General features: G+C 35.6%; 3 protein-coding genes across 4 annotated transcripts; 1 reads left to right on the top strand and 2 right to left on the bottom strand.

The window, feature by feature from the left end:
- Positions 1 to 25,802: 25,802 nt before the first annotated feature.
- LOC136217321 (protein ALP1-like) lies at positions 25,803 to 27,092 on the bottom strand. Its single transcript, XM_066003928.1, has one exon. The coding sequence runs from the start codon at positions 27,090 to 27,092 to the stop codon at positions 25,803 to 25,805; it is 1,290 nt and encodes a 429-aa protein (XP_065860000.1).
- A 4,231-nt stretch (positions 27,093 to 31,323) lies between these two features.
- Positions 31,324 to 48,625, bottom strand: LOC136225412 (pectin acetylesterase 9-like). The gene is made up of 14 exons (XM_066013431.1): positions 48,575 to 48,625; positions 48,213 to 48,382; positions 48,027 to 48,109; positions 41,978 to 42,107; positions 40,199 to 40,278; positions 39,959 to 40,045; positions 38,952 to 39,076; positions 38,816 to 38,876; positions 38,613 to 38,672; positions 37,974 to 38,051; positions 37,789 to 37,894; positions 37,563 to 37,711; positions 31,796 to 31,924; positions 31,324 to 31,714 (listed from the first exon to the last, which is right to left on the bottom strand). Exons 2-14 carry the CDS (start codon positions 48,334 to 48,336, stop codon positions 31,709 to 31,711), a joined length of 1,218 nt encoding a protein of 405 aa, XP_065869503.1. The 5' UTR covers positions 48,337 to 48,382; positions 48,575 to 48,625; the 3' UTR covers positions 31,324 to 31,708.
- Positions 48,626 to 52,897: 4,272 nt separating this feature from the next.
- On the top strand, positions 52,898 to 57,484 carry LOC136225386 (signal peptide peptidase-like 1). Of its 2 annotated transcripts, none has more exons than XM_066013429.1 (4): positions 52,898 to 52,996; positions 53,880 to 54,812; positions 55,994 to 56,194; positions 57,192 to 57,484. In XM_066013429.1, the coding sequence occupies exons 2-4, from the start codon at positions 54,015 to 54,017 to the stop codon at positions 57,312 to 57,314; spliced, it is 1,122 nt and encodes a 373-aa protein (XP_065869501.1). In that variant the 5' UTR covers positions 52,898 to 52,996; positions 53,880 to 54,014; the 3' UTR covers positions 57,315 to 57,484. The 2 variants fall into 2 exon arrangements, with proteins under 2 accessions (XP_065869501.1, XP_065869502.1); XM_066013430.1 differs by lacking the exon at positions 52,898 to 52,996 and adding an exon at positions 53,020 to 53,353.
- Positions 57,485 to 72,089: the final 14,605 nt, after the last annotated feature.

The following is a 72,089-nucleotide window of genomic DNA, read 5'->3' as shown; positions in this document are numbered from 1 at the left end:
AAAAAAGATTTCATGTTTTTTATAATTTAATAATAGAATTTGAGATTAATATTTATAAATTTGGTGGATTTTTTACATTTTTTTTGTCTAATCCGTATAAAAAGACAGTATATTTTTTTATTTTTTTTATTTTTTTCACATCCAACGAATGTTTGTGATTTGTTACTGATAAAATGACACACATATGAAGTGTAGATAACAAGATTCATGACCGAGAAGACAGTTTGATGAATTATTTCTTAAATTGACCCAATTTATTAACATTAGGGGTAAAATTGCTCTTGGCTTCCAACATTAGGGGTAAAATTGTACCATTTTAGACGTTAGGGCTGGCCTAAAACGTTAGGGGTATTTTTGCACCTTAACCCAAAGAAAAATAATAGAAGAAGAAACATAGATTTTTTTTTGGCCTAATACTCCTCCAGCCCGTTAACTTGTCCAAATTAATTATTTTACCCCTCCAACTCATTGAATGTCCAATTTATCTCCTTAACTCTATAAAAATGGTATTGATCACCCCCTTAACTTGTTCAAATTGGTCATACTCCCTCCTCAACTCATCGAATGTCCTATTTACCTATCTAACTCCATAAAAGTGGTATTTCATACCCCATATGATCATATTTAGCCCATTAACTCTATAAAAATGGTATTTCTTATCCTTTTATAGTGCAAAATTAATAGGACTTATTCAAATGAGTTTGAAAATATATTTTTTTAATATCAACTTTTTATTTTGTTTAACTTTGATAATTATATTGACCCTTCATGTGTTTATTACAATAATATTGTATTACAATAATTAGATAATCAAAATTTAACTAGCAAAAAAAAGTTGAAAAGAGAAAGAATGATAAAAAGATACAAATAACAAGAACATTAATATAAACAAGTTAAAGACATTATATGTAAGGATAATGTATCAAAATAGACCTATTGTCACACCCGACCCTAGACGACCTCAATCGGCATCGGGCGTGAAATAGAAAGATCATAATCAATACTTAGAAGTCTCCAATTTATCCAAAGTAGTAAACCAAAACCATAAAAATATATAATCTTGTATCCATTCTTGAGTTCAAAACCTTATAAAATATCGTAATCAAATAAGTGTTTTATCAAACCAACTCGTATTTAATCAAACGTAAAACCGTATATCAAAATCAATCATAACCGAAAACATAATCCAAATGAACTTAAAACATTGTATCCATCCTCGAGTTTTTCCCATTAAGTATCATCAAAGAAACGGTGGAGAAACGGCCGAAGAACGATAAAAATGACGAAAAATGAAAGAAGCAGAAAAGAAAAAAGAAATAAAAAGAAAATAGGAAACTAATCTCCCACCTCTTCCGTATATACATATCCAAATCTGGTGAATATCCAGTTTGGTCCTCCATCTTTATGTAATCTTTTAAAAGTTTTCCTAACTTTTAATTTACACATAAAACCCTCAAATTAACTCCAAATTTTTCTATAGCACCAAATTAAAAACCATACACCTAATAATTATAATATATAGTACTATCAAGGTATAAATTCTAAAAATTTAGACCCGGACGTGATACATATAGTTTTTGGGAAAGTATCAATTTAAGTTTCACGTACAAAGTAGCACCAATATGGGTTTAACGTTTAAAAAATGGTATCAATTTCGGCATCGATAACGGAATGTAAGGGGTGAAAATACCATTTTATGGAGTTAAGGGGGTAAATAGGACATTCTATGAGTTGGGGGTAAATGGAAAGATGTGAGAGGTGAAAAATACCACTTTTATAAAATTAAAAGGGTAAATAAGACATTCGATGAGTTTGAGGGGTAAAATGACTAATTTAGACAAATTAAGAGAGTTGGGGGAATATTAAGCCAATTTTTTTTGAAACCACTAATAAGTGAAAAGAATGTTTTCTTAAAAAAAATGAAAGAACGAATTAGACTAGGCTTTTTTAAAATTCAAAGGAGTAAATAATAAAAGAAAACTTAAGAAAAAAATTCAAAGTATATGCTTCCTTTCATTGTTAGGCATTTTATAATTTTAATTAATCATTCTTTGGAAAAACAATTTGTATTAAATGTTGCACGGTTTTTTTAACAATAAAAATTAAAGAAAAAGTAAAAAAATCCATATAGAATTATTAAGATTAGCATAGTCTATTTAATTAACAAAAAAAAATTCTATCTATTATATCCTCAAAATTTCTATCCATCTATCTTTATTGTTTAAATATTAATGTTGTCTAAATATAAGAATAGATCAATCATTGAGAGCTTAATGATATTAATGGTGAAATTAATAATAATCTTGAGATGAACATTGACCTTCATTTTTGATGAATGTATTAATGGTCAGGTTAATAATCTTAGAATGATCGTTGTATTCTTTTGATGAATGTATAAATACTTAAACCTCGATAAATGAATATTTGATAAAGTAATAACATCATTTATATAATAAATTCTTTCAGTCCCGACTTGGGCCAATGGACTAAAGTAATAACCTCGCTAAATGCATTAAGTAATAAAAATATTTAAATCCTTAAGGGCCCAAATAGAGAGGGGTCTGATGTAGATTGGATAAACCCCATGTGTTTGATGGTTGCCGTGAGCTTGGCATTCCATTGTTGTCCGACTTGCCTGAGCCCGTACAGGGCTTTGTTGAGCTTGCAAACTTGCCTTTTGTGTGGTGATTCGATCCCTAGGGGCAGATCCATGTAGACATCCTCATCCAGATCACCATGCAGGTAAGCATTGTTTATGTCTAGCTGATGAACATGCCAATTCCTTTTAATAGCTAGAGTTAAAAGTACCCCGATGGTTGTAAATTTTGCTACAGGAGCAAATGTTGCCGAGAAATCAACACCTTCTTGTTGGGTATACCCCTTCGCCACAAGTCTGGCCTTATACCTTGAGATGCTACCATCCGCCTTATGCTTGATCTTGTAGACCCATCTACATCCTATGGGTCTCTTTCCTTCAGGTAAATCGACCAGATGCCATGTTTGATTTGCCTCTAGGGCCATTAGCTCATCTTTCATAGCATTCACCCAATTTTGATCTGATTGAGCTTCCTTGAATGTTGCAGGTTCTTTGTGACAAACGAGATTAAGAGAAAAAACTGTCTTTGTCGGGGAAAGCCTTTCATATGAAAGGTGTTTTGAGAGAGCATGTGGGGAGTTTGTGAGACAGGGCAATGATGAGCCTTGTATCAAGGCCAAATGATAATCCTTGAGATAAGTTGGCGCTCTCCTGATTCTCTGTGGTCTTTCATTGATTGGTTGGATGGCTGTGTTTTGTATTTCCATGGATTCATGATTGTCTGTTTGTATTGCATCAACATGTTGTGTTGTTTCTGGTATTCTTGCTTGAATGTCTGTGTCTGGGATTTCTTCTTCATCATCAAGCATAGTTGCTATGTGCAATGAATCTAACTCTTCATCGCTGCAAAATGTCTTTGTAACTTGATCTTGAGTGACTTCTGAAAATGGGAAACATTGTTCAAAGAACTTGACATGCCTGAAAAAGAAAAGAATGTTAGTGCTTAAATTGAGAAGTTTGTAACCCTTCGTGCCATGTCTGTATCCCATAAAAACACATCTGATGGCTCTTTCTGTGAATTTGTTTTTGTGTCTATCTAGTGATGATGCATATGCTAGGCACCCAAAAACCCTGAGGTCCTCTAGGTCGCCTTTCTCTCCGTACATCCTTTGGTAAGGAGTCTGTCCTTGAATAGGTGTCGATGGTAGCCTATTTATGAGGTATACCGCATGACTAACCGCCTCGGGCCAAAAAACTTTCGGTAAAGAACTTTGGAACATGAGTGCCCTTGTGGTATTCATGATGTCCAGGTGCTTTCTCTCTACTCTGCCATTTTGTTGTGGTGTCTCTGGACATGATATTTGGTGTATGATTCCGTTTGTTGCGTAAAAATCCTTCATGATGAACTCATGGCCATTGTCCATTCTAACCTGTTTTATGTCTTTGCCGAATTGTCTTTTGGCGTATGCATAAAATTGTTGTAATGCAGTACTTGCTTCACCCTTTGTTTGCATCAATGTTACCCATGTATACCTGCTGTGATCGTCAAGTATGGTTAGAAAATAACGCTTGCTAGAGTGTGATTCTAAGGTAGGACCCCATATGTCCACATGTATTAAGTCGAAACATTCTTTTGCTATGTTGTGACTGTTTGGGAATGATGTCTTTTTCTGTTTAGCTTTTTGGCAAATGTCACAAGGTGTTTCCTTAGATGAATCAAAATCATTACAAGGTAAGCCTAGGCCTTTCATTCTCTCGTAAGAGGGATGGCCGAAGCGTTGATGCCATACATTTGCTTTAATTGAAAAAACAGAATAACGACTACTAGATAACGGATACTCTAAGTAGTAAAGACCTTCACGCTCCTTAGCCAAGCCAATCTTCTTCCAACTTGTTGTGTCCTGTATCACACACACGGATCCAGTTATCACAACACATAATTCACCGGTGTCTAGTAATTTACTAGTGGATATGAGGTTGTAGTCAAATGCGGGTATGCATAGAACATTGTGCAAAACGAGTTGTGGACTTAAGACTACGGTACCAACATATTCTGCCTTGACCTTTTCCCCATTAGGCAAGTTTACCCAGCATTTATCAATTTTTGTGTATGAAGTGTAAAATTTTGTGTCACAAATGATGTGGTCTGTGGCTCCCGTGTCTATTATCCAGCATGATGAAACAGAGTTAGGGTTTGGGCTTTTACCGAAATTGTCTCCCTTGACAAATGTATTGACACTGCTGCCTGAGGCTGGGGCTTTTCCTGAATGGCCCAGTGGCAATAAGGCAACTAGCGTCTGATACTGATCCTTGGTTAGAGTAAACGGTTCTTTGTTGGCCTGCCTATTGTCTTCCTCGCCTGAATCTCCGTTATCTCTGCCCTGAGTCATTGCTGAGTTGGCCTTGGGTTGATTAGTTCTGAAAGGATTTCCCCCTTTGTTTCTGTTTCCATAGTTTGGCGGGTAGCCATGTTTCTTGAAGCATATGTCCTCAGTATGACCTGCATTCCCACAATAGGTGCACATAGAAGTATTTTTGTTGTTGTTTTTCCGATTCGCATACCTCGGGTTGTTGTTTCGATTGATGTTTTGCCTGCCTTGTGTGTTTGTGAATCCCGCAAATGGATTGCTTTCATTTCCTTCTCCTTGTTTGACAGGCACTAAACCAATCTGCCGCTCATGTTGAATAGATAAGGCATAAACCTTATTGAGCGATGGTAATGGCTCCATAAGGAGTATCTATGAATAGATGGTGGAGTAGGACTCGTTCAATCCTTGTAAAAAGGTGATCACTTGATCCGCTTCTTGTTGATCTCGCAAGATCTTGAATGCACCGCAGCTGCAAGCCGTCCGACAGGTACATTTGGGCATTGGCCGCAGATTCAGTAACTCATCATAGAGTATCTTCAGATTAGTGTAATATTCAATAACATTTCCGTTACCCTGTTTCAGGCTATGGATCTCACGTCGGAGCTCCAAAATCCTCAATGAATCTGCTTGGGCGAAACGCTCCTTCAAATCTGTCCATATTTGGTCTGCTTTATCCAGCCACATGACACTACGAGCAATGGAGGGAGAGATGGCATGGTTTATCCACGAGATGACCATATTGTTGCATCTCTCCCATTGGTTGTACATCGGGCTATCCAACGCCGGCGCCTGAATGGTTCCATCAACAAAAGCAAATTCAATTGATTTTAGAGAGAGAAATTAACAAAGAGGAGAGAGAAGAGAGAAATAAGAAAAAAAAAGAAATTAAAGAGAGATGGAGAAGATGGTATATGTGATTTTTATTTTTTATTTTGGGGTTTGTTTGTGATAATTAGATAATAAGAGGGTCAATTTATAAAAATAAATAAATATAAGGACCAAATTAACTCTTTTTCCTTTGACTTTTAACGCCGTTAGTCAATTTGGTATGTGTTTGCTAACGGAATGAAGTACATGGTACCACTTTGCAAACTTTTAAACCACATGGGTGTTGTTCGAAAATGGGTGTAACCACAAGGTTTATTTTTGTACTTTTTCCTAATAATTATTGAATTATATATATATATACACCAAAATCTTTCAATCAATCAACTAGAAGTCATTTCTTCTAAAAAAAATGCATCTATAGTTGATTGTTTTTTCTTTCCACCTAAACCAAAATGAACACTATCCTTAACTTTTTGTAGTGCAAACACAACTTCTGGTATATTTTGCTCATGTTGTAGCAAGTAGTTGTTTAAAGTGACCATTGTTTGAAAGACCTCTTTTGACGATACATTTGCGACAACGCAACTATCATCTGGCTCTGGATCATTTCCATCATCATTGTTCATTATAAATGAATCAACTATAGATGAAAAATTATCTATAAAATAATAAATATTGATTTATCGATAAATGAATAATTTATTCATTTATCGATAAATAAATAATCTCGCTTAATGAATTTTTTTCCGGTTCCAAGGATATGCATTTATCGAGGTTTTACTGTAATGAGATTATTTATGATAATCTTTTTATAAAGATGTTAATCATGAGATTAATAATCTTATGGTGATTGTTCAGTTAATGAAGGAATTAATTAAGAGATTAATAATCTTATGTTAATCATGAGATTAATAAAGAGTTATTTATAGCTTCAATAATTCAATAATGGAGCTTTCCTTGTATTATAGTTGATGCAACGTTTAAACGTGAATGCAACTAGTTAGATGGAAACTGCTTAAAACATATAATACACATACAAGTAAAGAAACGAATGTTATATCGGTTGCTCCCCATTCATTTTGTGTGTGTGTGCAGAGCCAACCTAAAGCTCGGGGGAGCTCCGACCACTGACTCAATCTTTGAGTAGGATAATGTCCCATTTGTAACCTCCTAATATTGGTTTATATTGCAGCTTTATATAATGTTATTTTAATATTTCAAATAGTTGAGTTAGTTTGAGTTATATGTTTATAAAGCTCATTTTTTTAATAAAGTTTTTATTTGTTTGTATTTTATTTTCTAAATAATTATGTTACCGTTATTAATTACTTTCAATAAACGCGCCATTTTCATAACATTTTTAACTCAATTTTTCCTTAAATAATTTTTTTTTTTACTTTTGAGACTCAAAAATCTTGATTTTAATTTATAAAAATTATAAGAAAATTAAAAATTAAAATAAAAATGTAAAAATGTTATAAATTTTGAAGAAATTACCGTTAGACTTATAAAAATTAAAGATGCCTACCATTTTTAGACTGAATACTTTAATTTTTTTAGCCTCCAACACACCAAAACAACAAAATTTTAGATTATTGAAGACCAAAAAAAAAAAATTGTTCACTGTTGGGTAGACTTTAAAAAATTACTTCTTAACCGTAGGGCTAAAATTAGCACATCCCTCCTCCCGGGGTGGAGGGTTCCTTGAGTGATGAGTGGAAACTCGAAAAATTAATTTCAGCAACAAGCTGTCTCATGACCATTTAAGACCCTCGACAAGATATGAATTTTAGTCCATTTATATATATATATAGAGGATGACTCTTGTGAGAATACATTGCTTAGGTGAGAACTGAAAGTTATATAAGAACAATTAAAACGGTATCGTTTTAATTAAAACACGCGGTGGCATAGTTATCTTATCCATAAGCGTTTTTCGTTTCTTCTACCTGTTCCCTTCTTGCACGCTTTTATTTCATTGTTTCCCTATTTTCGAAGCAAATGTCCATCAACTGTCCTTTTCAGAGAAGATTTGCTCTTCGTATTTCGTCGACTTTTATCGTGAATTTATTCGTCTGATTTTTGGTTAGTTGTTTTATGTTCTTCGTTGATTTTGTTCAGTGTTTTTGTTTGTATTTTTTTTTCGTTTTTTTAACTCTGTAAGTTTTGAGACCGATTTTTTTTTTGTAGCTGTTTGATTTTCTAGGATTTTCGTTTTAAAATCTAAAAAGCTTGATGATAATTTTTTTTTTGTAGTTGTGGTTAGTAGTTTTCTGGTTTTTTGTGTATGTTTTCAGTGTTTTGTTTGAACTTTCAAAGTTTGTTGCGGTTTGATTTTGTAGGGTTTATGTTTGTAAAATTATAGTTTTTGGTTAGAATACTAACCTAACCACTTGTTGGTGAGGAAGTTAAGCTTGGTTGATTCCCTTGGTTGATTTTTACAGCATAACATGCTTACGTGTCATTTGAGTGGGAGTGGTGGCCTTTTTTGTAGAGACCCTACCAAGCCGCAACTTCTTTTACTATTTCTTTCTTTTGTTTACTACTTTCTCTTAATTACAACTAAATAATTGTAGTAATTTCTAAATCTATAACAAACTCTGCACTAATAAAGTAATCAGTTCAATTAATCTTTTTGTAAGGTATTGACACATTTACTCCAGTTTTGATTAATACAAAAATAAGAAATTGACAATTCAACGGTTTTTAATTATCGTTGTCTTTTTCTATTAATCTATAAATTATCATAAAATATATATTTTTAAAAAAAAAAAATAGGAATAAAATGGATAGAATCAGTTAAAATATCATAATTATCCTTCGTAAAATTAGATTTTTTTTTATTTATTTTTAGTCATGAAAACTTACAAATCAAAATAGTATTTAATGTATTCATAATATTGAATCATAATGATTTGCCCATCATTCTATATATAGTAATTCATGCGGTTGTTTTTTGACACCATTTATTGAACTAATTCACTTGGTGAATTAGAAAAAAAAATATATTAATTATATCTTTTTAATTCTTAGAATTATATAAGTATTTAATAATCACTTAATTTTAATAAAAAAACTACAAAAAAAAAATTATGGAAACCACATCAATTAATTCGAGAACAATCAATAAAAACTCGTTTATTTTAATCATATTTTCTAAGCATGAATTAATTCAAGAACAATTAATAAAAACTCATTTGTTCTAATTTGACAATTCACACTAATAGAATGATTCAAGAGTAATTTACTTAATTGTACCTGATTTATATTTATATTATCAAATAATGTTTAAGTATTTAAAATTAAGATTTAAAGCACTATATATTGTTTTGATAAAAGTTTGATTAGTTTTGGCTCGATTTATAAACAAGACGAGCTTGAGCACGACGAATCTCGGTTCAAAAGCTCATGAGTAAGCTCGATTATAGAGTTGTGAATAAACTTATGAGAAAACTAACGAGCTAGTGAGCTCGTGAACAAGCTCGTTAAAAGTTTATGATCAGCTCACCAACATAATGTTGAGCTCGAACTTGTCAATATTTTGATGAGTCGAACATGATCAGACCAAAGCTCGACATTATTACAGCTAGGGCTGTAATCGAGCCGAGCTTTGGCCTGCTCAAGCTCGGGCTCATCATAATATTAACAAGCTCGAGTCGAGCTCAAATTTGTGTTTCAACTTGGTTCGTTCAGAAGATCGTTTATTGAAGAGCTGCTCACGAGCCAACTCGTTTATCTTGTTCATGAGTTTAGCTCGCGAGTTGCTCATTTATTTTAATCACGGCGCGAGCAGCTCATTTCTTTTGTTCCCGAACGAAATAATATCAAATAAAATAATGAAATGTTTAGCGAATGAAATAATACAATTTTACATGAATAAACATTAAAACCTCATTTTAGGCATTAAATAACAAATATTGCAAGGCGAGAGAGGCGAAAATGATAAGAGGTATGGGAGGAGGAGAAGTGAATGTGATGAATATATGAAGTGACTGGTGATGATTCAGAAAAAAAACCTAAAGCAATGTTGTTCGTGAACAATATAATCGAGTTTGCTTATGAACTTGTGCTCGAGTCTATAACCCAGCCTGCTCGTGAGCTATTGAGCCGAGTTTTGTCATGCTCAAGTTCGGTTCGTTTACGAATCGTGCCTCTAAATCATGTTCACGAGCGACTTGTTTATAAATCAAACCGAGTAGAGCCGAGCTGATTATGAGAGGCTCGCTCATTTAAAGCCCTAATTATAACACTATATAAAATATATGGAAAAGTACAAAACTCGTTTGACAGATTTGCAAAGACAATATACATGGTTTAAAAGTTTGCAAGTAGGAGTATGTGCTTTTTATGGTTTATAAACTTAATCATTCCTGTAAAAAATTCTTGTCGTGACTATTTACCCCAAAAAAGAGAAATTTTAGGCAATTAGAAGACACGGGCTTTGTAAATTATCCGAAATTTAAGGTCTAACTTTGTAAATTAACTAAACCACAAGTATTGTTTGGCCCAATTATATGATTTAACTGTAAAATTTATACAAATACAGATTATTATTTACAAACTTTTAAACCATGAGGACTGTCTTACAAATCGACTAAACCACAAAGTTTATTTTTGTATTTTCTCCCAAAATATAATTGAATGAGTAAAATTTTGATAAAGAATACAATATTAGAAAAAGAGATAGTCTTAAAATATTAAAGTCATAAAACTCATTTGACTCTTAAACTAAAATTTCAAAGTCAATTAGGATTTTAAACTATCAAAATCTTTAATTAGGTCCGTTAGTTAAGCAAAAATCATCAATTGAGTCTTCATCATATCCTAAAATCAGAAACTGTGACTATTTGATATTGATTGTAATTATTTCTGTATTGGCTCAAAAAGGATTTGGGGAAAAAGGTCTAAAACTGTTCAACCGAATAATTTTTTTTAAGAATTTAATTAATTATTTTTGCTTAGAATGATGACTCAATTAATAATTTTTTAATAATTTAAGAATCAAATTGATGATTTTGATAATTTAAAATACTCTAATTGGAAATCCTATTTTACAAATATTATTTAATTCTATACACATTTGTTTTCATAGAATTAAAGTTTGATAAAAGAAAATCTTCAGGAAATGACCTTTGTGTTTGGCAGCGATCGGATTCTGGAAGACTAACGGCTCGCTCAGTATACTCGCATCTCCTTCAGGGCGATCCGGTTGCGTGGAGCAGGTTCATTTGGAACTCTTTTGTTCCTCCCTGTCGTGCCGCCACATGCTGGAAGCTGCTGCATGGAAAACTTGCTCTCCAATCCCTGCTGCAAAATTACGGATTCTCTATGGCTCAACGTTGCGAATTATGCAAAAATAATGAAGAAAATGCTTCCCATTTATTTGTGAGCTGCGCTGTTGTAAGGGAGCTCTGGACTTTGATTTTCAATGTCTTTAATGTTAGATGTAGTCTTAATTCTTGCTTTGCTGATTTTTTCTCCATGATTCGTGATATACGAGTTAGACGCAGTAGGAGGAAAAGATGGATTTTTGCTATAATTACTTGCACTTGGTTTATATGGCTTACACGAAACCGTGCTATATTTGACGGTGAGCTTCCTTCAATCCAAATGTTAAAGTACAGGCTGCTGCATCTAATAAATGAGGGTTGCGCCTCTGCTGTTGCTGGTATTCGACCGCCCCTTGATCCCGATTTTGTGGTTGTGTGATGGATTGCCCCGCCGGTTAATTGGCTGAAGGTCAACACGAATGGAGCTTCGTGCGATTCTGGTAATGCCGGGGCAGGTGGTATTTTTCAAAACTATAGGGGCTTTGCTCTAGGCTGCTTCGCTTTCCCTATTCAGAATTCACCTGCACACATAGTAGAACTCAAAGCGATTGCATTCGCAGTCAAAGCTGCGTGGGAAAGGAATTGGCGGAACCTATGGATCGAATCAGATTCATCTTATGCTGTTTAATTGTTGAATAATAATCAGGCAGAGGTTCCATGGAGAATCAGAAGAGAATGGCAAACTTGTCTAAATCAGCTTTCGGCAATGAATTGGAGAGCCACTCATATTTTCAGGGAAGGGAATCAAACTGCGGATAGGCTTGCGAGTCATGGGCAATCGGCTTCCTCTACCTGCTGGTGGCATTCGGCACCTCACTTCTGTCAGGCCCTGGTGTTTGATGATATTTGCAATGTAGCGCATATTCACGTTATGTAATCTCTTGTTCTCTTCTGTTTTCTTTTTTCTTCTTCCTTCTTTCTCCTGTACTTTTTTCTTTTCTTTATTAATAAAAGGGTTGTTGGTTGTGCTGGGGGTGCCAACCTAGTTGGGATGTCCAGCCTTCCTTCGCGTCCCAACCTCCATTAAAAAAAAGAAAATCTTCAAAAGTGGAACTTAATACTTAAAAGATGAAAGTAGCAGTACAATTGCCACAATCCATTAGTTAAAACGAAAAGTCAATAATTTAATAAAAAATAAAAAGTTGTTAATAATTAATCACTATATATAGTACGATAAAAGTAAATGGTATAAACTCTTCAGTTCCCAATATACAAGTGATAGAATATAAAAATAAAAAATTATAAATATCTCAAAAGGGCATTTTAGTACTATTTTTTTTTTCTTTTCATTCTATTTGGATATATTCTATCCGGATAGCTTTTCCCTTTTAAATATTAATGTTGTCTAAATATAAGAATAGATTTTAAAGAGGAGCAATCATTGATGCTTAATGATGTTAATCGTGAAATGGATAATCTTGAGGTGAGCAAGCATTGACCTTGGTTTGATGAATGTCTTAATGGTGAGATTAATAACTTTAGAGTGACCGTGATCTTCTTTTAATGAAGGTATAAATCATGAGATTAATTAGGACTATTCTTGTATAAATATATTACTAATTACGAGATTAATAATCTTATGGTGATTGTTAGTGTCGGAGTTAGAATTTTGTATTTGGGAACTAATTTTAGCATTGTGGTTGAGGGCAGATTTTTTAAATCCAGCCCCGGGCTGGATAACGTTTTTTTAGCCTTTTATATAATAAAACTTATTTGTTTTGGTGTGCTAACTATAAAATTAAAATTATACAATAATAACATTGGGATATTATCCAAAGGATCATAGGAGATATTCGCCTAGAACAACCACGTATTGATCTCCTGATACCGGAATGTTACGGCGTATCAAACAAGGGGATCCGACAGGCGGATCACCAAGACCTCACCACAAGGGATCCGCGGGCGAACCCATGTGGCGAATCATCATAACCTCTCAATCCGTCAGCGGAACAGCTGAGCCGATCCCGCAATAAAGACCATTAATAAGCTATTAATAAGCTAACGGGCATGCTTAAAGGAAACCAGTAACCGCCATTAATGAAGCATTAATGGAGACTTTCTAGTTACTAATGGTTACAACTTCACTACTATATATAGCTTGCATCTCAAGCTATCAAGGTACACAGGCACATAATCCTAGAAACCTTACTTTGTCAATTCAGTTTACTCTTTGATACTTTATACTGATTTTGGCATCGGAGCTTCCCCCGTCGAACCCAACGGCGCCCCCCACAGGGACGGAAGCTGAACATAAATTCTCCATGAGTCATCAATTGGTGCGGTGAACGTGGAACCCTAACCAAACAAGGGTTTACGTTCCTATTTTAAACACATGACGAGTGGAGAGCAAAATCCCACCTCAGGGATTGAAACACCGTTGGTAACACCATCAAGCCAACCTGTAACTAGCGTTGAACGCGTTGATATAAGCACTCCTGCGATGCATGATGGAAGGAGTATGTCGCCGGATACATTCATCGAAACATGTGCGGGATCCATAGGGAGAGCGTTTGGCCCTGAGATGGAGAGCCGCCTAAGGTCGTTCATGATAGTTCCAGAGCTTCGGCGCACAAATCCTACATCATCTCAATGGCCACAGGCAACTATAGGATCAAACGCTCATAATTCTTCATTCTTCCAAATTCAACCTACGGATTCCATGGTGACTACTACCGTAGTAGGTAATAACCCGCCACTCAATCGACAATTATTTTCTGATGGAGCAGAGGGGAGTAGAAGGAATAACCAAACTCTCCCGGAGAGGTCAGCAAGCCATAGGATGATTCTGGGCAGATCAGGTATCCCGAGTCGCCCGCGGTCGAACCTCCCAGAAGGCGGATCAGAAGGTCGAAGACACAAAAAGTGGAGAAAGGGGAAAAGCAGGCGATCAAAATCACATTCGCCCCCAAGACAAAGATCTTCCCGTCGGGGTAGATCACCCCCGTCCTCCGATCGTAGACAGAGCAAAAGGCCAGTAGAGACACCACGTCCGGATAGGCCACCATCCCCACCAAACCAAGGAGAGGACAGACACGCTCTTCCAGGAGACCACGCAGGTCATGATGGACAAGCTCCTCCTGGGGGATCTAGTGGTGGAGGTGGGCGTTCTCCATCAGATCCGTCGTCTGGCTCTAGCTCCTCATCTTCTCCGAGTAGATCGCCACGTAGGGGATGCCCTAGGGCGGGTCCGGAAAATTTTGATGATCGCGTTAGAGCTGCGGTGCTCCGCATCAATGAAGAGAATGCCAGACATAACCCATTCGCCAATCATGATTCGCCCTTTACGGCATGGATCGAAGCTGAGGAAACAGACATGCATTTCAAAATACCTAATATCCCGGTGTACATGGGTGCAGACAACCCCTAGGCCCATGCCAGAAAGTACCAGATGTTGCTCAGCCTTAACCGTGCAAGTGAGGCGGTATTATGCCAGATGTTTATCACCACATTAGGCGGCCCCGCTTACGATTGGTTCCAATCTTTACCTCCCGGATCGATAGACAGTTGGGATCAGTTGAGTAGGGAGTTTTGCGCTAAATTCGCCGGATGTATCCCTCCCGTGGTCAAGTCACGGAAGCTTTTTGAATTAAAGCAGAAGGCGAATAAACCCCTTCGAGAATATGTAGACAATTTCAAAAAATTGTGTATACGAATTGTCGATGTGGATGTCTCCATGGCAGCGGAAGCTCTAGCAAAAAACACCACATGTAAAAGCTTGCAGAAAGATTTAATTCGGAAGAAACCCAGAAATATGGCAGAATTAATTGAAAGATGCAAGGACTTCATGGAGGTAGATGACATCCGCAGAGAGTCATTGTCTCCACCCAAGAAGGACAAAGGCGAATCTCTCCATCGAGATAAGGAGAAAGACAAGCACCAGGATTCATCCTCGAGAGGTCGACGAAGGGGCTCTAAGAACAAATCGGCATTTGTGTCGTCATTTACGCCGCCCAATGCATCTAAAAGCGAAGTGCTAATGTGGATTGAGAACAGCCAGCACAAGCGGAGCATTTCATACCCCGAACCAAAAGGGGGGGAGTACACCAACACCGGGAAAAATCCCAAAAATTATTGCAAATACCACAGGAAGAATGGCCATGACACGGACGCGTGCTGGGAGTTAGCCAGAGAGATAGAAAGGCTTATCGAAAGAGGAAAGTTGGACAGGTTCGTCCAAAATGATAGTAAGAAGGGAGATGGTGATAGATCCAGGGATGATCAGAAGAAGAAGGCAAAAGGGACCATCAATGTCATAGCAGGCGGACCTGGGTACCAACCTGTGTTGAAAAAGGCAAAAACCACTGCTCTGGAAAGGGCATCACTTAATCGCTCTTTTGCAGATGCCGGCCCGGAGATCTCTCCTCATGCGGACGCCTTGGTCATTACTATGATGGTGGAAGGCTGGGAGATGAAAAGAGTAATGATTGATATCGGAAGTTCATGCAATGTCATCACAAGAGGAACATTTGCCAAGCTCATGGTCGACCCAATCCAAGTGGAAACCACCATAGTGGACATTCTGGGCGTAACAGGGCACACCATCCAAATAAAGGGCCAGGTAACATTAGATTGTGAGTTAGCAGATGAAGATCAAATTTGGAAAGGAGATCTGGAATTTTCCATCCTAGATGGCCAGTTAGCTTATAATATCATCCTTGGGTGACCCTTTATCTCAGAGCCGCAGCCCTTATCTCCATACGACACTTAACTCTTTACATCCCCATGGCCAAGGGAGGTGTAATGATCAGAGGAAGCCAAAAAGTGGCTCAGGAGACGTATTCGGCATCGTTAATGATTCGCCCACAGTCTAAAGATGAAGACGAGGAAGAACTTGTCACAATGGCCTTGGGTGAAACAGAGATGTACCTCATGGCGGATGAAAAACAGGTACGGATGGCTAAAGGGCTAAAAGGAAAAGTTAAGGAAGCTATCACCAAGGTTCTCCATGAGTCAAAAGATGTCTTTGCGTGGAAAGATGAGATTCTTCCCGGGATTAGTCTAGATGTGATCACTCACAAACTCAACATCGACAAAGACGTGGTACCGGTGGCACAAAAATGGAGAAACCATGGCCCTGACAGGCAGAAGGTGATAGAAGAGGAGATCACCAAGCTCAAACGGGTGGATGCCATCGAAGAGGTACTTTATACGCAGTGGCTGGTGAATGTGGTTCTAGTCAAGAAAGCAGGAGGATCATACCGCATGTGTATTGACTTCACAAATCTCAACAAAGCTTGTCCCAAAGACAACTACTCCCTGCCATGTATTGATATCCTAGTAGATGGAACCGTGGGACACGCCATGTACTCCTTCACCGATGTGAAGTCGAGTTATCACCAGATCCCAATGGAGCCTTCAGATAGAATCAAAACTTCATTCGTGACTCACCAAGCCACCTATTGCTTCAAAGTCATGCCCTTTGGGCTTAAGAACGCGGGTGCAACCTATCAACGGATGATGAACAAAATATTCGACGGAAGCAAAGGTGATAACTTTTCTATTTATGTGGACGATATGATCATCAAAAGTACCACTGTAGAGAAGAATGCGGATGATATAAAGGAGGTACTGGGCGTACTCCGGCACCACAACATTAAATTGAACCCGGAGAAATGTACTTTTGGAGCAACATATGGAAAGTTCTTGGGATTCATGATTAGCCAGAAGGGAGTAAGCCCATACCCTGACAAGATCAAAGCAGTCTTGGAGATGAAAGCGCCGCAGAAAATTAGGGAAGTGCAACGTCTTAACGGGCGTATCGTAGCCTTGGGCAGGTTTATCTCATGTTCAGCCCGATGATGCCAACCCGTTTATGAAGTAATCAAGAAGCAAAAGGTGTTTGAATGGAGCGAGGATTGTGAGAAGCCTTCTAGGGGATCAAACGGTTTCTCACGGAACCACCCCTAATGAGTCGACCCTTGAAAGGTGAGAATCTCTACATGTATGTCTCAGTTACAGATAAAGCCATTTGCACGGTCATGATAAGGGAAGAAGAGGGCCAGCAATATCCTATCTATTACGTGAGCAAAGTGTTAAAGGATGCTGAGACCCGATATTCCAAACTGGATAAAATGGCACTGGCCGTCGTCACCACGTCAATACGCCTCAGGCCTTACTTTCAAGCTCATACTGTCATAGTTCGTACAAGTATACCAATGAGGAAAGTGTTGCAAAAGCCAGAAACTTCAGGAAGGTTGATGGAATGGGAAATCTGTTGAAACACCTTTCCACATAATTTTGATTTGACAAAATTGTTTAAGTATAATTAAAAACATATTCTAAACACACTAAGTTTAAATGCTTTGATTTATTCTACTAATGTTTTTGTTCAATGTTGAGTTAAATTGTTTATAAGACACAAGATTAAAAGGCCCAAGCCTAATACGGAAGTCAAAGCCCAAGTCAAACAGTTTATGGCAACTCGGCCCGCGTATGTCAAAACGCTGTCATTATGTATGAAACGCAACTCAGCGGAAGAAGGATCTAGAAGACCTTCGTGGAACAACTTCGGGACGAAGCTGCTGAGTTGATTCGACAAACAGTATAAGACAGTAGCTGGCTAAGAACAACTTCCAGACTAAGTATTTCCACCTCGGGTAAAGTTCAGAAGACACAGTATGCTGTCCAGTTGACCTTACCATAAATGGAGAGACATTCTGCCGAGCTGACCAAAAGCTGACCGAGGACAGAAGATACTCGACTCTAAGTGCTATCTCCTGACTCAAGTAAAGAAACTGACCTAGTCACTAGTTGACTAAGCCAGTATCTTGCTATTCACTCAGTGCCGCTGTTAAAACCTTTTTCTCACGAAAAAGAAGTCTGCCCTAACTTAAATTTTTTTAAATATTTCCTAACCCCCCTTGGAACTATACTTGTAATATTATAAGGGACCAACAAGTGGTATCAGAGCTTAAAAGCTCACTGTAAAAGGTTTAACAACCTTAAGCTGATGCCCACTATGGGCGAAAACAGTACTCGGTTTCTCCTAGGAAACCAAACAACTCAGATCTTACCTGAGGGGCTGTCCATTACTCGACCTCCCCTATTCTTCGGGTCTAACTATACCTTCTGGAAGAATAGGATGAAAAATTTCATTCAGGCTACAAATATGAGTGCCTGGCTATCCATAGTCCAAGGTCCATTTGTACCTGTCGAAGTTGTGGCTGGTCTAACAGTTGTTAAAGCTGAGGCCAAATGGACAGAGGATGATCTCAAGAAGCTACAAAATCATGCTTCGGCTATAAATATGCTTCACTGTGCGCTCGATGCTGCAGAATATAATAAAATCTCAGGTTGTGAGTCAGCGCAAGAGATCTGGAAGAAGCTGGAGGTCACCTATGAAGGAACCAATAAAGTAAAGGAGTCCAAGGTGAACCAGCAGATGAGACTGTACGAGCTGTTCGAAATGAACAATGATGAGGGTATATCTGACATGAATGCAAGGTTTACCAACATCATCAATGAGCTCAAGAGACTTGGGAAAATCTTCACTGAGGAAGAACAAGTCAAAAAGATACTCAGGAGTCTTCCTAAAGACTGGCAAGCAAAGAAGACCGCTGTTGAGGAAGCTCAGGACTTAACCACCTACAAATATGACGAACTCATCGGCTCACTGCTGACCCATGAGATATCAATGAAAAACTTCGAGGTGAAGGAAAAGTCTGAAGACAAGAAGCAGAAGTCTCTTGTCATGAAAGCTGACTCCACTGATGGGAGCTCAACAGATGATGAAGAGATGGCTATGTTCACAAGAAAGATGAAAAGGCTATTCAGGAAGAATGACAAATATTCTAAGAAGCCTTACAGAAAGTTTGATAAGTATAAAGCTGAGTCCAGCGACAGCAAATACAAAAAAGACAACTCAAAGCCCATTACATGCTTTGAATGTCATCAAACTGGCCATTTGAAGTCAAGCTGCCCCACGTTGAGGAAAGATAAGAAGAACGGCAAAAAGGCAATGGTGGCAACATGGAACGACAGTGATGAGTCTTCATCAACAGAAGCTGAGGCCACCGAGTCAGCAAAGATATGCTTCATGGCTGACGAACTTTCTGAGCCGTGCGTCTCTGAGCATGCTGACCCCTCCATTGCATCTGACGATGAGGAGCAATCAAATGAGGTAATATCACTATCTCAGCTCAGAAACGAAATGGGTAATGCCCTGAGTGACCTCTATACACTTATCAAAAAGTGTAATAAGAAAATTAGAGCACTCAACAGGCGCTGTGACGAGGTTGAAGAGGTCAAGCTAAGTGACCTCAGATACCTTCTTCAGGACAACTCAACTTTGCATGATAACATGAAGATCATACATAAGTCTGTCTCTGAAGTCCAATCAGATTCAAAGAAACTGAGAAAGGACGTCACAAATATCCAGAACCAACTAAAGGTTCAAAACAAAAGGAATATTCCTCTGAATGCTCAGTACCGAAGTACTGGTTAGCAGAGATGGAATCCCCAGCGAAATGTCCAGTGTGACTTCTGTGGGAAGAAAGGACACACCACTAAGGTGTGCTGGCACGCTCAGCACTGGGGTGCTGACCAGTTAGTAAAAAATCCTAAACGGAAGGTCAGCTGTGACTTCTGTGGAAAGAATGGCCATACTGTCCAAGTATGCCGCCATAAAATAAAATATGATGCGTTACCTGTTGAACCTAACAAGCAAGGACCCAAATTGGGTACCTAAAAGTAACTAGTTACAATGCAGGTAAGCCTGAGGTGTGCTGAGAAGTCAAAGATGTGGTATATTGACAGCGCATGCTCGAGGCACATGACTGGTGATGAAACCCAGTTCATCACGTTTGAGCGTAAACGAGGAGGAAGCGTAAGTTTTGGAGACAACAAAAAGGGTAAGATAGTAGGATCAGGAACCATCGGAGGTAATCCTACTATTGAGTCAGTCTCCCTAGTCAGCGGACTCAAATATAACTTACTCAGCGTAGCTCAGCTATATGACAATGGGAGAAAAGTTATATTTGACGCTACTGGATGTAAAACAAATGAGTTAATTTTAACTGCCCCTCGGTTTGATAATGTCTTTATGCTAGACTTAGAGAAAAAGTTTTCAAAAACTGTATGCTTAGTTTCAAAGGAAGAAAATTCCTGGCTATGGCACAGGAGACTTGGTCATGTAAGCATGGACCTCCTGGCCAAATTAGCAAGAAAGCAATTGGTTGAGGGACTGCCTGAACTTAGATTTGAAAAAGATCAATTATGCCACGCTTGCCAAGCTGGAAAACAAACCAAACAATCTTTTCATAGCAAAAACATTGTCTCAACTAAGCGTCCATTAGAATTACTACACTTGGATCTCTTCGGTCCAGTCCAGCCGCTGAGACATGGAGGGAAATACGCTGCCGCGTAAATGGAATCTCCAAAATCTCTGCAAATATTTCGCCAGAAAATAGAATGTAAACAAGGTCTTGAGTACTCCTTTTCCTTTAGTAAGCTTTTTTTCCCATGAGGTTTTTCTTATTAAAGGTTTTAATGAGGCTCACATATAAGACCCGCTAGCTGTAATAAAGCGTATCACCAATCAATAAAAGGCAATTGTTCTCTTGTCAATATTCTTTTTTAAGTATTTTCTTGCAGCAATATAAATATTCCAGCCTAAAAAAGAAGGGGGGCACCCAACGCTTCCCACACACAAAAAAGTACTGCTATCATGATATAGCTACTTTTTCTCCTCAAAGATATGAGAACAATCTTGTTGGTCCCGTGTGATTAGTTCCAAAGGGGGGGGGGGGGTTAGGAACTAATATAACTTTTTCGCTAATTAATCTTGCTGACTCAGTTATTTTATTAAGTTGAACAACTCAGCTTTGGTCAGCTTGGGTGAGCTTAGCGTAAGACAGCTTTAGTCAGATGCTGACTAAGACTGTTTTACTTGGGAGATGGGAATTGACTCTCTTGTAGTCAGTTTCCAACTCAGCACTTCGATTTACTCATAGTTAGTTTCTAACAGTTTATATGCTAAATAAATATAACAATCAACACAAGCACATATATATATATATATAGTTGAGAGAGTTAAGAATTACTCAGTATCACTTATCCTGGTTCGGCCTCTCTGCCTACGTCCAGTCCCCAGAGTCCTCCGGGCTTTTAGAATCCAATATTGAGCTCTTTAAAGGTAGAGCACAAACCATTTACAAGGCAGTTGAATATGCAAGAGTACCGTCCTCTATTCTTCTACTCAACTCCTACTAAGCATCACAACCTGGTACCTAGATTTCTCTACTACTGAATGTTTACAACTAAACACTCAGCTTAACACTCTCAATATCTCAATTGATACAGTTTGTTCTCTTTCAGAGGGAGAACACCTTAGATGATTACAGAGAATCAAACTAGCATTTACACAGGAATAGAAAATGAGTGTAAGATCTTTTTCTTGTTTTGAAGTGCTTTGAACTTGTATTTTTCTCTCTTGTATTTTTCTTTTTGTACATCGGCAATGATCCAAGAGGTTTGATTGTCTTTATATAGATGAAGACCTGTAGGAGGATCATTTGAAATGATTTAGCCGTTGATTTCAAAACGGCTCTTTTGGGAGATAGATTCTGGTCAGCTTCAGATATTGCAGGCCAATCCTATCCTCTGAATTCTTCAGACGTCAGGCTTGTCTTGTTCCTACAGACTTCATCTTTTTGCGGCAGTTGTCTTTTAGCAATAATCCATTGACCCATACATCTCGGAATGTGTCTATTACGTATTTTCGAGGATTCAATTATTGGTGCAGACGGTTTGCAAAACTTGTCTTCTAGTGAACGGATCTCTCATGCTGTCCTGAGGATTTACTCGTCCTCTACTTTATACGTTGTCTTCGTTTGTTGTTAACTCTTATGCTGAGTTCCCTTTTTGGTCAGTTTTGTTTTGCATGACAACTAGTAGGAGAGCTTTTGATGCTGAGTTCCATTCCACTTAGCTTTGTTGAACTTCAGGCTTCTATTCTTTGGTACTGAGTTCAATTCTACGCACCTTGTCCTTTGATCTCATGCTGACTTTGTCCAGTCTTTCTTTTTATATCTTTTTGTTTTTAAGTTTATACTCAACATTGAACAAACAGATTAGTACAATTAAATCAAAGCACTTAAATTTAATTGTTCCTTAATCATGGATGATTTTGTCAAATCAAAATCTTGTGGAACGGTGTTTCAACAAATCTCATGGGCGGATCAATCGTTAAATGATCACCATTAGAGATAGAGTTAAAACATTTCTCGGACACGAGATCTTTACATTCTCTTGCATCCTTCCCAAAGAAGGGTTCATAAGTCCTAAGGGCGGATCGATTCACCTCAAAGATAGGAATCAAATCGATCCCCTAAGGCAGCTTAACTTCCTCTAAAGGAATAAAACAGCTTCAAACCTTCACGAAGGTTCACACAATGGAGTATGGTTGGCCACCTACTTCAAATCAATCCTAAAATCTATAAATTTACTTGCACAAGGCATAAAGTAAAGCATAAATAGTTATAGCAAGGATTAAAAATTGTACTTAGTTTTACAAAACTAAACATTAACAGGAGCATCCTCCTTAGCATCTTTTACATTAGATGCGCCCTCCAAAGGGGCTTCCTTCTCTACAGAAATAATTTCTCCTTGAGGAGTGGTACCATCGGTTATCAGCTCCACATTCTGGTCATCCGCCTTCGGAGGCACTTTATCGAGGACCTCTGGCTCAAGATCGATAAGGGGTTTGCTTTCCTCAACAGATCCATTCATCACCTTGCGAATGTAATCACGGATGTAGTCCTTGACTTCCGGGATCTTGCGATACTTGAGGACCACATCCACGTCAGGAACCACGAACTCCGGATCTGTAAAATTAATCTCGGGATACGCCAGTTGGACATACGCCATGATCCACTCGCCATAGTAGTAAGCTCGCTCCCCTGCCAGGATCTCCGTTTCATCTAAAATAGCTTCATGTTCTTTAGCGTCCGCATCAATTTGCGCCTTCAATTTAAGGATCTCAACATCCTTTAGGGCAATAGCAGACGCAGCGTTCTCATTTGCGACGACGATCTCCTTCTCCAACCTTTCGATGGTTGCCTTATCCGCTACACCTTGAAGGAGATCCACTTCCATGGCGCGCATACGGGTATATACCTATCAATGCAAAAGCCCAATTCAAGCGAAAGAGCAACAAAAATCTCCCCCAAAGGAGATCACTCTCTCATCCAAAAATACAAATGCAATAGAAAGAGAAAGAGAGGAAGGAAGAAGACGATTTCTCTCCCCTCGGGCGGCGCGCCCATGACACGTGTCACCCGTCGATTGGCAACGAACAGAGTGACCATTAATGCAAGTCATCATGACGGCGTGCGAAGAAGCTCAAAAGCCCTAAAGGACTTTAAAGGAACTTTAGGGGGGCTTCTGATAACATTGGGATATTATCCAAAGGATCATAGGAGATATTTGCCTAGAACGGCCACGTATTGATCTCCTGATACCGGAATGTTACGGCGTATCAAACAAGGGGATCCGACAGGCGGATCACCAAGACCTCACCACAAGGGATCCGCGGGCGAACCTATGTGGCGAATCGCCATAACCTCTCAATCCGCCAGCGGAACAGCTGAGCCGATCCCGTAATAAAGACCATTAATAAGCTATTAATAAGCTAACGGGCATGCTTAAAGGAAACCAGTAACCGCCATTAATGAAGCATTAATAGAGACTTTCTAGTTACTAAAGGTTACAACTTCACTACTATATATAGCTTGCATCTCAAGCTATCAAGGTACACAGGCACACAATCCTAGAAACCTTACTTTGTCAATTCAGTTTACTCTTTCATACTTTATACTGACTTTGGCATCGAAGCTTCCCCCCGTCGAACCCAACGGTGCCCCCCCACAAGGACGGTCGCTGAACAGAAATTCTCCACGAGTCATCATACAACATGAAAGTCATAATCCTTTTAATTTTCTATAAATGCAATACTAATTTCTTAAATTAAAACCCTAAATCATAACTCCTAAACTCATATAATAATATTAACATTTTGATCAAAAGGAAAAATTTGACTTTTTTATCAAAGGAAAAAAGAAAAGAATTATCAAAGGAAAAAAGAAAAGAAAAAAAAAGGAACTGAAATAACAAAATCAAGGTTCAAACCAATGAGAGAGATTTTTAACTTTTCCTTAAACTAATTGTGCTAAGTTATTCTTTTGTTTTATTTCACATTCACATTTATACGTATATTATTTCTCTCTTAGGGGGCCTACCCATGGCGGCACCACTATACTCAGAAGTGGTGTCGGAGATCGGGAGTCACAAGCCCTGAGCTGTCTCCACCCTTGATGATTGTTGATTTTTTTAAAGCAAATATTTTATGGTGGTTGTTAATATTCAATTGATGAAGGTATTAATCAAAAGATTAATCACTTTAGGGTCATCGTTGATGTTCAACATTGATAAAGATGTAGAAACATATTATAATGAAGAAATTCACACACACTCTAATGCCAAAGTTAAAGAACGTAGAAAATGTTTTGCTTATCTCTCTAAAATTCCAATCATTTCAACCTTAAACAAATAGCTATTTATAACTTTAAGGATGAAGGTTACCTTGTATTACAGTTGTTGCACATTTAAGAACGTGAATACAACTAGTTGGATGGAAATCTCTTAAGACACGTAATACATATACAAGTTGAGAAAGAAATGTTATATCAGTTGCTCCCCACTCATTTTGTGTGTGTGTGTGTGTGTTGTTGTTGTCTCCAAAGTGGAGTGACACTAGCAAGTGCACTAGGTCCCAAGTAATAAAGTGAAAGTATGTGATCGTCTCCACAGGGATAGGGGTGCTAGAAATTATCGAGTTTCTTTTATAGAACAGTATGGTTCTTAGAACAGTGGGTTGTTTTTAACTTTTAATGTAAGAAAAGTGGCTGATGGACTAAATCTAAACTTAACAAATAAATGATTTATCTGGTGAATACTGCGCATGCAACTAAAGAAAGGATTTGACTCAAGAATAAATAGAACAGGCAGGAAGCGCAACCGGACGGCTGACGAACAAGTGGATTTTTCCCCTATTGAGCAATATGAAGTGTGTAGATCCCAAGTGACTCTCACTAATCTCACCAAGGTCAGGTCTCCCATGTTCCAGGGATTCTTCTAAAAGCATGCAAACTAGTATTAAACGTGGGCTCGCAAGAACTCTTATGCATTAAGGCCAAGAGAGCAATTAGCTTAAAGACTAAAAACCCCGGGCACACAAGTGATTGTGTCTCCATCCTCAACTAGTGTGTGTTAGGTTGCATTTTCTATTATCTAACCCGAGTCTCCTCCGCGGTCATCCAACTAAGGGATAGGCTAGCTAGACCTAACATGAATTGAGTACCCAACCTAAGAGCATCTCCAATGGTTAAACCATACAACCACTCAATAGATATGCCACATCATTTTTGTAAGCTCCACTTAATAAACTTTATTCTATCATACTATCTTTCTCCAATGGTTAAACACTAGAACCACTCAATCATATGGACCCACTATTAAATAACATTTTTTTTATTATTTTCCATACTACTAAACTAAATAATTAATTTTCTCTCAAAATGATATATATTTTCTAACAAAATAATTTTTTATATAAATTAACAATAATTTTAATTTCTAGATCGGTAATAAGCGACACAACAATGGAACGGTAATTTAAATAATTAATAACAATAATTCAACTCTTACACATTAAATACTACAAAATTAAAAATATTTTTTATACTAATTTTCTCTTTCAGAATCTCCAAAATGTTGCCAAATATGCTCCACCAAGTCATTTTGAAGGTCATTATGTATTTCTCGGTCACGTAATGCCGCATTTCTTTGAAGATATTCTTGAAAATTTTGAATTGAACCTTGATTTACCGTGATAGGAGGTTCTCCTTCGTCATCATCCCAATTATTTAAACCTTCTCCTTCATCTTCACCGATCATATTATGCAATATGATGCATGCATACATTATATAACGCAACTTGTCTCGATGCCAAAAACGTGCAGGCCCTCGAACAATTGCCCATCGAGATTGTAACACACCAAATGCTCGTTTGACATCTTTTCTTGCAGCCTCTTGCATTTGTTTGAACTTGATCCTTTTTGCATCTTCTGGAAATGAAAAACTTTTAACAAATTTTGCCCACTCTGGATATATCCCATCAGCTAAATAATATCCTTTCGTATAATTATTGTTATTCACCATGAATTGAACATCAGGACCAACTCCATTCAAAACATCATTAAATAATGGAGATTGATTAAGTACGTTGATATCATTATTTGATCCCGCAACTCCAAAAAAAGCATGCCAAATCCATAAATCTGTTGAAGCAACTGCTTCTAGCATTATTATTGGAGCCCCTTGATCACCTCTGGTAAACTGACCTTTCCATGTGACTGGACAATTTTTCCATTTCCAATGCATACAATCAATACTACCAAGCATACCGGGAAAACCATAACGCTCCGAATGCAATTGAAGTAGTCGTTGAATATCTTCACTATTAGGCCTTTGAAGATATTTTGGTGCAAATATCTCAATAACGCATCGACAAAATTTTTCCAAACACTCAATAGTTGTACTCTCACTGATTCGTATGTACTCATCATATTGATAAGCTGTTGCACCATATGCTAATTGTCGGATAGCTGCAGTACATTTTTCAATGAGAGAAAGGCCCATTTTACCAGTTGCGTCGCATCGAATTTGAAAATATACGGAATGATTTCGTAGAGCTTCCACAATCCTCATGAATAATTGTTTTCTCATCCTAAATCTTCGGTGAAAAATATTTGCAAGATATACCGGTGCATCAGAAAAATAGTCATTGAAAAGACGATCATGACCTGCTTCACACTCCCGATTGAGATTCCTCCGTTTGTTCTTTTGATGGGTTGATGCTTCATTCATTCTTGCCCACTCTACCATTATCAGTAACTCTTCCTCGTCGTCTGAATCGTCTAAATATTCATTTAATAAAAATTCTTCAATTTTTTCAAACTCAATTGGATCCATTTAAGTGTATGAATGTAGAATATAGAAATGATAATAGTAATGGTGGTAGTAAAAGAACACTCAATGATGTTTATATAAGCCATGTTGTAACGGCTAGTTTTTTAAAAAGTGATAGTATTTAATTAAAGCATTCAATTGTTAGTAATTAATTAGGGTAGTTTGATTTAATTGTTCCAATTCAATTATTGGTAATTAAAATGAGATTTTACATATTTTTAAAAATATTTTAAAAAAAACAAAGTAATAATATTTTTAAAAAAATGGGTATTATCGTTGGAGAGGGCTGGAGAACCCTCTCCAACGGTAATAAAACAAAAAGAATTAAAAAAATGAAAAAAAAATTAATTGAGGGCTCAACTTTTGCTGCCATTTGGCAGCAAAAGTGAGCCATCAACCGGTTGATATATATGATTTTGTATCATACTCTCTCCAAAGGGAGAGTATGATACAATGGGGTATATTGAGTGGTTCAATGTACCCCATTGTGGATGCTCAATCATCTAAAAATGCTTTTGCATGCAAAATGGGTGGACTACCACATACCTCAACCAGTCTTAGGCCGGCTTCGACCCGTTGGGTGACTACTCACTCATGCTCATACTTGAACCACAAAAGTAATGTATTGAACACATCCAAAGACAATTAAATTGAAAAGGTGTGAGATTGCTAAGAATCTCACTCCCAAGAGTACACACTCCAAAACGCAAAACAAGTGTTGAAAGAACAGTCTGCTGCCCGTGGGAGCAGTCTGACAGAACAGACAAAGTTTACAGAAAAAGATAATCCTGCTGAGTCAGGACAAAACAGCATAAGCAGACAAAAACTACTCATAAAGGACAATGTTTTAACTTTCCAAAACCATTAGAGAGGCATGCAAAGACTTTTTTTTTTCTTCATGGAGACTTGTGGTTTCAGCATTGGAACTCCTTTTTCTCCTTCCTCAAGTCTGGTCACGTGATCCCCATTTCTCCATTTGTTTGACTGTTTCTTGACTTCACAGCGCAGGCAGAAGCTTCCGAGAACAATCTGCACATATAAGGAAAATTATGAGGATTTTGGCAATTGATTAAGTCTAATTAGTACTCTTTTCATCCATTAATTCCGTAATTATCATAGCATAATTTTCACTTATCATGTGTGCAGAGCCAACTTAGGGCTCAGGGGAGCTCCGACCTCCAGCCACTGGCTCCACACTTGAGTAGGATAATTTCCCCTCTGTAGCGCCCTAATATTGGTTTATATTACTGCTTTTGTAGTGTTATTTTAATATTTCAAAGTATTTGAGTTGTATGTTTTAACATAAGAGGTCTTGAGTTTTTTTTAATTAAGAGTTGGTGGCAGGTGGAAGAGGAGAAACCCGGATGTCCCAACTAGGTTGACATCCCCAACCAACAAACCACCACCTATTATTTAAAAATAAAGAAGAATGTATTCGAAACCCATGTCTATGCCAGAAATGGCAAAATAAAAACTAACGAAATCAAAATTGAGTGACATTAATATAATAATACGAAATTTCCTACTTGCAAAACGGCGGAGCCGAATTTCACCATTCTAAACATATAATTAATTAACTAAGGGAATAAACATTCTTAAAGAATTAAGAAAAAAATTATAATTTCATAGTAGGTCCCATGTAATTGAGTATTGTAGAGTTTAACAATTAGAGATAGGTAATATAATAAAATATAGTTTACTGAATGAGTTTCAAAATGATAATGTGACATATATATTAAGTGACTGTCGGTATGAATCATTGAAGATGGCTTATCTACTTGACCTAATTAGACCTAATAAATTTTAAATTGAATTAAATCAAATAAATTTTTAGATTGAATTGATTGTTAATGGTTAGAGAGTGACTCGATCTATGTGGTTCAGTTGTTGTGTAGTAAGTCGTATAGTGTTCCTTGGGTGGTTCGATAGAGTTGGATTGATTGTTTGTCAAAAATTGATTCAATACAATTTGTCATTTCGTACATTTATCGTGAAGGAAATGCGGTTGGCGATTCTCTTGCCTCTTTTGGCCGTAGGGTTGATAGTTTACATTGGTAGCATTTGATCCCAGATTTTTGTTGCTCGACTTTTTTGCATGATTTTGAGGGGCGTGGTATTTACCTCTTCTCTTGACATGGTTTTGTTTTGAGCTTTTGTATTTGGTTCTTTGTATTTTTTCTTTGCTATTTTAATAATATTGGTTCGGGTTTATTTTCAGAGGTACCAATATAGCTGGGATGTGTATTTTTTACGCTTTCTCGTTCACCAGCCTTAAAAAAAATTGATTATTAATATTAATTAAGGTTTATTATTTTGTTCAAAGAAAAAATAAATTACACAATCCTTAGAGTTGGATGTAGAATTAGCATGCAACAAATCATTTATGTATTCGCTCTTGGCTCATAATGATTGCGTTCTTATCGATAAAGAAATCAAACTCTACTAGGATCATAAATGGAATATAATATATCATTTGATAACTCCATTTCAAGAGAACATAACATAATATCTACAGAGGGGGTAATCAGGCGGTGGACCGGCTAGCCAGCTTTGGAAAGTCAGTGATGCTCGTAAAATATATAACAGTTAATAGGACAAGTGTATCCTATCGCAACAAGTAATATTGTGCTAAGCACGAGATCGAACCACAAAGACTATTTGTTATAATTAGTAAATCTACCTAGGCTGATCTAATTGTTTAGAGGGTTGAATAATAGTTTGGGTTTTGAATAACTAATTAAATGAATTAAAACTATAACATAACAAAATAAAGTGAACAATTGACAGGGTAGAAGGTGAATTAATGGATGACACAATCTAGGCTGAGGAATCCTTTGATTAAATCCTATGTATGGATTTAGGGAGTTCAGATTTATGTTTTACCAGTGATTGACGATAATTACCCTAATAAGAAAGACAAATGTGTACAAGATTTATCTAACCTATTCACATGCATTTGGGTGACGGCTTGATTAGACATATACCCTAGGTCATGCAAAGTATTAGGTTCTTTGGCAACTAAGGCTAAAGTCGTAGCCCAGCCACGAAGCCGCACTCCTAGTGGTCTCTAGCGAGGTCAGGTTTATACAGGTTCAGCATAGATAATTCCATGGTCAGGTTCTTATCTATCTATAATCCTATCTTTGTCAGGTTTATAGGCATTAGGCGCAATCATATATACAAAGCAGGCTAGTTCATCGTCATCGAGACTCATTCTAGCAATAATCATATTCTTAACAATTTCAAGGCAATAAGCATGCATAAACTGATCAATCAAAGGCCCTAGATCCCTAATCATACATATTTATATAATCAATTTCATCCCCATCCCAGATTGGATGGGGATCAGTTCATAGACAAACTAATCATAGCAATAGGAAGTAAAGGAATAATGGAAAACATCTTCAATTGAATATAAAGGTAAAAAATAAAAGGGAAAGAGAGAAATCTAGAACCTGTTTGTCGATTCCGATTTATAAAATAGAAGATCAGCTTCTCCCATCAATTGTTCTTCAATAAAAGAAATAAAAACTGAAATAAATCTAATTTAGAAAGCAGGAAAATAAAATTAAACTAAAAGCTAAAACTAATTGTCTACATTGTGAAAGAGGAAGCCCTAGCGGCTCTCTGAATTATTGAATGAATGCCTCCTCAAAGATTGGGATTAGCTTCCTATTTATAGAGTTAGAGAGAAAACCCTAATGTATCAATGGTGAAAAAGACATTTACATAATGTTTTAATGGGCTTCAGGGCCTAAATCCGCGAATTTCAGCAAGGGGAAGGCACGGGTGCACCTTTCCCCGCCTCGTCTCGTCGAGACAAGGAGTGTCTCGACCAGACGAGGGCCTGTCTCGATGAGACATGTCCTAATTGGTGCGATTTTGCTCCGGCTTTTATCTGTTTAGGTCTCTGGGCTTTCGAAAGATGCTCTAATGGTCCCTGATGAATCCCAAAAGTGCTCTGATGGTCCCTGAATAGTCTGAAAATGCTCCAAAAGGCATGGGTCTAGTTCGGAAATGCTCGAATAGTCCCTGAAAATCCTTGAAAACACCGAAAATACCATAAATAAAGGAAAATACATAATTTAACTAAAAACTATCAAATTAACATCTAAATTAACTAAAGACTAAACTAAAACAATCTAAATTAATCTTAAAAACATTATAAAATAGAGAGCTATCAGTCAGCTTCCGCTCTTACTTGGTGGCAAACGGCTCCTCAATTTTGTCAATTGTTTGTGTTTGACGATTTCTGTAATGTTGCACATGTTCGCTGTCCTTAATTTTCTTTGCTTTGGATGCTTTTTTCTTTCTTTTCTCCTCCCTTTGTAATTCTTCTTTTTTTTATTAGTAATATTTCGAGTTGATTTTGTGTGTTAGGGGTGCCAACCTAATTAGGATGTCTAGCCACTTAATCGCATCCCAAACTTTCATTCAAAAAAGAGAACATAACATAAAATAAAATAACTAAACTGTAAAACTTTATTAATTGATTAATAATGAATTGGGAACATATTAATTTCTTTAGCTGCACAATTGGGAAACTATATTATCTGCATTTCTTCAAAGTCTTCCTTATAATTGAGTTTTCCATCTATATGTTGAATTGAATTCATTCATCAAACCTGCAAGACATTAAATTTAGTAACAAATATAACACACCAAATCGGCTAATATTAATATGTTTAAATTTAAAGAAAAAATACATCTGAATCTGAAGTTGAATTTGCTGCTGGTATGAGATTGTGGCAAGTTTTGTCACAAGGATATGGGCAGTCAACCAGCTTTGAGTCCTTTCTATTAAAATACCAATCACCAACTGTTTTTGCAATTGTCTGCCAAAACATCATATATATACTTCTTGTCAGAACATGAGTGTATTGGGTTTTTTCACATCGGTTGTGGAAGTGGAGTGTTCGATTGATAACTTTAAAGAAAAACTTCATCTTTTGAGTTTTTTTTTTTTGAGTGAATAGACCCCATAACACTCAATACTAGTATCATACCAGAGCTCATGGTTATAACGGTGTGTTATAATAAAAGCTATTATTAGCTCTTAACTACCAGCTTTGTCATGTGTTACTTTGGTTAATAGTTCTACTATTTCAGTAATTGGGTGTGGGATGGCTTATTCCACACATTCCATGAAATTATTTTTTGTTTTATGGTGTCTCAGTTTCAATTTAATTTATTATTTATTACTAAACTTACCAAATATTTAAATTGCTTTCTTTTCCGAATATTGCATTTTTCAAGATCCGGAGATGAAATAGATTCTTGGTAGGGAGGACAATAAAAGACATGTTGTATCTTCTTGATTCTAGTCATTCGTCTATTTTCAAGACAATAGTATGTTCTAGTACCTCTCCCTCTCTTCTAAAACTTTATTGTCAGTTTGGTCATCACCCTCTTGAAATATTACAGGAGCTTTGTTCAGTCTTAAACATGAAACTAAGTTAGAATGTGAATCTTGTCAATTAGCAAAACACTAGAGAGCCATTTATTCCCTTCGCATAAATAAACGAGTCAATGATTCTTTTCGGTTGGTCCATTATAATATATGGGATCCTTGCCTTGTTCTGCCAAAATTGAGTTTTTGTTATTTTACAACCTTTATTGAGGGTAAATTACATTAAAAGTACTTGAATTATACCCTAATTCACATGTTGGTACCTAGATTATATTTTATCACAAAAATATACTATAAGTATGGATGACCAGTCAATTAAGTGCGTTCCTCTAGTAATTGACTGAACAACGACTGTTTGACCACTTTTACACACAAAATTGGGACTGATTATACCATTACTAATTTAAAAAGACTATTTAACCCTTAAATAAATTAAAAATAATATTCTATTAATTTCTTTTAAATATGTCTCTCTCTTCCTATCTATTTCTTCCTTTCTCTCGGTGTGTTCGATTATTCACTCTCTCTCTCTCTCAATTTCATCACTCTCTCTCTCTCTTCCATTTTTTCTCTCATTTTCCCTCTCTAAACCATTCTAGATGCTTCCATTTTTTCTCTCATTTTCTCTCTCAAAATCAAAATCCATCCAATTTAGAAATCAAAACCTTTATCATGTTGATTAAGGAACCATATGATGAGAATCAGATCCATGCTAAGAACGAGATTATATTTACGAATTTTAATCATTTATTCGATAATCCTATGAAGCGTGCGAAGTTCAAAATGAAATAATTTAATCACTTTTGAGTTACACGAAGATCAAATTGAAAACGGATCAATTAGAGTCAATTCATTTTGAATTTGGATTATGCGGGAATTGAATTTGGATTTTAAGGAGATCTAATTAAGTTGGATAATAAGTTTTGGGTGGTTGAATATTATTTGCAACTTAAAGAATTGCACACTTTTCCTTTGGCATGGGACTACATGAAGAATTATGAGGATGGTTTAATTTGACTTTCTATGTAATAATTTTGACTTGGCTTAGTTACTTTTTTGCCTTTATATTTATTATATTTATTTTGGTCATGTAAGGGTAAAGTATGTCCAACATGATTTAGTTTTAGTCTTAAATATTTCCAATTTTCTAAGTTTGTAACAAGTTTGATATTAATAACAATATTACTCTTATAAGAGTTTCTGAGTGATTTCTCTTGTGTTCTTTGGAGCACTACTTTGAACATTTCGGGATTAAATCCTTAATTGTTGGAGACTGGGATTGGGCTTTACAACCTAGTTTTGTAAGGGTTCTTTTCTGTCCGATCCTGATTCGTTAGCTTTTCTAGGGATCAAATCTAGTTGTCAGGTTTTCGAGGCACTGTTCCTCGTGGGTTCGCATCAGTTTGGTATCAGAGCCGAGCTTTAACTTTTCAGGTTTTATCTATCCGTAATATTCTTTGATATTTTATTTTATTCTTTTTCTAATTTTCGGTTAGAAGTAAAAAAAATTATTGTCCTAATTTTGTGAAAAAAAAATTCCATTGACAGTGAAGAAAAAAAAAGAAAAAAAATCCAAGCATTTTCTTTCCCAGCATAGTTGCTTACTCACTTGGAGGACACAGTTATATTTTATATCTACATTTTTTACATAGCCAAAAAAAATTCCAATTTGCATTTTTTTCGTTATCTATCATTAAAAAAAATAGTACTACATAAACAGTAGTAATTAATTTCAATTTGCTTTCTTTTTCTTCTTTTCTTCCTCCTTTTAATTTTTTTCACATATATTCTTTTACTAGTCGTTTTATCGTCGTCGAAATTTTGGTTATCAGTTTGATTTATCCGCGTCCCTTTCATTGTTTAACATCTTGCTTTTTAGGTTATACGATTAAATTTTGGTTTTGACTCTTGAGTTTTTAAAACTGAATTTGTTCTACTGAGTTCTTTAAAGAACACTGTAAGAGAAATCGAGCGGTAAAAGACACAGAGTGGTGAGCATATAAGAGAGAATAGCCAAAAAAAAATTGAGCGAAACACCGAATGAATCGTGAGTTTTTTTTATTATTTGATCTATTTGATTTTTTTTTGCACAATAATATGGCAGACGATCAAGTGTTAACAATGTTAAACCGCTTGATGGAACATATGGACATCATGGAAGAAAATCAACGAGTTGTTCTAGAAGCAAACCAAGGCGATGTAATGTATCATTATGATGATAGTGAAAGATCGACTAGAAATCAGGGTGACCATGATACAGAAGAAATAGGTTTTGGGAATGTAAAATTCAAAATATCATCGTTTGGTGGAAGATACGATCCCGAAGATTATTTGAAGTGGGAAAAAAAATGGAAATGATTTTCGATTATAACAATTTTTCAGAAAAGAAGAAGGTACGAAAAGCTATTACATGATTTTCAGATTATGCCTTAATCTGGTGGGATCAATTTGTGACAACCAGAGAGAGGTGTAGAGAGCCACCAATTGATCTTGGAAAGAGCTAAAAGCCGTTATGAGAAAACGATTTGTTCCTAACCATTTCTATGTGGGTTTGTACAAACACATGTCGAGTCTAATGCAAGATTTCAATCGAGTCGAGAACTACTACAACAAACAAGTCTTCATATCTCGATATGAGATTATTGGTAACAACGATAAACGTACATATTTGAGTGAAGAAATAACGGGTGAAAAGACTGGGAAAGTTGTTGATGAGCCTGGCAGAGTGAATGAAGAGTCTAAGAGCACTGCATGTAATGATGAGGATGATGCTCTTGAAATTGAAGAATTAACAGAGAAAGATGAAACGCCGTCGACAAAAAAATTGAAACAAGATCTCAAGTTGAGAATGATGTAGACAAGGTTGAGATTCAATATGTATCTGCATCTGACCAATGTTATATTTTAGAGATTCTGGTTGCAAGAGAAGATGAGGTCAAAATTGAAGAACAACTATGTGGAGTTGAAAAGACAAATTTTGTTGATTTCGTGGGTGTTGAAAAGATACGTACTTACACTAACAAACTTGACATTTGTTTGTTTAGTGTTCTAGATTCTAAATTGCAGGTGTTCATGTCTATCCACGAACAACATTGCGATTCGAGGACGAATCGTCTTGAAGAGAGGGGGAATGATGAGAATCGGATCCATGCTAAGAACGAGATTATATTTACGAATTTTAATCCTTTATTGGATAATCCTATGAAGCGTGCGAAGTTCAAAATAAAATAATTTAATCACTTTCGAGTTACACGAAGATGAAATGATTCAAAAATCACCATATGAATTTCAACCATTTGGATTTATTGGAAAAATAAAATCAATTCCATATGAATTGATTTAATTATTTGAATGGTCAAAATGACAATTTCAACACAATGTGAACCTTATCAATTCCATATGAATTGACTTGGTTTTTCGTTATTGGTTTTCATTGTATGGAAACATTTATGTAGTATTTTGTTTTTTATGGTTGACTAAGTTAATTCCCTAATTACACTTGTACTATTGTTATTGTTTAAGGTACATAAGGGGCAATTCTAGTCATAGTTTATTTGTGTTTTATGTATTTAAGGACGAGCCCTTTCATTTGTAAAAGGCACATTTTGATTAAATAAAAAAAGAGTTTGTGAGTGATTTTCCTTGTGCTCTTTGGAGCACTATTAAATCCTTAATTGTTGGAGACTGGGATTGGGTCTTTACAACCTATTTCTGCAAGGGTTCTTTTCTGTCCAACCCTGATTCGTTAACTTTCTCAGGGATCAAATCTAGTTGTCGGGTTTTCGAGGCACGGTTTCTCGTAGGTTCGCATCACCATAGCTGAACTGTGAGTTTTTATTTCATCAAAACGTCCAGTTTTAGAAACCATACATGAACTGTATGTGGATTTGTTGGGATGATCTCCATTCATAAAATCAAGTTGGTTAGGGATTAAATATCAGCCTATGAAAGGGATTCCAGCTAAGATTCAGGTCTCAATCAAATATAAATTTCATGGATTTTGCTGAATTAAAAATTGCACTAAACTGCACATGTTTGTGAAAAGTACTAGTAATTGGTTTTAATTCCGCTATGATGCAATAATTATTTGTTCTCATGGCTATAAAAGATTATTCACTCCATAATTATTTTGATCTAATTATTTTCCGCAGATCAGGAATGAGAGATAGATTTGAGGAGAGAGAAACAGATTTGAAGAGAGGTAAAGAGAGAGAAACAAAAGAGAGAGAGTAGGTCAAATGGAAGTTTTCGAATTGAGGAGAGTGAAATATGAGAAATAGTAGAAAATGGGTCAAACTCTTAAAAATGGTTAAATAAACTGTAAAATTCGAATTGATTGACCGTTAAAACTGTTAAATTGTCTGGTCATCTATACTTAAAATATATTTTTGAGACAAAATATAATTCAGGTACTAAAGCGTGAACTGATGTATAATTAAGATACATTTTATGTAATTTACTCCCTTTATTGATGACATTTCAGATTATATGATTATATCATATGAAAAATTGTTCATAATTATTCTTCCATCTTCTATAATTCCTAGGTAGAAATCCATACTCAATTTAATAATCTTTGCATCTTACAAAGTGAAAATGTTAAAAGAATATTTAAAGTCTTTCTTTAATACATGTCTTTCACAAAACGGTATTAGACTCTCTAAAGACCAAAGTACGAGAGTTCGAATATAGATAATCCATCTTATTGGTCGAATTTCAACACATAGCAATAACTCTATATTGAAACATTTCAAGTCCAATGAACATTCGCGTGTGAAAGTGTTGGAGATTATAATAAAAAAACCATTATTATATATGAACCATGAACTTAAAAATTTTGGTTTAAATGGTTTCTTAACATCTATATTTTTAAAGAGAGGTTGAGGTTGTTTTCTCAACCTCGGGCTTAACCATGAGCCGTGATATTAATGTTGGGCGTTATACGACTTTCCCACTCCAAAAGCTAACTCAAAGGATAAAAATTTCTCCCATACACTTATCAACCAAACATATTGTGCATAAAAGATGCATAAAGTATAACAAGCAGCAAACAAGTAAAGAACCTGATTTTGTACTATTGGGGAACCATCAGCAAACCATGTGTCTTGTGACTCACTTTGACAATGAGCAAAGCATGAATTTATAAACACCCCTCCGTTCTTCGAACCTTTAATGAAATCGTCTAAGGCTCCTAGCATATCGCGCCTGAAACCTGGAGCGAGACAAGTTTTTGTAGCTTATCAAACCCAAAATTCACATGAAATTGGTGAGTAATGAGCAGATACTGACCTTGATAAATGTCCATCTGAGTTGGGTTGCAATTTGCCATGTCAAGTTTGCATTTCTTCCAGGTTCCACGCTTGTCCGCAGTAGGAGGCACCAATATATGATTTAACTGTTAACACTTCCAAAGTTTCAATATTTCATAATACTAATTTTAGATTAATAAATGGTGAGAATAAGAATAACTTTACTTGGAATACATCGTAAGCTGAGTTCAGAAAGAAGAATGGTGTGGTAATGAATCTCAATAAGTGCTGTGGGAATATGCACTGCACACCAAAAATTCCCATGATTATAAGTTGAGCTAGGGACTATGCAAGTGTTAGGAATAAATGCAATTACGATAAACGAAAAACAAGCAATCACACAAGAATTGTTTACCCAGTTCGCCACTCAATATGAATGACTAGCCAGGATATTTCACTGTAATGAAAGAGATACAGATCACAGAGAAAGAAGTTACATTTATACTGTTGGATCGCTACAGTTGGACCTATCTATTAGTCTCCATAAAAAGCCCAACAGTAAGAGTCTAGACGAATACCATGAAAATATTATCCGTTTTGGTCAAACTCTCATTCTATAAATCTCATGGCTTCTAATATATATTCCTGTCATTCTCTTTTAATTTCCGATGTTTGATTTAGTTTATTCATGCTTCAATTGCCATGCTTTTGGACTACTCTTTACCTTAGCCCCACCCTCAGAACCGTGCACATACGTGCTTTTTAAAGTCACGAGACTCAAAAGAATGAAGCACGGGTCAAAGCAGCGGACAATATCTAAATAGTAATGGATCAGAAACCGAGAAGATTAAATTGTAAATGTACCAGTTTGGGATCCTCCTTATGGAACTCTTTGCATCTACTATCGAGATTCTTTTCAACTCCCTGCCATGAAAAACTAATTAATTGGCACATATCTTGCTAGTGTTGTATACATAACATAACAGAGAAACTTATGATGTTAAACATATATCATTTCAGCGTTTTCTTTTCTTTTTTTGAACCAAAAAAAAAAAAAGGAGTTGCACCTGCAGAGTAATAAGGCTATCATACAAGGACTTCATTGTGGGGGCGGAACTAATGTCTTTTCTGTAAGAGGGAATAAAAAATAAGGATAAAAATTGGTTGAACACATTGATATAAGAAATTAAATAGCAATCATACGCGTCCATGAAAAAGCCTGCATCACTTAGGCACTTGACAGAGGCAGTCTTAGGTAATAAGTTGGCGAAACTGTCACAATGGAGAATAGCGGATAAACCCCCAGCAGAACAACCTGAAAGCAAAGCCTACAGAAAAAAGATGACACAGACAATGTCAGGCATGGTGATATTGACACATTTGTGGTGAATTCTTAAACTATTTCTATATACGGTGGGGTTTATTAGGGGTCCGGGATACAGTGGCGGAACCAGGAATTAAGATTTGGAGGGCTAATTTTAACCGTGCGGTTGACGGTAAATTGTATCATTTTTTAGAAACTAGCATTGAACTAATAGAAAATTAAATATGTTTAAATGAGTTTGGAAGGAGTTGAACATAGAACCTCTCATAAGCATCCTTAACCATCATTTTATTATAACAGGCGGAGGGAATGAGGCCGGGGCTCGAGCCAACCCCAACCTCCTAGTTCCGCCCCTGCCGGGATACATTTGTCAGACATTCAAAGCAGTCCCTCTATCTAACTGGCGGACTGGTCCACTAAACACCAATCCATCTGTTTGACAGGCAAACTGTCATCATGGTTGGTAAAGTATACTAAAAAAAAATATCTCAAGATATTGCAAAACAGAGTAAGGTGGTTTGGCCGGGTAAAGGAGGACTGAAGAGTGAGAAGGGGATGTAGTGGTGAGGGGTAGGGGAGACCTAAACAAACTTGGAGGAGGGGGATCGAGAGTGATATGAGTTTATTAGGGATCGAGGAGAATATGGTAGTGGATAGGACAGAGTGGAGGGAGAGAATTTATGTCGCTGACACGATTTGATTGCACGGTTTCATATGATGGTTCATGTTAGCCGACCCGGAATCATTTCGGGACTAAGGCTTTGTTGTTGTTGTATATCGCAAAAGAGAGTATTGATTCATACATATAAGGAGTCATTTAACTCTGTACAGAGATGGAATATTGAAGCATGACTGATTGTTTGATTAGGACTATATCACTATTTACCTTGTCTGCCTGGGCCAATCCTTGTGGGAGAAGATCCTGAATGATTGCTTCCCAAATTTTTTGCCCTTTGAAATGAAGAACTGTTGTCTGTTCAGGAATACAGAGAAGGTTAATAGATTAAGCACACTATATGAACAATTTGATGTAGCTTTTTTGATGCAATGATACCCAACAACAAATTCATCTACCTGTTTTAGTGGAAAGGCTAATTAAATTTCAGTGGCAGAAGAGAAGCATTACCCCATTTTCATACATTGAATCTCCAGCGAAGGAGGCTCCATCACAATATCTAAGCTTGACTCTGTTCCAGTTGTAGAAATCTGATTAAGGACCAAATTTTATATATGGTTATAACAATAACAGATAATACAAGAAAATCAATCAAAAAAAAAAAAAAGGAGAAGGTGCAAATTACCCCTAATGTTTTTTGGGAGGATCACATTTACCCCTTAAGTATAAAATAGCAAAATTTTGGGTCTATGGTTTTACTATAGGTGCAATTTTGGGTCTCTTGAATGGAAAAGTTAAACACCGTTAAACTCTATCCTTCTTCTTCACCCTCAACTCGTGTTTCCTGCTCTCCGGTCATCCCTTCCTCTCATTCAACTTTATTTTCTGCTATCCCTTCATCCTTTAATTTCTGAACGTTTAATTTGCAAGACTCTTCGTCTCTCTTCCGCTACCTAAATCCGAAATCGATTACAGAAAACCAGTGAGGAAAGAGAAGCAAATTTCATTATTGTTTTCAACCGATGCTTCCCTAAAATCTTTTTCAGTTCCAGCTCTTACTCATACCATTCTACAAAATTCTACAAATTAACAACTAAAAAACAAACAGAAACTACAGATGCATCATCAGAAAATTTAAGTGTTTTTTCCTTGATTAGAGTTGGGCGACATCAGGATGAAGGGGGTAGAAATGAGTGCTGGGAAGAAATAGGACGCGAAGTGGAAATGATTTCATGGCAGAAATCGCTGGATCTTTATACTGTTCAAAGGTGTAGAAATTGAAAATGATATCATCGCAGAAATCACGATGAAGGGGTTGAAATTGAAAATGATTTCATGGCAGAAATCACGATAAAAAAGAAGGAGATAAGGATCGTGATTGAAGGGAAGAACGAGAGCAGAATTGCAAGTGAAGTGAAGAAGGAGAAGAAGCTAAGAGCAGAATCAAAATCCCAATTGAAGGGAAGAAGAAGGAGACATGTGATTCTGGGGAAGAAGATGGGAATGAAGTCGTAATTCTGAATATAATAGAAGAACTTTAACGGTGGTTAACTTTTCCATTCAAGAGATCCAAAATTGCACCTCTAATAAAAGCATAGACCTAAAATTTTGCTATTTTATACTTAAACGGTAAATGTGATCTTTCCTAAAAACTTTAAGGGCAAATTTGCACCTTATCCCAAAAAAAAAATCAGAACTTTAGGAACCCTATACTCGTTCAATTTTTAATGTGTTGGTTTTTCAATAAAACCAATATTTTATTGATTACACTAGTACTACTAAAATAAAAAAAATCCTCAAATTCTATTAATTTGTATACAAAAATTACCTTATCTTAGGATTCTAATAAGCCTAGATCTAACGGTTAATGAGTAAATTCTACATGCTCATTAAGGTGCATGTGATCAAGACTATTCTTTTTAAATATTACTCGTATATCTTAATTAAATTTATTTGTATTAATATTAATTTTATCTTACCGTGAAAATTTGAAAAAACTAGTAAAAAATAAATTGATGATCCCAAAACAATATTTTTAAAAAACGGAAAGAATAAAATCCAGTGCTTATTTTTGTATCCTTAATCTTCGGTTGTTGGCTCCACCACTACGTATATTTATATCAAATTGGGTTATTTTTATATCAAATTTATCCTCAAAGTGAAATTCAATTTTAGCCATAAAACCCCCCATAAAAATACAAGCAGATCTCAATATGAAGCGATATGCAATTTATTTTTTTAACTGATCAGGTGTAATTCGTTATGCGTATTAAAAGCAGTAAGATATACCTGGATTAAGAGCAGACCTATTGTTTAGGATTCCAGAAAAAGTAGCTAGCTTGTTCATAAGAGTAGTAGATCCACGCCGTGTTTTTGCTCTCTCCAAACATGATGGTAAATCATGGCACCACGCACCTCCCTATGATAAAAAGGAACATGGTAACACCCAAAACATTAAGATCTAATTAATTTCAAATTTAATGGTACCTCTGTTTCATATTACATGTCTTTTTAGAAATTCTTTTTTGTTTCATATTAAATGTCATTTTATATGATTAGTACACGTTAAGTCATATTTTTTTCTGCTATAAAACATGAGTTTACGGAAATTAATTAGAATAATGGACTATTATAGAATAAATAAATATTGGAATCCATAAATAAGGATCAACAATGTTTTTTTTCAATATCCATAATTTCTATACAACTCTATAAAAAGACATTAATATGAAATGGAGGGAGTATAGGTTTTAGTATCAGTATTATCCATAGAAATTTAGCACTTTCTGGCGAGACCATAAATAAGCATTCACATTCCTTGGATATATAATCAAGGGATAAGGTACCAAAATTGGCCTAAGATTTTTGGGAAAGTACCAATTTAGGCTCAACGTTCAAAATAGCACAAATATAGGCTTAACGTTTACAATATAATATCAATTTAGGCTTAACGTTTACAATATAGCATCAATTTAGGCATCACGTACAAAATAGCACTAATATAGGCGTAACGTTTACAGAATAATACGAATTTAAGCTTAACGTTTACAAAATATATCCAATTTAAGCTAAACGTCACAATTAAATTAACTATATTATATTCTTTTCCAATTAACTTTATATGTTATCTTTTTATTTAGTTCTATTTTCTTATAATACAATTAATTAGTATTCTTGCCCATTAAAACCTTATATTTGTTTTTCATCAACCATTCCATGACTTCTAAATTCCATGGCTCATGTAATATATGCAAACTAAAAGTAATTGAATATCCACAATATTTCGAACACTAGTTAAAATAATATTGATATAGAACTAAATAAAAGGATAACATATAAAGTTAATAGGGAAAGAATATAATATGATTAATTTAATTATGACGTTTAGCTTAAATTGTATATATTTTGTAAACGTTAAGGTTAAATTCGTATTATTTTGGAAATGTTAATCCTATATTAGTGTTATTTTGTACGTGGGACCTAAATTGATGCTATATTGTAAACGCTAAACCTAAATTGATATTATGTTGTAAACGTTAATCCTAAATTGATGCTATTTTGAATGTTAAGCCTAAATCGGTACTTTTCTAAAAACTTTAGACCTATTTTGGTAATAATCAATGATGTATGCGTTACTACTAGTTATGGTTGGTACACTGCATTGTATGAGCATAAAATCACATCTATATATAATATAAAACAGTAACGATGTAGCTGATGTGTCAACTCCTCGATTTTTGTTGATTAAAAATATTATTCTTTTATTTTTACTAACATTAAAGAAAAATAGACATTAAACAAATAAATAAAATATGATGATCAACATCCAATTTCTGCTTTTCCTAGATATTAGCTAATTTCACGGCATTATGGCATAAAAAACATAATATTATTTTTTACTTTAAAAAAAATAATTGTATTAAAAATGTAAATTTGAAAGGATAATTTAATAAAATAGAGTAATCATATAATTGAATTTAATTATCTTCAATATAGTTCATAATTTTCTAGATTTGTCTAATTAAATGTCTCATGCATTGCAGTTAGGAACATATTGCCGTAAAATTAGATTTTTTAATTAAGCAGAATATTAATAGTAAAATAAAAAAAATAAAAAAATATAAATCGGATAACCACATGCTCAATTTCAATTTCCTTCCAACTCTCTTTCTCTTCACAACTTCTTCTCCAACTGGAACTCTAGCTCCTCTCTTTTTAATTCATTTCTTTTGTAATTTTGACAAAATAAATAGATATACTATCTCTTTCACATACCATCTCTTTTCCTTTTAATTCAACATCTCTTTCACATAAACTCTACGTTTTCTCTTATAGCCTATGGTTAAACTCTATGTTTTCTCTTAGCATATCTCTCTCATAAATTATCCCGTTCATTTAACAATGTTGGTGGTTTAGTTTTGTTCTCCGTTAAATAAACTCTAAGGTGCCGTTTGGTAAGACGTAATGACCTTCGTAATGGAATGACCATTACATTGAAGGCTCATTACCATGTTTGGTTGCATATTACAATTTCATTGTAATGGAATGAGAAAACCTTGAGTTAAATTTTGTTGAAGAAATCTTGTAATCCTCATTACATAAAATGACTTGAATTCTCGTTACATTGTCATGTAACCTCTCATTTCTCAAATCTCACGTCTAGGGGTGTGCATCGGTACAAAACCGAACCGAACCAAAAAAACCGAATACCGAAATGATCAAAATAATTCAAACCGACACCGAACCGGATAATAGGTAAAATCGAATTAAAACTGAACCGAAATATGCGGTTCAGTTCGGTTTAAATCGAACAAACCGAATTAAGTTAAAAATAACAAATAACAAATAAAAATCACTATATTTTCTCATTAAATTTATCTCAACAACAACAAAAATTGAAATATTTTCAAAATATATCTATATTGGATTATTATCTCAACAATAATAAAAAAAACTAAACTTGTATAATATATATATATATATATATATATATATATATATATATATATATGTGTGTGTGTGTGTGTAAAATATGTGTAATTCGGTGTGGTTCGGTTTTTTTTTACATTTTCTGTCAAACCGAACCGAATACCGAAATACAATTAAAATTAAAACCGATGCCGAACCGAATTGTTAAAAAAACCGAATCGAAAAACCGAATTCACTCGGTTCGGTATGCGGTTTAAACCGAACCGATGCACACCCCTACTCACGTCTCAAAAAGTAGAAAAACATGAAAATTGAAAACGAGAAAAATGAAAAAAAAGCGAAAAAAGAAAAGAAAAATGAAAAACCGGAAAAAAGAGAAAATAGAAAAACGGTGAAAAATGTTACAAAATGGAAATTAAAAAAACGGTGAAAATTGTTGAAAATGGAAATTAAAAGAAACGAGAAAAATGTAAAAAAAAAACAAGAAAAAGCGAAAACTATATACTAATTTAGTGATTTCGGTTAATCTAATTTTGTATTTTGTATTTGATTTCGATTCGATTTTTCACATTTTTCGTGCTTTTCATGTTTTTCGTCGATTTTAATTATGTAAATAAAATTTTATGATTACATTTAATTAGAAAAATATAAATATTGTAATGGTTATTACATTACATCATAATTGTCAACCAAACATGGTAATAGAATTACCATTTCATTCCATTCCATTACAACTTTGATTACATTACGACCTTGATTACATTACATTGCATTACGGCATACCAAACGGAACCTAAGATTTCTCTCAGCTTCTCTCCGGTGTAGCGGTATCTATAATAATGTTTGGTGGTTTTGTTTATTGAGCTGTATTTTTAAAGACAAAATTTATTGCAGAGTTTAATGTTTAATGCAATTAACATATTTTTTGTGCTGCTTTTTTTCTTTTAGATCTTGATTTAGAGTTCTTCCACACCTCACTTTCTTATTCTGGTAAAATTTTCCTTTATCCTTCTATAACTATATATCTGTGTAAAATCTTTTTCTTTTCTCACTCTATTTACTGTTTTGATTTCTTCATATCATCTTTGTTCTCTTGCTGGCGATCCGAGTCCATTATTATCGGCATCACACGATTTAAGTACCTTATTCTGTCTTTTTTAGTTTTCATTGATTTACATGATTTTTTTCTCTCTTGTGATATTGATATATTTTTTATTTTTTTTAAGGGTTCTTTTTGCTTTTTGTAGTCATTTTCATTCTTTCATGGATATTGTATTTATTTGTAATCGTGTGAGATTTTACACTTTTTCTTTTTTCATCTAATGAAATTACAAGCAATTTCTAAAAGAAAAAATTGCTTGAATGCTTAATTAGTTTTATTATCCACACCTGGTTTCTTTCTCTTTTGGACACATCTAAGACCATTCCTATCGGTATCATGCTATATGATTGCGTTATTTTGTTTTTCATTAATTCTTATGATAATGTGGTACTAAATTTTATATGGGAATGTGACACATGCTTACTTATATAATGATAATGTGTTACCCCAAATAAAAGAGAAGATTATGGCCCTAAAACCTTGAGTTCCTTGACATAGGTAAGTTATATTAAAATTAATCATAAGTTTAATTATTTTTTTCAAAATAAAGCTCCTTATTTGACCTTACATTTTCTTCTTTGCTTTTATTTGATATTTTTGTTTCTGCTACCAATTGTTCTTAACTTTTTTTCCTTTTTGTTATGTAGTTTTATTTATTACTGCAGAAGTCAATATATGAAGTTGCGGACATACGAAGATCACCATTTTTTTCAGAAATAGTTAGTGTTGAATTAGATCTGATAAATTTGAATAGGGGCCAATAGATTGTCAGAACTTTCCATGGGTTTGTGTTAGTCACACAGTCAGGGTCAGTATATACAGTTTCAATTTCTTAATTAGTTTCAATAGAGATTTACCCTTTATCCAATGTATCCCATATACATTTCTAAGTTCTTGATTATGTACTTTGTTAACCAACATTCACTCTAAATAGTTAGCATGAAAATATTAAGATTGATCATCTGAACCTCACAATATGTAGGAATAGTTTAAAAAAAGACTACAACTCTTGATATTATCAAATGGTGTAACTGTTTGATAAATATTAAATGGTGTAATTGTTTGATAAATATTAAAAACAAGTGATTGACTTTAAAAATATAACTTGATAATGTTTTAAACTAAATATTTTGACTTATTATAATAAGTAGTGATTGTTTAACTTAACTAAAAAAAATGTAAATAGTGTTATCAAACAAGTTAAAAATCAACAAATAATTAATGTATTAATTTTAAGTATTGAAAATTGTTATCAAACAGACCCTAAATAGCCAAAATTACATATTAAGTACTTTAGTGATAATTGATTGTATTATAACATGTTTTAATCATTTTTTTATTAAATTAAAAATATTGATTTGATATCTTACTAAATGGTTGTATATTTTATATTTAATAAGATATTTTACTAAATTGATATGTTACTGATTTTTTTTAAAGAAATGCAAGTTAATTGTTTATGTTATATTATATAAACTAAAGCAGTATAACATATTAATATTTTACGTATATATGTTAAGTTGTTTATTAGCTAAAATTATATATTAAATTCTTTGTTAAAAAAATAAAGATATCTCGTGCATTGCACGGGTTAAAGACTAGTTAATTATCACAAAAGCATACAGAAATTGGGAAATTGTACAATACAATATTCCAGAATCATTCAATTTTTCAGAAATTCGTTCGTATTCTGTATTGTAATAAAAAGTAAAATTGAAAAAAAAAATTACCAAAATAAATGTATGGTTTTTTTTTCAAAAATATTAATTTAGTCTCCACGTATAAATAGTACAAATGTAAGCTTAACGTTTTAAAAAAAGTACCAATTTAGGTATATCGATAACGGAATGTGACACGTCATTTATATTACTCGGTTAAGTTCTGATTTCTCTCTCTACGTACAATTGACAGAATTTAACGGAGTAATATGAATGACGTGTCACGTTCCGTTATCGAGGCTTAAATCGATGCTTTTTTTTAAACGTTAAATCTATATTGATGCTATTTTGTACGTGGAACCTAAATTGATACTTTCCCAAAAACCATAAGGTTATTTAGGTACCTTATTCAAAAAAAAAAAAAAAAGATCTGATTTAATTTAGGAAGAACAATTTAAACTTTTCAATGTTACCCGCCAAAAGAACAGACTCAATAATAATATGCGATATTTTAAACGATATCGTATTGGTATTTTAAACCATTATCCAATCATGGCATGGAATTGGAAAACCCATCCGTGATGAACTATTTCGTTTTTTATTCATCTTCGAATCATTTTTATGAACTAAAAAGAAAAGGCAAAGCTACCTCAAACTGCAAAATCCAGTTGCGTGCTCCAGTTCCGACTCCTCTGTCTATATGATAACCAGGCAAACTTCCATCCAAACACACTTCGCCAATCAAACAGAATAAATTATAATCAATTCATTGACGAATACGATTTTTTTTTAAATCACAAAAACAATATAATAACTCCAGAAAAGATGAACTTACAGGCACCGGTAGCCTTAGCATTAGTAACCATAGTCATTTTCACCAGAAGCCGATCGTCCAAACAGCAAATGAACCGGAGACCGCAATTCAGCACAAACAGCAATATTAATATTGCTCTGCTCATATTTGCTGCTAAATTGGTTCACCGGACCTGTAATGCTGCTCTGGTTCTGAAGAAAATACCGGAAGAGCTAAATCAGAAGCAATGCAGAGAAGAAAAGCAGGTGAAATAAAATCTGAGAAATCTGAGAAAAAAAAAGGCAAGTAAATAATGTGAAGAAAGTGCAAATGCGACGTCGTAGTAGGGGCCAAACTGTTTGGTGGATTGAGAAAATTAGCGTGTGTTTGGTTAGAATACTAACCTAAATACTTGTTGGTGAGGAAGTTTTTTTAAAAAAATTTATAAAACTTGGTTGATTCCCTCGGAAAAAACAAGTTAGGCTTGGTTGATTTATACAACATGACATGCTTACGTGTCATTTGAGCGTGAGTGGTGGGCCTTTTTTTTTGTAGAGACCCTACCAAGCCGCAACTTCTTTTACTATTTCTTCCTTTTTTTTTTCTCTTAATTAATAATTACAACTAAATAATTGTAATAATTTCTATACTTAAATTAAGACAATTCTAAATCTATAACAGACTCTGCACTAATAAAAGTAATCAGTTCAACTGATCATTTTTTAAGGTATCGACACATTTAGATTAATACAAAAATAAAAAAATTGACAATTGAACGGTTTTAAATTATTAATGTTTTTTTCTATTAATCTTTATATGTTTACTTTGCTTTTTCAACCTATTGGATGAGCTTCATTCATCAAAGTTTATCACTATTCAATGATTGAAAAAAAAAAGTAAGCATACCCTAACTTTATATATATATATATATATATTAAATATTTAAGTGTTTTTTATGTTTATTTTATTTTTAATAAAATTACTTTGTTTTTTCTACCATTGGATTAGCTTACTTTGTCAAAGTGCATCACCATCAATCAATCATATTAATCATGAATTAATGAAATTAATAACGTTGAGGTCAACATTCACCTTCCTATGATAAATGTATTAATGGTAAGATTAATAACAATTCTTTAGATGAAGGTATAAATCATGATACTAATTATGGCGTCCTTTTATAAGATATCAATCATGAGATTAATAACCTTATAGTGATTGTTGACATTCATTTGATGAAGGTATTAATCAAGAGATTAATAATTTAAGAAGATGTAGAAAACTTATTAGAATGAGGAAACACATCACTATACCAAAGTTAGAGAAGGTAGAAAATGTCATATTCTCTCTGAAAATTCAATCCTTTTAACATTAAATAAATAATTATTTATAGTTTCAATGATGGAGTTTACCTTGTATTATAGTTCATGCACGTTTAAAAACATAAATACAACTAGTTGCAAGGGCGGAGCCAGCCTAGAGCCTAGGGGGCCCCGAGCCCCCCATCCACCGACTCCACCCTTGAGTACGGGTTGTATTGCCTCTTGTAGTCTCCCTAATATTAGTGTCTATATACTATATGTAGTATTATTATACTGTTTGAAGGTAGATGAGATAGTTAAAGATATATGCTCCTACTTAAGAGATCCTAGGTTTTACTCTCTCACCAACCTCATTTTATTTTTAGAATGTTTTTATTTATTTTAACTTTATTTTTCAATAATTATAAAAATGTGCTACCATTATTAATTAATTTAAATGGACTTTTTATTTTTATAACACTTTTGAACTCATAATATTTACATATCAGAATAGCTATATTTTTCTAAATAAAAAGTTATATATATAAAAATTTTAAAATATTGTATTATATCCTTATTAATCAATTTAAGCCTAAGTTCTTTTAATTCAAAGATAAAATCTAAAATAATGCTTAAGTATATAAATTATTTTTTAATACTGATATCACGTTGATTTCTTAATACCGAATAATGTTCATGTGAGGCGCCGTTGTGTTATGCCGGGAGCACTCTGATGCCTAAATTAGTAATGTACTTGAAAGAATAATCTATAATCATAAGTAGGGTTTTGATAGTGTGTACCTTTTGACGCCTTATTAAAGGGGTATTTATATAGGTTTATGTGATAACCGTAAAGGCCCCCCTTTAATGCCTTTTAGTGAGATGTAATACTCTTTTAATGCGACTTAACTCTGATCTTTACCTCCGAGCTATTATTGTTTTTAAGACACCATTAATGCTTATTAATGATGGTGATTCGACCGTGTAATATCTTAATGTCCTGTCTTGGCAGATCGTGTAAGGACGTATTCTTCTATGTGGCAGACCTTGGATGGCCAATGGCGTATCACTGTATGCGTATCATTCATCCGCTTGTACGTCGTATATACTGAGCTGGCGGATCTCTTATGAATTTTCTTCCTTTTGATCCTCCTTTCAGGGAATATTCTCAGCGAAGTCCTAATGATAACATTGCGGATGTTATCAAATACACTACAAAGTTTTTAAATATTCATTTTACTCAAAATAATTAAACATATATAAAAGGATTCTTAAAAAATGTATCCATATAACACTTTCATACTTTGTATTTTTAAATGAAAGAATACTTTATGATATTAACCCAACATGTGAAGGATTAAAATTTAAGTTTTCTACTCTTTGGGATAATATTTTTAAGTTGATATGCAATACACTTTTGGCTAATATGAAGGTTACTTTTCACATTAAAGATAAACTTTGCTTCTTTGCTTTTGTTAGTCCATGTCCTTGTGATCCCTATTCTTTTCTCTCTTCGAGGGCTTCTTATCATTGATTGGTCTAAGACGATCTTTCAACAGAGGGTTTGGATTACTCTCGTCCCAACGAGTGTAGCTTCTAGCCTTTTTCATCAGGTCTTAAAAGTCTATAGGTCTGGCCGTGATGATACTCTTTTATAAGGCTCAGCTTCAACTTTTTCCTACCATGGAGTTTATCGCTCCACCAACATTAAATTCCTTAATTCGAATAACAAACTTATTCAGGTAATGCATCGTCTTCCCATCGGGGATAGATGCTATGAAGTGCTCAGTAAAGGACGAAGTCATCTGGTCGAAATTTTGAATGGACCTAAGAAGGAGCCGCTTATATTAGTATGTCATCGAATCTTTCAAGGTGGTTGGGAAAAGGCGGCAAAGGACAACATCAATTGTCGTTGTTGCCTCTATTGTTCTTCTAAAATTCTAAAGTGGGTTGCCCCAGCATCTTCATATTCCTTGAAGGTAGGGATACATAACCCCTTGGACATTAGTTGATGCTTGATTTCCAATCGGTTACCTCTCGAGGTCCTGTCTAGACTCTAATCTCATCTTTGGCCTCATGAAACTCCTTTCATATGATCTCCTACATTTTATGTTTACTAATGGGCTTGTCATCCTCCTCTTATATCGGTATGTGCCTTTCCCTCAACCTGTCCCCCACCAAACGACGCCTTTGTGACTAAGATCTTTCCCTATCCTCTCTATCTCTAGAGTGATGTCTGGGCTCATCCACTTGTCGTTGCTCTGTCTTTTCTCTTCTTTTGGGGATTTTTGGCGTCAAGTCTTTATACTGGTCGTCTTGTAGTCTAAGCACTGGCCCCCTGCGCACACCATTATCCGACCGCATGATGGATGGACTGTAGGTCTTGGGATGCTACCTATATAGTGATAGGATGCTCACATAATCGCCAGTCTGTTGGAGGGAGCGTTGTCTTATGGCACAAGTTTTTTCTCGGTTTGCACGACGTATAACCTCTTCTTCCACTCATAAATTTTCCTTCATTTTTTCCATTTATGTTGCGTGCTTTTCCCTGATACCATCCATATCTCACTGAACTTGGTTGAGGTTTTGACTGACTGAACTGTCAACTGATTTCATCAAGGAACTGTTGATGCTAATGGTTCATAGGCTCCTGATTGTGTTGGTCGTGTGAGACCTTTTGAGAATCTGGCTAGGATTCTATCATTCGCTCCTCTTGGATTATAGGCCATGGAGATCGACTAGTCGACGCTCCTTGGGCCAAGTCAATAGGTGGAAACATTGGTCACTTAGAAGATATTCTTGATCCACGCTCACCACACCAATTATGTTGTGCAATATGTGATGTCTTCTATAACCCCTCTTGATGACCTGAAATGGGAATAGCAGCTGGTTAGAGAGGGGTTGGCATTCGGTGAATCCGCTCCGATACTTAAGTTAGCAATGTTTGAAGAGAGGTTGAAGACAATAGTAATAATATTGGTAACTGTAATATTACTCATTTTATTTATGTCTGGAAATTTGTTTTACCATACGAATAAAAAATTTACTGTTCTTTTTAAAACACATGCATCCTGTAATTTTGTAACAGATCCATATGTTAACATTAATAAAATTTCAATTCATATGGGATTAGGGCATTACATTCAATTTATATAACCAAGTTAATATTGTAAAATGAATATTGTTTATATTATTAAACTTAATTTTTTTTTTTTAATAATTTCTTTCTCTAACTTCAAACTGCAAATTTGATGTGTAGTTGGTTGAATTGCAAAATTCCATACCCTTTACATCTTCAATTGCAAATTGGATTCGGCCTCAGCGTCATATTGAAAGTAATGGGCTAGCAATAGGCCCATGGATCTGTAACGGCATAACTTCTTATGCGGGTCAAATTTTAAATAGTAAAAGATCTGAGGCTAAATTGCAAATCATCATAATTCTGTCTTCTCTTCGAGTCATTTTCAAGAAAGAGAATTTTTTGCTGATCAGAGAGCTAGTCTTTGAAGCTTATCAAAGTCCAAGGTTAGTCCTCTCCAAAATTTCTTGCATTTTCCTATTACAAATTTTGGTTCCAGATCTTCAATTACAGAATCCACAACTGCTTTTAAATTTCAATCGAGTGCAAATCTGAGTCTTGCTGTTGATTTTAGTCGCGTGCATGTTCGTCCGTTGGCTCCAATTGTATTTCTCGCTGTTTGAAGTAGAAGCATGGATTTATATTTAGATAATCGCGACACCTTGTTTGTTTGCTGAGAAAACCTAGTGAAACCAACGAAATCAAAACTTTTATTCTTTAAACCAGTCTTTGGTTTCATTTCAAAAGGATTATGAATTTCAATTGCTGAACTTAAATAGGTGGCTACTGTGTATATTAGTGAGGTAAATGGAGGGAGTTTCTGGAGTTTGTTGTTCTTTCTCTCTCTCTCTCTCTCTCTCTTTTTTGACTGAAAATGTTTTTCTCTTTCTTTCTTTTTGGGAAGTGAAGTAAATTAATCGTTCATGATTTTCTCTTTTTTGATAATATTTTCTTAGAATTATAATAGGAGGTAAATGTGATTGTTTGGTATTGATATTGTAGGGAATCAAATTTTGCTGTTTGAGTGTTTGTCTATGATGAGACCATTTTGGCGAGGGAGGGGAGGGGATAAGGGTAGTCAATTTATTTTAGTCCTAGGGTTTTGATGTAAGTTCTGAAAATTTATGTATTAAGTGTTCTTGGAACCCATAATGTAGAATTTGGAGCTGTTCGTTTTCTGCAGTTGCTCTTTAGTGTCTACATTTTGGTCATATTGCATGCTAGCAACGGATTAAAGAAGTCCTGGAAGTTACAGGCCATATATTTTAACAGCGTCCATTTTTTAAAACAGTTTCTAAAGGTTTTTTGATACCAACTGTTATTCTGCAGGTTTGCATAAATTTCTCTGATCATATATTTTTCAGAGGTACAGTGCAACTTTGGTAGAAAAATCGGAGATAGTGTTTTTTGCTTGTTTGTATGCACAAAAGACTGGCTTGAATTGGCAGTATTGTGTCCTTCATTATGGAGGCCTTGTGGAACCTCTTGTATTTATTGGAGCCTGCTCCCATGACACTGATTGCCACAGCTGTAGGTGTGACATTTCTATCGGCATTTCGAGCCTTAAATCATGGGAAAGAAATGGAACGGAACCTTGACCTGTCGGAAGCTTCCATTACGTTGGATAGGTCTCAAGCACTTATGATCCCAGTAATGAGCTCTTGTAGTTTGCTGTTAATGTTCTACCTGTTTTCATCGGTCTCTCAATTTCTCACTGTGTTTACTGCCATTGCCGCTGCCTTATCTCTATTCTTCTTCTTCTCTCCTTATGTTGCCCATGTAAAGTCATATTATGGTTTAGCAGACCCATATATGTCACGTTGCTGTTCAAAATCTTTTACGCGGATCCAGGGGTTGTTGTTGTTGGCTTGCTCATTCACAGTTGCTGCTTGGCTTGTTACTGGGCATTGGATATTGAACAATGTTTTGGGTATTTCTATTTGCATTGCATTTGTGAGTCACGTTCGCCTTCCCAACATCAAAATATGCGCAATGCTGCTTGCATGCTTGTTTGTATATGACATATTCTGGGTGTTCTTCTCAGAGAGATTTTTTGGTGCTAATGTCATGGTATCAGTGGCAACACAACAAGCATCAAACCCTGTTCATACCGTCGCCAATAGTTTGAGCCTTCCTGGGTTGCAAATGATTACAAAGAAGCTTGAGTTGCCTGTGAAAATAGTTTTCCCTAGGAATTTGTTCGGTGGTGCAGTCCCTGGAGAAAGTTCTAGAGACTTCATGATGCTTGGCCTTGGTGACATGGTATGATAATCCTTTTCTGTCAGGGTCTTTCAGTATTTTATTCCCTCGCCTACAAGGTTTTTAAGTGTGACTATTTGACAAGAAACGATGATCACTTTCTCCAAAATACAGTTCTGTCCAATTGACAGGTCTGCTTTCTTGCATTCGTCTCTTATTCGTTTGATGATGCATACTTTAGAGTGTTTGACATCTCCCTTTCTCTTTGGAATGGAGTTTATAGCAGAGATTGTAACTAAATAGTTCATCTTGTGCGTATGTAAAAGGCAAACGACATCTTGACCCCTGATCATTCTGATTTTAGTGGATTGAAGCCCCTACTCTTTCATTTCAACACATTAAGCCCATGATGACTAGAAAAGTCAACTTTGAACATAAAACTCGGTTAGCAGAGCGTTATACATTTCATTTGCATTTGGAATTTGCTTTTCAATGGTTCGAAAGCGTTTTTTTTTATGTATGGATGTGTCTATAGAAAAGTTGTAAAAACCTTATTTTGAACCGAAAATATACAATTTGAGACACATATAAAATGAGTAACGCTCTTTTAACTAGATGTTCACAACTAACTAATTTGACAAGCTGAAGCTTAATGTGACAAAAAATAAATGATCAAGGGTATCGTGTCTTGAAATAAATGATTAGAGGCTCAATCCACCAAAATTGAAATGATTAGGGGCCTCAAGATGCTTTTCGCCTATGGAAAACTATTATATGGTGGTCCGGTAAAGTTGCTTGTCACATCATTTTCTTGGATTTGGTTGGTTATTGTTCATCTTGCTTTCTAATTCCTCTAATGGGAATTCACTTGTGGTCTTCACTTGAGTCTTACTCTAGGATAAATCTTACCTTCTATGGAGACCAAGCTCTGCATATAGAATTACTCACTTATACTGACAAAATCCAATCTCTCATCTCAAATCTCTTTGTTGTAGAAGCTAGGTTCTCCTTCAACAATAATTTTATTGCCTGGTCGTGTGCTGAGTTATCCCGTAGCATGAAAATACGTATCATGTAACTTCAAATGGTGACAATATTTTGTGCCGAGAGCCTCTACAATTTCTTTTCTGGAAGGATTTTTTTGGTCTATTTGTCTAACTGGGTTCTCTGTTAATATCATTCCGATGCTGTCTGCAATTTTTCAGAGAAACCATTGACAGTTTTATCTTGATATGCTGTTGCAGGCTATTCCTGCCATGCTTCTTGCATTAGTACTTTGCTTTGATCATCGAAAGAGCAGAGATCCTGTGAGTCTCATAGATGTACACTACTCAAAGGGGCACAAGTACATATGGTATGCCCTTCCTGGATATGCTGTTGGGCTGGTGATTGCTTTGGCTGCTGGTGTTTTAACACACTCACCCCAGCCTGCACTTCTTTATCTGGTACATCTTTATTCATTCACGTGTCTGGTTTTCGCTTGACCTTATGCATTCGGTGAAGACTTTTATCAATTTATCTATTTCCTTTGCTTTTCTTATCATTTGGAATCACTAATTACATTAAACATAAAATGGTAAAGTCCATTTCTCATCACTAGTATCACATTGGGCATATAAAATTAGTAAAAACCCCAAAGCATGATGTTGCAGATTACCTAAGCCACCTTTAACTTTCTGTTATACCATCCGCGGGTAAATTACACCCATGGCTCCTCAACTTAGATTTGACTTTCTTTTATGGCCCCTTGCCTTCAAAACTAGACATAAAAGTCCTTAAACTTTGCCCTTTACTAATATAAAACCCCCTAATAAAAGTAAATGACCTCAAAATAGAAACGTTTAAGAATTAAAGTTGTTTAGAACCACATTTCCTATAGAATAACCGTTTTCGATTTTCCAAATCACCATTTTCGGAGCTTTCTCTCTCCTAACCAAACAACACCTAAACGACCTCAAAACGAAAAAGTTCAAGAGTTAAACTTGCTTAGTAAATCGTTTCCATCAACTTTACAATGGAGAGTTAACTATTATTGGAGTGGTCAAATGTTAAGGGACTTTTATGTTAGTAATGACTAATGAGCAAAATTCAGAGACTTTTATGTCTGGTTTTGAAGATAAGGGGCTATAAAGAAAGTAAGGCCCAAGTTGAGGGGCCATAAATGTAATTTATCTGAAAGTTGCCCCTGCAGAGAGGTAGGGTTTGAAGCTCCTGTTAACTATTTCACTGAAGCAAACAGGTTTCTTGGTTAAATTGTCTATTGATTGATATTCATGAAAGTTCAAATGCGTATTTTATGCTTAAAAGAAAACATAAATTCTGAATCAACAATGTTTGCTCTATTAACATGTGATTTCATTCAAATTCTGTTATTTATGATTGATGGATGCTAAAATGTTGCACTCTGTCTGTCCTTCTAACAATCTTTGGTGGCAAATGTAGGTGCCTTGTACACTTGGACCTGTAATCGTAATATCATGGGCGAGGAGGGAGCTGTATGAATTATGGGAAGGAAGCATGCCCTTGGCAAATCTGAATGATAAATCACACCAATTAGAAGCTTAAGGCTTTAATATTCATAGCTTGAATTTGCGCAAAGTTGTAAATTCGCTCTGGAAGTTGTATCCTTTTAGAAGACATTTATTTTAAACATATGTTTCTTTTTCATACCTAACAGCATCAATCTCCTTCATTATGCAGTAATCAAAAGCAAAAAGCAAATTTATCTTGTGAAATATTTGGTCTTGGGTTAAATCAAACACTTTTAAAAGATTATATTATTTTCGCTTTTAACAAACATCAATCTCCTTCACTTTTAAAATAGACCTTTTGCATGTATGAACATGTAAGGGGGGAATATCATGGAGCTACTATTTTTTTTCAAGTTTGTTTCTTTGATCTTTTAATTTATATGTTTATAAATTTATTTAAAAATGTACGGTGCATTTAAGTTGCATCTGATATGTTACTTTTTTTTTTAGTTTAAAATTAAATTTTTACATGTCTCGTATGATTACAATTAGAAAAGAAGGTAATTACGTTTATTCTCTTGATATGGGGAGATCATTTATCAAAAATATAATGATATAATGTGAGATGCTGTATCTACTTTTTTAACCGTGTTTATTATAATTGTAATGTGCGATTATAATTAATTAAAGTGCCATCTTAATGTATTGTGGTCAATGTATTAAATTAATACTGAAAAGTTCAGGACTCATGATTATATTCTTAAGTGCATGAAATTACAGACATTAGATTTTTTTCATTATTGGATAACTGTTCTGTTCTGTGATTATTGGAATAAGGTATAAATTTAGTCTTATATTTACTGAAGGAAAGCCGATTTAATTTTTAAGTATAAAATAATGTAATTTTAAATTTATCTTTAACAGAATGTATAATTCTATATCTTGTTAATAGAAGATAAGTTTCTTTCATAAGTTTTATGTTATGGTCAACGTAAAGGATCAAAAAATTTCGTTAATGAATTGATGATAGCATTCTCTTCTTCCAAGCAATGGGGAGTGGGGATCTTCACGTTCAAGTCAACAAAGTCCACACGACGTGTCACATACTTCACACGGCGTGTGAATTAAATTTTCAGAAGCAGTATGTTTCATGACTTCACACGTTGTGTCATGACTCTATAAGCTGGGTCAATGTATAAATCAAATGTCAATACAACGTGTCACCTAGTCACACGCCATGTGATTCACTTTTCGAGCATATGTGTAAACTCTCAATTCAAATGTAATTTACAGTTTCGCCCCATAATTAGATTTTTGTATGAATAAGGGTGATTAGCACCCATTCAAGACATTCAGATTTTATGCTTTTAAGTATCCTTACACCTTGAGAGCTTAATGATTCCCTTCATCCACCCGATGAAGTTCTAACTCCATCAATCTTCAAGCTCGAAAGTTCCACCTCCAAGCTTGAAGCGATGACTTGAATCCAGTTAGCTAGTTCTAAGGAATGAATTCTCTTTCCTTTTACTCGTAAACTTTTGTGTTGTGGATCTTGCTTCACCATATTTACAATTAGTAATGGGCCTTAACATAACAAGTTCATCCCACAAACTATTTATTTGTTAAAGAACTCCATAATTAACATAGACCCTTGTGTTATCTCACTAATCTCTTTCCTTGAGTGAAAAATTATAAGACCATTTCTCTCTCTATTTCGCAATTCAATTTCATTCCATAAAAGCTTTTAAGGTAGTGCAAAAAAGAAAACTGCTGCTAATTCTTTAGACAAATAATTGATAATTGATAGGGACGTTTTATCCCTATCTTTTAGGATAATTTATGGTTTATTCTTGACCTAAATAATTAAGCTTATTATTTAGTTTCACGTATATTTCAATAAATCAACAAGAAATAATAAAATATGTACTTTTAGTTAATTTTAGTCATTTTGAATCTCGTTTCATTATTTAAATAAATAAATCAAGTAATCTCGAGTCCAATGGTTGTATTTTACAGGCTTAAGAAACGCACGCAAGATGCAAAATACAGACGAAAAGCACTGAAGCGATGCACCATATGCTATGTAAAAGGAAGAAATTCTTCTTCCAGGGTCCCACACGACGTGTGGAAAGTCAACACGTCATGTGGGTGTGAAGGGGACAACATCGACTGAATTTCGACAATCAACGAATACATCTAAGTCAATTGTCCCGTAGTCAATTTGACTCTCACACGGTGTGTGGGATGTGTCACTCGAGAAAAATAGCTCACCACTCGACATATGAGGGGGAAAATTGTGCCCTGGTCTACCCAGAAGCAAGTCCACGCGATGTGTGAGACATCCACACGCCATGTTGCACCAATTTCAGCATTTTGATGTGAACAATCAAAAGACAAATGTAATTTACGATTATATCCTGAGCTTGATTTTTATATAAATAGGGGTGCTGGGCACCCAATTAGTCATTCAGTTTTTCTATAATAGAGCACATTACACCTTGAGAGATTGTTGTTGTAAAATTCATCAATCGTTTCGACGAAGTTACGGTTCCATCCTCTTTCCCCAAGCTCGAGAGTTCCACCTCCGAATTCGAAGCGACGACCTTGAGTCCGGTTAGCTAACTTCCTTTTTACCTTGTTAACTAGTTTGTACTCTTTCTATATGCTAGATTCGGTTGTATTCCATTTTGACGCTTTCCACAGTTATAATATATGGTATACGATTTCCAGTTTCAATATACTTGTTGATGTTTATTCCTTGCTTTGAATCTCATAATTGATTATTGTGTAGGTTGATTACAAACTCCGAAATCCATTAGGATTCGCACAGGTGTTGCCTTACCAGAATTGACGATCCGAAAACCGAAGGAAGCCACGAAACTACGAGCCCTATTTTCTGAACCTGTAGAATTAGAATCGCCTTAAGAGGGAATCACGATCTAAGAACTTCATGGAGTTGGTCAGTTTATATATGATCGTCTCTAATATTGTTTATTATGTGTTGTAACTTAATGTCATATGTATCATCCCATAAGGGCTTGAACGCATAAAAACTGTCTCGCATATAGTTTAGGAGTAGTTTATAGTTGTTACTCAAACCCAAACCAAAAGTATATTCACCGTATAAATAACGTGTAAAACTGATTAGTTTAATACTTGTGAGTATAAATCCCGTGAATTTGATACATAGACTTAACCAGATTTATTAATTGATAACAACATTATTGTTGAAACACCTTTCCACATGATTTTAATTTAACAAAATTATTTAAGTTAATCCAATGATTAAGACAATTAAATTTAAGTGCTTTGATTTAATTGTACTAATAAGTTTGTTCAATGTTGAGTAAAGTTTACTAACGAGAACAGGAACTAAGTGTTCAATAAGAAAGACAGAACAAAGTCAGCATGAGCATTGACACACAGCAGAAGCTGAGTAAAATGTAACTCAGCCTTGTTAAAAGAAAAGTCTTCTTCAGAATAAAGCTTGAAGGCGAAGCCGACCGAAGAAGCTGAGTAGAACGTAACTCAGCTCCGTCAAAAGAAATCTTACAAGCAAGACCAAACAATCAAGCTGAGTATTTGTTAGGACAGCGCCAATGATCCCGTTGACTAGAAGACAAAGTCTGACAAAGGTCTGCACCAATTCAGAAGCCTCGAAATTACACCAAGAGGCCTTTTCGAGACGCATGGATTGCCTGTCATTTGGCAAGAAAACAAACCTGGCACTAGAAGACGAATCTGGCGTAAGAAGACGAAACTGGCAAGCCTGACGCCTGCTGAATTCAGACGACAGGATTGGCCTGCGATTCTGAATGCTGACCAATGAATGACGAAAGAAGACCGTTTGAATTCAACGGATATGTCCGAATTCAAATCATTAAAGCTTCAGAATTTGCTATAAAAGGACAAGTCATCACTTGGATCCTTTGCCGAATTACAAAAAGAGAAAAGACAAGCAAGATCTTCACTAAGTTAAAAGATCCAAAAGAGAAGCTGTCTGATTAGAAAAAGCAAGTTTCTTACACCCAATTCCAATCATTGTGTAAAAGTCTAGAGTGAATTTGCATTCATCTAAAGTGTTCTTCATTTAGAGAAATCTTGTATCAATTGTAAAGGTTAGAAGAGTGGTGTTGAGTACTCAGTTTTAGTACTCAGCGGTAGAGAAAATCTGAGTGTTCGGTTATAACGCTCAATAGGATTGAGTAGACGAATAGAGGACGGTACTCTTGCATACTCAATTGCTTTGTAAACGGTTTGTGCTCTACCTTTAAAGAGCTCAGTAGTGGATTGAAAAAGCCCAGAAGGATTCTGGGGACTGGACGTAGGCAGTGAGGCCGAACCAGGATAAGTCTGCTGAGTAATCTCTAACCCTTTCTCTTGATATATATATGTATGTGTTGCTTGCTTAAATTACTCAGTATATAATTTGTATAAGCCGACGCTGAGTAATCAGAGTGCTGAGTTGGAAGCTGACCTAAAGTGTTATCTCCCAACTCACAATTGAAACAGCTCTAGTCAGTGTCTGATTAAAGCTGTCTCACACTTCACTCAGCCTTGCTGACCTAAAGCTGAGTTAAATTATCAAACATTAAATTAAGTCAGCCTTATTAAGCGAAAAAGTTATATTAGTTCCTAACCCCCCCATTGGAACTAATCCTATTACATTACACGGGACCAACAAGTGGTATCAGAGCTCAGTAGCTCACTATTCAAGATAAAACTATCTTGAGCTGATCCCTGTAAATGGCTGAGAACAGCACTCGTTTCCTTCCAGGAAATCAAACAACACAGATACTCCCTGAGGGATTATCTATTAGTCGGCCTCCCTTGTTCTTCGGGTCAAATTATACATTTTGGAAGAACAGGATGAAAAACTTCATTTAGGCAACAAACATGAGTGCATGGTTGGCAATAGTCCAAGGCCCGTTTGTTCCCTATGAAATTATTGACGGAGTAAAGTCTGTCAAGAGTGAGTCTAAGTGGTCAGAGGATGACCTTAAAAAATTGCAAAATAATGCTTCGGCTATCAATATGCTTCACTGTGCGTTATATGCTGCAGAGTACAATAAAATTTCAGGTTGTGAGTCAGCACAGGAAATCTGGAAGAAGCTGGAGGTGACCTATGAAGGAACAAGCAAGGTCAAGGAGTCCAAGGTGAATCAACACATGAGACTATACGAGCTGTTTGAGATGAACGAAAATGAAGACATCTCTGAGATGAACTCAAGGTTCGCCAATATCATAAATGAGCTTAAGAGACTCGGTAAGAACTTCACAGAAGAAGAACAAGTGAAGAAAATCTTAAGAAGTCTCCCCAAGAGCTGGGAAGCTAAGAAGACAGCTATGGAAGAAGCTCAGGACCTGACCACGTACAAATATGATGAGCTGATTGGATCTCTGCTGACCCACGAGATCTCCATGAAGAATTTTGAGGCTAAAGAAAAGTCTGAGGACAAGAAGCAAAAATCTCTTGTCATGAAAGCTGACTCAACGGAAGCTGACTCATCAGGTGATGAGGAGATGGCCATGTTCACCAGAAAGATGAAGAAGCTGTTTAGAAAGAATGACAAGAACAGCAAAAGGCCATTCAAAAGAAGCGATAAATACAAAACTGAGTCCAGCGACAACAGATACAAGAAGGACGGCTCGAAGCCTGTCACTTGCTTTGAATGCCATCAAACTGGGCACATTAAATCAAGTTGTCCCACTCTGAAGAAAGAAAAGAAAGGTAGCAGAAAAGCAATGGTGGCAACATGGAGTGATAGTGATGAGTCAACCTCATCAGAAGTTGATGCCACTGAGTCAGCAAACATATGTTTCATGGCTGATGAATCTGCTGACCACTGCCGATCTGAGCAAGCTGACCTCTCAGATGGATCTGACCAAGAGGAACACCCCAATGAGGTAACATCTCTTCTTTTACTTAGAAATGAAATGGTTAATGCCCTGAGTGATCTCTATACACTGACCAAAAAGTGTAATTAGAAAATACGAGCACTCAACAGGCGATGTGATGAGATTGAAGAGGTCAAACTCAGTGACCTCCGACATCTGCTCCAGGACAATACCAGGCAAGATGAAAACTTGAAAATCATGCACAGGTTTGTCTCTGAAGTCCAATCAGACTCTAAGAAGCTGAGAAAGGACATCACATCTATACAGAACCACCTGAGTACATCGGCTAAGAAAAGGTTCTATCCAAATGTTGAGTATCAAGGTACTGGTCAGCATAGAGGGTACACTCAACAGAACAGTCAGTGTGACTATTTTGGAAAGAGAGGACACACCATAAATGTGTGTTAGTATGCTCAGCACCATCGTGCTGACCAAAAGTGGAAATACCCTCAAAGGGTAATTTTTTGTGACTATTGTGGTAAAGATGGCCACACCATAAATGTATGCCGTCACAAAATAAAATATGAAGCTTCACCTATTCATTCTAACAAACGAGGACCCAAAAAGAATTGGGGACCTAAAGATAACTAGTTTAATTACAGGTGAGCCTGAGATGTGATGAGAAGTCAAAGCTATGGTATATTGACAGCGCATGCTTGATAGGGGTCAAAAACCCCTATCTTTGGGTACGGTTTTAGGACGGGTTTTAGCGTTATTTAGTTAATAAGCGAGCAATTCTCGCATTTAAATGCTTTTGTGTGAGTTAGTTAGAAATTGGAAATGTTTTATTTACTTTTCGTTGTTTAGGCTCGTTTTGTGATCAATTTAGGCAAATACGGCCAAAATGGCATGCGTATAATAATTCCGTTATCTTTTGAAGCTAATTGATCTGTCAAAAGTCGCACCAAACGAAGCGTTTGCTCAAAATAAGCGATTGGCGGGTCAATTTAGCCTTTGGACTAATGTTATCTGGAGTTTTGTGCATGCGCAGGGATAAATTCGGGCGAAGAACACGTTGATTGGCGTTCGGCAAACACGCGGAGGCGTATCGGGCAAGACAGCTCGCCGAGCAGGCCCCTAGAGGCCTGCTCACCGAGCAGACCGGCAGAGGGCTGCTCGCCGAGCAGGCAATGCCTGCTCGCGACGAGCAGCGCCTGCTCGCCGAGCAGCTCGCCCTGCTCGGCGAGCAGGCCTGCGGGAATTGGTCAAAAAGACCAATTCTGCCCCCACGATGCCACGATGGCCCCACGACTTCCCACCTGCATAAGGACACGAAATAGGTCAAGAAAAGGGGCCGAGCCGCGTTATAAATAGGATTTTTCCAATGTAAATTAGATATCTTTCATTATTTGTAAATTACTTTAGCTTTCCCCTTCAATTTCCTCTCCATCTCCTCCATCTTCATCAACCTCCATTGAAGCCCCTTCAAAGCTGTTCTCGAGGAATATTCAAGGTCCGTCCTTAAGACCTAGGAAGCCGATTGCAGAGTAGACATGTTCCTTGAAAGGGATTTTCGTATCTCCTTTTACTTTTCCTTGTTTTTACTCTTTGATACAGTCTATGAATCCTAGGCTAATTGTATCCTGTGACATTGTTCTTCATCTTTAATAATATTTTAGCTCTTGTTTTGTTCTATGATTGTTTGTTTAATCTTTGTCTTACGCTTTATTCAATTGGTTTAACTCATTCAAAAGCCCCAAAATCGAGTAGGCACATATTGTGAGCTGAATCTGACCTAGTCAGAGCCTAGGAGATTGACGACCTCTTAGTTGATTAAGCCCAAATTGCTGAGCCTTAGACCTAGTTCCGGCCTTACAAGGGAATCACGCACTAGGAACTTCAGGAGGGTAAGTAGTGTTAATCGCCTTGAATACAAGTGACTTAGATTAGGTTTTTAATCAATAGACCTAATAACCTAACCTCATTATTATCGTACATACCATGTTCCTTCGGGTAATTACATTAGTGAAAGATCAATTAGGAATAGTTTAACTTAACTAGGAGTAGTTTAACTTAATTAGGTGTAGAATAACTTAGATAGAACTAGATAACTTAGCTAGGAGTAGCGTAATTCAACCTAGGAGTAGATTAACTTAATCAAAACCAATTCAAACCCCACAAAGCCTAGATAACACCTGAGACTGAGTAGTTCAATACTTGTGGTAAATACGTCCTGTGGATTCGATACCTGGACTTTCCAGATTTATTACTTGATAACGACGGGGTACACTTATCCCTAAGATCGGTCTTCTTCACGGAAGGCCGCATCAATGCTCGAGGCATATGACTGGTGATGAAACTCAGTTCATCACACTTATGCATAAACGAGGAGGAAATGTAAGTTTTGGAGACAACAAAAAGGGTAAGATAGTGGGATCAGGTAATATTGGAGGAAATCCTACTATTGAGTCAGTCTTCCTAGTCAGGGGTCTCCAATATAATCTATTGAGCGTTGCTTAGCTGTGTGACAGTGGTAGAAAGGTTGTATTTGATGCCACTGAGTGTCGGATACTCGAGGGAAAAACAAATGATTTAATTTTAACTACCCCTCGTTGAAGGATAATAGGCAAACGTTTGGCAGTGGAAATATAAAATTTTTACCTATTTCCTTTTCCCAAGATCCGTTAATCGTTATTTCATATAAGGATGGATTGAACATAAATACCTTTATGACGATCAATCTACCGTTGCAAACGAAGTGCCCACAACTTCAAAAGAGATGGAAACTGTCTACCAATCTGCCCCTGTCCTAACAGACCTTCCAGACCTCCGAAACGACAATCCCAATAGTGGAAACGTGGAAGAATATGTCTAGAAGCTCCTGTCCAAAAATCGCGACGATCCGACGGTTCAATCTCTGGGAATCCGCGAAATCGTGAACTGACCTGATGTAGGAGAAGCAAAACGAATTTCTCCTTTTGTATGTCTTTTCTACATTCATGAACATAAAAAAACATATAAGTAAACGATTAGAACTCAACCAAGTAATAGCAATCAAGATAGATTGCCTCTAATTAATCAACACAAGATCAATGAGAAAAAGAAAGAGATGAAATCAATTGATTCGGAAGCAATCGGTGGAATTCCGTCCTCTACTGTAGGGGTCGAAATTCTCAGTCTGCGGGAGAGACTAGGGTTGGCCGAAATTCATAGTTAAGGGGGTATATATAGCCTCTTCCATCTAAACCCTAGTTAGATAGAATTAGGTTACTGAATAAGAATTTAATTCGGAATAAAACTCTTATTGTTATTATCTGTAATTATATCTAAATATAAAGATAATAATAACTTATTGATAGGATAATAATAGAAGCAATTTAATCTCATTAAACCTCCTAACTTATTTATCCTATAACTAATTTAATTCATAATCATAATCTAATTATAATTGTTTAAATTAAATCAATTCCTTTGTGTATTTAATACGCAAATTCGCTCCCCTATACTACTGGGCCTTAGTGGACTCAATTGGGCTTCCGTCAATTAATTAACATCTGTTTCTCTTTTGGGTTCCAAGTATTATGTGTGACCCATTAGGTTCTTATTGCTTCTAGCCGTATACAACTATTAAATTAATTTTCTCAGAATTATATTTAATCTTTGTATAACGGAATGAGTACGCGAACTGTGATTGGCAGATTTGAAACATTCCCCCAGAGCTATAAGAAGACAGGTACATGTTGATTCTATCGTTGACCTTTCTGTATTAGTTACAGTATAATTCGATCCTTTGTCAACTACATCTTTGAACAGAATCTTATGACTATGGGCAATGTCAAGTCACATATAGCGAGACGTTCGTTTTACTTGTACAGGCCGAGTTAACTCCAATTAGATAGGTTAAGTGAAATCTGCATTTCAAGTCTTAAGCTATCACCTTGCAAGGATTTAGAGTTAAGTCTTCCACAAGCGATCCTTAGACGTATCTCCCATTTATCAGGAGTGACAAATGCTCAATCCAATGTATAACTATCCTGCAATTACTTCCTGTGATACCCAACGTCTGTCGTACACACCCCAGAGTCATCCCTGTTATGGATCGTGTTACAACAGGATCAAAGCATCACATTCCATAATCTAGAATCACTAATTAACATTCCTTTGAGTCTTAGGATTGTTGAAACACCTTTCCACATGATTTTGATTTGACAAAATTATTTAAGTAAAATTAAATATATTCTAAACACACTAAGTTTAAATGCTTTGATTTATTACACTAATGTGTTTGTTCAATGTTGAGTTAAATTGTTTATAAGACATAAAGACTAAAAGGCTTAAAGCCCAATACGGAAGTCAAAGCCCAAGTCAAACAGATCAAGATCACTCGGCCCGCGTGTGCAAAACGCTGTCGTTGTGTATAAAATGCAGCTCAGCGAAAGAAGGATCGAGAAGACCTTCGTTAAACAACTTCGGAACGAAGCTGCTGAGTTGTATCGATAAAGAGTACAAGACAGCAGCTGAGCAAAAACAACTTCCAGACAAAGTACTTCTACTTTGGGTAAAGTTCAGAAGACACAGAAAGCTGTCTAGTTGACCTTACCATAAATAGAGAGACATTCTGCCTGACTGACTAAAAGCTGCTCAGTATTGACCGAAGACAGAAGATACTTGAATCTGATTGGCCAAGAGCACTGAGCAGGACTGAGTGACAATGACAGGAAGCCGTTTCCCTCCAACGGTTATTTCGAAATTCGAAATGACTAATACCTCAGACGTCTCTATAAATAGGGCCTTTCAGTTGCTTCATTCGATGCAGATCTTCACCAAGCCATTACGCTGACCAAAATTCTACTCGAAGTTCTGTGAGAAAAAGCAAAGCAAATACTTACACCAAATTCTATATCTTTTGTGTAAAAGTCTAGAGTGATTATTCAATCATCTAAGGTGTCTTAGCAATTGTTGTTTAGGACAAATCTTTATCATTTTTAGAGATTAGAAAGGAGAGGCTGTGTACTCGGTTATAGTACTCAGCGAGAGATTAGGAGTGAGTAGAGGTATAGAGGAAGGTACTCTTGTTATACTCAGCTTCTAAGTTGTAAAAGGTTTGATGCTCTACCGTTAAAGAGCTTGATAGGGGTATTTTACCCCTATCTTTTAGCATGATTTATGGGTTAATTTTAGAAGAAATAAATAAGTTTAATTACAAAAATAGAGTGTTTTAATAAAATAACAAAATAAAAATAAATTTCGTGCTTTCAGTTAATTTTCCTTGTTTTTGATTAATTTAGGAAATAAAAACGTCAAGCTAACTCGGCTCTCGAGAATTGTATTTCAGGTACGAGCAAGGAGTGGAAATCTACCAAAATACACGGGGCGTATCACTCCTCACGCGGGGCGTGGAACACTTAGTCAGAAATAATTGCCTTATCCGCAGACTCCACGTGGGATCTAACCATTGATACGCGGGGCGTACCCCAATCTACGCGGGGCGTAGATGCAATGATGAGCCCAATCATAATCGGCAGACTGCATTGTCTCCTGAGTCAACCATCAGTACGCGAGGCGTGTTTCAGGATACGCAAGGCGTAAATGGTGTATTTCAAGCAATAAAACGCCAGGAGCTCAAACACGCGCGGCGTATATCACTATACGCGGGGCGTGGTTGAGACAACAAGACCCGGATTAAGTCCACATGCAGGAAATTATTGAAGGAATGGGTCATTATGATCATGTTGCTCCATGCTTTGCTCCATGCTTGTAGGAATGGGAAATATGCACAAAATCATGTTGCTCCATGCTTTGCTCCATGCTTGTATCTTGTGGAATTATGATTTTGCCCCTAGCTTGATGTGTATAAATAAGAGTGACTAGCACTCATTTGAGACACTCTTTTGATAGACAAGTTTTATATTTGAAGTTCTTGCTATTTTAGTTTTAGATTCAGATTTTAGATAGCAATTCTCTTCCACCTTGAGAGCTTGTTCGTTGATTCCGGCATTCTGTCAAAGTTCCGTTCCATCTCCGTTCACCAAGCTCGAGAGCTCCACCTCCAAGTCCTAAGAGACGGCCTTGAGTCCGGTTAGCTAGTTCCGAGGGTGGATTCTTCCCTTTTCACTTGCTAATTAGCTTGTACTCTTCCTATGTACTAGGCTTGGTTGTATTTCACATTTTACATTCTCCATATTTATAATTTATGATTCATAATCTCTCTTCCTATATTTGTGTTGATGTTTGCTACTTGTTTTGATACTCGTAATTGATTATTGTGTAGGAGAACGCGATTTCCGACGCCATTCGGGCTATCTTTAGAGATTCATATAGGTGTTGCCTTACCGGAAGTGACAAACCGAAAACCGTAGGAATTGACAAGCCACGGAACTTACGGGCCCTAATTTCTGATCCCGAGCATTAGACACGCCTTGACTAGGAACCACGTAGTCTAAGTACTTCACGGGTCGGTCACACTACAAGTAGTCGTCATTGCAAGAGTAAATGCAGAGTCGTTATATATTGGATTGAGCATTTATCACTCCCGATAAATGGGAGATACATCCATGGATCGCTTGTGGAAGACTCGACTCTAAATCCTTGCAAGGTGATAGCTTAAGAGTAAGAAATACAGATTTCACTTAACCTATCTTTTTGAGTTGACTCGGCCTGTACAAGTAAAACGAACGTCTCGCTATATGTGACTTGGCATCACCCATAGTCATAAGATTCAATTCAAGGATGTAGTTGATAAAGGATCGAATTATACTGTAACTAATACGGAAAGGTTAACGACAGAATCACCCTGTCTTCTTATAGCTCTGGGGGAATGATTACGGACTTGCTAATCACATACTCTGTACATCATTCCGTTATGCAAAGATTAAATATAATTCTTTGAAAATTAATTTAATAACGTTGCATACGGCTAGAAGCAATAAGAACCTAATGGATCACACATAAGACTTGGAACCTAAAAGAGAGATAGATGTTAATTAATTGATAGAAGCCCAATTGAGCCCAATAAGGCCCATGGACATAAGGGGGTCGAAATTCATGTAGTGATATACATGAATAATTAATTTGATTTTGTTAATCCTAATTAGATTAGGAATATGAATTAAATTAATTAAGAGATAATTAAGTTAGGAGTTTTAATTAGATTAATATACTCCTATTATTATCCAATGATGTTATTATTATTATCCTTAATATATTAGATATATAGTGAGATAATAATTAGGAATTCTATTCCGAATGGAATTCCTATTCAGTAACCTAATTCTATCTAACTAGGGATTAGATACAAGAGATTATAAATACCCATTCCCTTGAGATTTTCGAAACTGAAGCAAGCCATACCCTACTTGTGATTTTCGAAATTCACCTAGTCCAAGAGAGAGAAAATTCGACACCCCTAGTTCGAGGACGAGATTTCTCTACGGCTTCGTTTGATCAATTAATTTTCATCTATTTCTTTTATCCTTGATCTTGTGTTGATTAGTTAGAGGCAATCTATTTTGGTTGCTATTCAACGGTTGATAGTAAATTAATCTTCCCGTACTTTATTTCGTGTTTGGGAACTCGAAGAAAAAAAACAAACAAAGGGGAGAAATTCGTTTTACTACTGCTACATCAGGTCAGTTCACGATTTCGCGGATTCCCAGAGATTGAACCGTCGGATCATCGCGATTTTTGGACAGGAGCTTCTAGACATATTCTTCCACGTTTCCACCGAAGGGATTGTCGTTCGGAGGTCTGGAAGGTCTGTTTCGGATAGGGGAAGATTGGTAGACAGTTTCTATCTCTTTTGAAGTTGTGGGCACTTCGTTTGCAACGGTTGATAGAACTTCTAAAATGTATTTCTTCTTATCATTCTTTATATGAAATAACGGTTAACGGATCTTGTGGTTAAATGGAAATAGGTTAAAATTTTTATATTTCCGCTGCTATACCTTAGCGTAATTTCCAACAGTGGTATCAGAGCCATCGTTAAATCCGTTATTTCATATATGAAAATTTAGAAGTTTTTTAATAGGATTGAATAAATATTTATAGTTAGGATTAATTAACAACTTGTTTTGATTAATTGATTCTAAAGATAAATAAGTTTTAATTAATTGTTAATTAAAAGAGATTATGCGTATGTTCCTAATTATTTTGGTTGATAATCATTATAATGAAATCTATTAGTTTTATAGTTAGATTGATAAAATCAGTTTTATTAATTCTAAAGATAAAACGGAAATCTATAGTAGTTTTTTCTATTTTCTGAAAATCGTTTTAAAACCGTTTTAGAACTGATATATATATATATTTAAAATCGTTTTTATATTTAAATATATATGTTTCAGAAATTGATAGTTTTCTGTTTTGATTATCGAATGAAAATTTGTTTAAAAGTTTGTTTTACCAATTTGTAAATCAAAATGTTAAATGAATTAAAATCAAAATAATTGGGACGTGCATAATTAAAGTTTTGTATAGTTATATTAATCTAAAGATTAATATAAAAGATACGAAAACTATTAGAAGTAAAATTGGATGAAAGTTAATTGATAAGTTAATGTGATTAACATAAATATTACATAAGATAGTTATGTAATCAACCAATTAAATTTATTTAATTGAGTCTATGCATGTTTGGAGTTATGGACATATTTGGACCCTCTTTAGTCTTTTGGTATTTTTGAAATAGGGCCTGCGAGTCCTGCCTTTCTACTATCTACTGTAATTTCTCCTCTCATCTGATTCCCTTCAATTCAATTGAAGTTTTCTTTAGTAGTATAGAAATTAATATGTAATTTCAAGGCGCAATGGAGAAGACGGAGGACCTAAAGAGAAATATGTAATAGTTAGTATTTCCTTAGGTTTGCCCTTTTATTCCGTCTCTGGCTCGACGGAATAATTTAGATGATATGTCCATAACGCCAATGTATGTGAATGTATGTGTCTGATGTATGCTAAAGCAAATCAAGACTAAGTTAGATTATGAGACCTAAAATAAAATCCCTCATTAAAAAGTTAAGTAAATAAACAAGTT

The sequence above is a fragment of the Euphorbia lathyris genome, chromosome 1, assembly GCF_963576675.1.
Source record: "Euphorbia lathyris chromosome 1, ddEupLath1.1, whole genome shotgun sequence".
NCBI lineage: Eukaryota > Viridiplantae > Streptophyta > Magnoliopsida > Malpighiales > Euphorbiaceae > Euphorbia > Euphorbia lathyris.
Note: the sequence above shows the minus strand (reverse complement) of the source record. Positions and strands in the feature narration are given on the sequence as shown.

Excerpts from the sequence above, each read along its gene's own strand:
- LOC136225412 (XM_066013431.1), bottom strand. The coding sequence starts at position 48,336 with ATGAGCAGAGCAATATTAATATTGCTGTTTGTGCTGAATTGCGGTCTC. Across the intron at positions 38,052-38,612 it reads ATAAGGAGGATCCCAAACTG|TGCATATTCCCACAGCACTT; the intron begins GTACATTTACAA and ends TTTGGTGTGCAG. Across the intron at positions 37,895-37,973 it reads CAGCTTACGATGTATTCCAA|TTAAATCATATATTGGTGCC; the intron begins GTAAAGTTATTC and ends AAGTGTTAACAG.
- LOC136225386 (XM_066013429.1), top strand. The coding sequence starts at position 54,015 with ATGGAGGCCTTGTGGAACCTCTTGTATTTATTGGAGCCTGCTCCCATG. Across the intron at positions 54,813-55,993 it reads TGCTTGGCCTTGGTGACATG|GCTATTCCTGCCATGCTTCT; the intron begins GTATGATAATCC and ends ATGCTGTTGCAG. Across the intron at positions 56,195-57,191 it reads AGCCTGCACTTCTTTATCTG|GTGCCTTGTACACTTGGACC; the intron begins GTACATCTTTAT and ends TGGCAAATGTAG.
- LOC136217321 (XM_066003928.1), bottom strand. The coding sequence starts at position 27,092 with ATGGATCCAATTGAGTTTGAAAAAATTGAAGAATTTTTATTAAATGAA.